We start from the raw sequence: 72,089 nt of genomic DNA on the forward strand, positions 1-72,089 counted from the left end.
TTCAAGTAGGCTGTGTTCAAAGGAATTCCTCATTAAGAGAGATAACCTTATAACTTCCTCAAGCCATGAATTAAAAATAAATTTATTTCAGGAGTTAATTTCACTCCTTCAAGATTCCCTGAAGGAAAAAAGGAACAGCTCAAGTAGGCAATCCTCAGTATATAAAAACTCCAAACCCTGGTTTGATCAAGAATGTCAGGACATGAAGCTAAACTTACTGAAAAAATACAAGAATTATAGATCTGCCAACTTACCCCAACTCCCCACGGTCTGGTTTGAAGATAAACGAAATTATAAAATCCTGATCAAAAACAAAAAACTCCAGGCACAGAAAAGAGAATGGAAATGCCTAATAGATGCATCCAGAGAGAGAGACTCGGCCACCTTCTGGAGAATGGTAGCAAATGGAGTGCGATCTACCTCCTCAGAAGTGGAGTATACTATACCTGCAGGGACTTGGGAGGCATTTTTCCAATCTTCATATTCAGCTCTGCCTTTGACACAGCCACTAACACAGTGTGAGGCAGGTGACGAGTGGCCTCCGGTGTCGGTTGCGGAGGTCAGGAGGCTTATTCAGGCACTCAAACACAGAAAAGCCCCGGGAGCAGATAATATCTCTCCTGAGCTTCTTAAAGCCAATATTGACTGGTGGGCCCCAGTCCTTGCCAGCCTATTCACCAGCATAGATCAAACAGCAATAATACCAGAGGACTGGGGATTGGCAATCATCGTTCCCATATTCAAGAAAGGCTGTAAACTTGATCCAGCCAATTACAGACCAATCAGTCTCTTAAGCATCATCAGCAAACTCTATGCAACTCACTTACATGAAAAGTTTGCGGACTGGCTGGAACGGGAGCACATCCTTAAGGAAGCCCAGGCTGGTTTCAGGGCACATAGATCAACTCTAGACCAAGGACTGGTATTGCAACATCTAGTGGAGAAATACACCTCAAAGAAAGGAGGCTCCCTCTATGTAGCCTTTATAGACTTCAAATCAGCTTTCGATTTGATACCCCGGCACAGACTTTGGGAAAAATTAAATGCCACAAACATCGACAGACGTCTTTTGCTTCTTATCCGTAGATTACATGAAAATACTCGGATCCGTGTTAGATGCGACCGTTATGGGAACCTATCAAAGGAAATCCAAAGTTTCCATGGTGTCAAGCAAGGCTGTGTTCTTGCCCCTATTCTATTTAATTTCTATATAAACTCCTTAGTCGGAAAGATGGAGGAAGCAAGTACTCACCCCCCAAACCTAAATAATATACCAATTCCAGTCCTTTTGTACGCAGATGATGCGGCACTTATTTCCTTCTCTTGTGTGGGCCTAAGAAAACTTTTACGAGCTCTTACAGAGTATTGCGAAGCTGAAGACCTAATAATAAATTACACTAAATCAAAAATTATGGTGTTCTCCAAGAGAAAACTCCGACATAAATGGAAAATTAATAACCAACCTATTGAGCAAGTAACATCTTTTAGATACCTTGGAATAATCTTTGACGAGAAGGGATCTTGGTGCCATCAGATTAAGAATTCCATTGCAAATGCACAAAGATCTTCTAGAGCTATCATAAGATTCTTCTACAGAAAAGGAGGTCAATATGTTCCTGCTGCCTCCCAGGTCTTTGTCGCAAAAATACTTCCACTACTGATGTATGGCACCCAGATATTTAATTGTCAAAAACTTAAGTCCCTGGAATCTGTACAAACTAAATTTTACCGCTCCCTACTAGGGTTACCTACCTGCGTTTCCAACGCAGCCATTAGGCTGGAGGTAGGTCAACTCTCTATTAATGCCAGGATATGGATCTTGAAGATTCACCTCTGGCTAAAACTCATATTTTTCCCAGTGGGAGTGGCTCCATTGACTCTATTAGACCCGTTCCAGTCTAAATGGAGATTGTCGCTTTATGAAAAATTGAAGGGCCTGGGGCTTTCCTCACAAGAACTTATAGCCTCAGGTTTTGAAAAGGCTAAAAGGATGGTGAGCCAGCGAATAGGAGATGTAGAGCTTCAGGATCATATGAGCAAGATAGATAAATATCCAGCTATCCAAGATTATGGAAAAGGGTTTAATCTAACACCATATTTGCTGGATCTACAAATCGCAAAATACAGGCGGGCGTTTACCCTTACCAGATTTGATGTACTGCCATCTGCCTTACTAAAGGGCAGATACGAGGGCAAACCCTATGTTGAACGAGTTTGCCCATGTGGTCTGAAAGAGGTGGAAACGGCTTCACATGTGTTGCTACACTGCGACCTTTACGGGGATATTAGGTCACTGTTTATCTCCCCCATCGTTCAGAAATTTCCAGGTCGATCTGAACTTCAGCGGCTGAAAATTCTACTAGGAGATAAAAACCCAGAAGTAACACTGAAAGTGGCCAAATTTTCTGCGGCTGCGATCAAGCGGAGGGCATTAGCTGTAAAAAAGTAAAAGACTTGACCCCTGGACAAGCCCCCTTATCTTTTAAGCCTATACATATATTGCAGTGCATAAATGTGTATATATATATATGTGTGTGTGTGTGTGTGTGTGCATATGTGTTGCTTTTTATGTATAATTTTACAATTTTTTAAATTGACACCATTATTCCCTTTGTAAACTATTGTTGTTTTATGTTTCTCTGGTCTATGACCGTAATAAACTCAATTCATTCATTCATTCATTCAGTATGATCCTGAATACTACAGTCTCATAGGGCTACAGTTAAATATATATATCCACATTTTGCTTCTTTGTCTTTGCTATAAACTTCTTTTAAAATAAAATAAAATTATAACCTACAAGAAAGATTACTTGTAAACAATCCATTCCAATGTTCTTTCAGAACAAACAATAAAAATGTGCCAGTTTTGAAAAAAGTGCCCAATTGCTGGCCCTTTTATTTTACATGAATGTAGCTTATTATTGACTTTTTAAAACAATAGCGCATAGTCCCATAATTATTTTATCCAACCCTGACCTGATGATATATTTTCTTCTTTTCAGTATTTAGTGGATACAGTTTGTGCTGCTACAAACACAAAAGCTGCAATTTATTTACAAAGTATGGTGATATTTCTCATACAGGTTAGCCAAAACAAAATAGGGTTCAATCGAATCTCAAAACCTATTATTTCCTTCACTGTTCTTTCCAGCAGATCTTCGATATTGTTTTGTTTTAGGGCACATCCACCAGAAATAAATAAATGTTAGACTACAAGAATGACATTTACAACACCTTTTTTCCTGTAATGCTAATTAATTTTGTTACATTTATTAGGTACTGTATGCCAATGTGTCATTCACTTGAAACAGTTTTCTCTAACACTTATGCTAAAACTAGGTTGTGAAGATTATGAAAAAAAAAAATTTTGATGGTACAAAGCATAGTGGGAGGAGGGATTGGGAGGAAATGGTATGCTAAAGCCCTCTTTAGTAGCTTTCCCTCTGGTTATTGGGACCCAAGCCAAAGTAGCAGTTTGAAACAAGGTTTGAGTATAGCAACGAGAGAGTTAGGAAAGGCTTTGTTGTGTAAGCTTTTTGGCATTAGCTTTTGTGTTGTGCCCATCTCTGCTATTCCTCCTTGTTAAATCTAGGTTGCTGTTTCCATCAGTTTCTTTTGATCTCTGCTGTTGCTTAAAACAGCCATTTTTATTTTATTTTCAACATCTCTCTCTTCTCACTGTATTCAAACTTCTTCCTCTTCCATTCCTCAGTTGACTCATGTGAGAAAGGATGTGGAGCTATCGTACTCCACACAAAACTCCATTGTACCTTCACACAGTAGCTTTTATACCTGGCACCACGTGTTGTGTTCAAGACAAAGTTCCAGATTCAATGTAATGATTTAGAAGAGATGATGATGATTTATTACATTTATATCCCACCCTTTATCTGAAAATCGCAGGGCAGTTTACAACACAAAAACACAATTTCTATTCACCCTAAAGATACAGTAGCATATATCATCAGGTGAGGGCATGCAAAGTGGGCTGTAGAATAGGAGGAGGATGCATGAAATTGGGGGAGGTCTGTGTTCAAGGGAGAGTTGGAAAGAGAAAGGAAGAGGTGGGTGAAAGGAGGTGAAGGTGACAATGGCATGTGCACCGAAAAGGGGCTGCAGAACAGGAGAAATGAAAAGACATGGAACTGGGGTCATCTGTATGCAAGGCAAGTATGAGGCATGAGAGTGGAGGGAGGGAGAGATGAAAGCAGGCTCATGAAAGGTTCTGAAGAATAGGAAGGGATGGTACCTTCATAATTGGGCAGGAGGTGAAAAGGGTGTTTGGCAGTTGCAATGGGTGGGAGGAAGAAGATGCAGGTGGCTACCACAGGGTGGTTTGTGTGCAAGGGAAGAGTTGTACAAAAGGAGGAGGCATGAGCATAGGTGTGAAGGTGAAAATGAGTGCAAAGTGGGACTGTAGAACAGAAGAGAGCAATGGCTTTAAAATGGGTTGGGAAGATGAAAAGCAAGCTTAGTAGTTGCCTGGGATGGGAAGGGGAATCTCTAGGGAGAAATGAATGAACCTTGAAAGCAAGAAAGCAGAATTAGCATGCTCTCTGGCCCAGCCCATACCTTTTCTCTCCTTAAAAGCTTATAACATGGAGAAATGGCTAGGCCAGTGAGAGAGACAGATCCTGTGGTGAAGTACAATTCTTAGTCAACTACAGGACTCAGATAGGCTAACAGGGAAATAGTAGTTACGTAAAACAAAATAAACCAGTTACTTTCTGATTAATCCTGGCGATAGCCTTTCAAGTAATACATACAAGCAGAGCATCTTCTCCTGATGTGCCAGCAGAACAGGAATTCTCAATACGACAGGTCAAAAGGAAAACACAAAACTACTGCATGCATTTTTTCAGGGGGCCTATGACTGGTCAGGGAAGCAGCCAGCCAGCCAAATTGCCTTCAAGGATGTGTGATAGGTGTAAGTGGAACATTTCAGATGATGGATATTTAGGACTTTTCCAATCATAGGAACTATAGAAAATAGGTGTGATTCTGAAGGAATCCGTCTGAGGTTCCTGTCAGACAAAATTGAAATAAGGGGGAAACATCTTTGTGGTTAAATATGCAAAATCTGGAATCTGTTTCCCTTGCTTGGCTATAATGGAAGGAAAGTGTTTATGGTAGACAAGGGATTATTAAGTGGCAGAATGTTGTGTCTTGCCTCTGTTACAATCATGCTTAAAGAGGTTTGCATTATTATTGTTATTTTACAAAATGGCCAAATAAATCCATTAAGAGTAGATGCACACACACACACACACACACACAAAGCCACAAATCACAATATCGAAAAGTTCAAAAAGATCATAATGTCCAGCAGTGCTGAATAATCAATGTCGATACTAAACAAAAACAAATTAATTTCAAACATTTCATCAATATTTACCTAACCCAAAGATTAATCTGCAATATGTCAATATACAGAACAATGCAAGAGTAAATAAAGTAGCAAGGCATAAAAATCAAGACCCTTTAAGCACAGAAATGCTCTTTCAAAGTACCAGGACACTCCTTCTCTAGTCTAATGTAATCCTATGTCATACCAATGTATTTGTATACCATCACATTCACTGTGCAGCCACATTTTTATTTTATTTTTTAAAAAGCAAACTTGGAGCTCAAACATTTCTTTATATCCAGAATCCAGAGACATCAGTGCACATGTGTAAAGCATTATATACACTAGAATCTAATACTGCTTTGTAAGTTCCCTCACATCCTCAGATAAAGATGATCAGATAAATATTTTCCAAGTCATTCATTAGAATGGGAGAATTAAATGTTCCTGTGCTTGCAGTATAGAAAACAAGTTAGGACCCTATTTATATTTACACTGGGGATATTTGAATAAGTTGTTCCAATGGGCAGAGTTTGGGAACTGTGGTAAGATACAGAACGCACTAGTCTCTGTGTGCTGCTGTAAGAGAGCTATAAATACAAGAAAGAATCCTATTTATGAATTCCAGTCTCAGAGCCTAATTTAATTGGAGCATTCCAACTACTATTGCTTATTTCACACTTCAATAAGTAAAGATGCATTAATAATCGAAGCCTCGTACTGTAATTAACACTAGCTTTAGGCACCTGACAATGAAATGATTGCATTTATATATATGTAAAGCCTAATAAAGTAAGTCCAACCTGTGCATAAGTGACAAAAGTTACTTACTTTTTTTATTTTATTACAAATACACATGTAATTATGTGTTTCCGGGAACCATGCAGAACGTAGTTTTGCTTGTGGCAATAAAATAAATACATTTCCTCAAACATATAATTTAACGCTATATCTTGTTCTAGAAAGTAGAAGATAACCTATGCCAATTGATTCAGCTTGGTCTCCATGCAATGTAGTTTCCTTCTTACTGTTCACTGGATTGTGTATGAGTGTTGTATTCTTTGCAAAACTCTTAGAAGTGAATCCCAACAGAAATTAAATCAATAGCTCCAATCAACCACGCCCCCCCCCCTGTGCTTGGCATGGAGGGGGTGAAGAGCAAGAATGTCTTCCTTGTGTAGCTGGGTAGTAGTTAGGACAGTGAATCTTGACCCAGGCGCCCCATATCAGCCTGACCCAATGACCACCCATCTCAGATCCAGCCCCAAATAAATGTAAGGGGCAGAACTAAGGTCATAGGGGAAGGATATGGGGACTGAGACTGGAGGGGTGTCAGTCCTATGGGGAAGGCCTTCTGAAGGAGCACCCTACATTCCACAGGATCCAATCATCCACTCAACAGCTGTTAAGCAATCCTGCAGGGTGCTGCTTTCAGGGAGTGTGGTGTTGGACAGGAAGGAGAAGCTAGCATCAGAAGGAGAGGTTAGGTGGGAAAGTCATGTGCATCATGGACTGGCTGGATGCAGAGGAGTGGTGGGAGGCTGGGGAACCTCCAGATGAAAAAGGCTCAGAGCCAGGGGACTGGTGGTGGGATGATAATCAGTGGTCAGAAGGAGAAGAGGGGGGAGACTGGGAGGAGGCGTGGTCAGAAGCTAAAGATGCAACAGGGTTTAGTGAGCAGGAAGATGTTGTGGCAGAGGGCAGTCCAGACTCAGAGGCAGGGGAGGATGAGGGCCAGGAGACAAAGAGGAGGCAGGCTGTAGAAGAATCCAGGGAGCATCCCCCTCCTGATGCAACCAGCTTCCCTCCCCCCGGTCTCCCAGAACATACAGAGAAATGAAGAGAGATGAGCAAAAAGAGACAAGATGACAGAGCCTTAGGCTAATGGGGAAGGAACTGCGGAAGGAACCTTAGAGAGTACTGAGAAGGCAGGGACCTTCAGTCCTTGCAACTGCCTTTGGGGGGCAAGAGTTTCTGTGATCATTAGGGCTGCACTGTTCTGGTTTCTTGGAATAAAGAGTTCCTTGGCACTGGGTGTTTTATTACTAACCTACTCCTCACTCTGGCACCTGGCACTTGCAAATTAGTCCCCTGCAGCTCACATCCCAAGGCATCTGCCTTCATGAAAACCGTCGGCCTGGTAGGTCCCCCTATGCTTCTCCTAGGCCTGTCCACTGCTTAACCTTCTTCTCACATGGCCTCCCCTTCTTCATGCTTGATGTTCTCCCTCCTGACAGTCCTGGATTACTATGGGTGGCCCAACCCAACTCAGGTGGAGCCTGCATAACCTCGTTTCCAAAACAACCCAGTTCAGGGAAATTATCATATTCTGAGTCAGAATCTAGCTCTGTTGCTGGGCATCTGTCTGTCTTGGGAAGAGTGTGCCTTTGAGGGTGAGGTCAAACCGTTGGAGAGTTACAGTTTCTGCTGTTGCTGTAGATACTGATGTGGGAGAGACATGTTTTGTTGCAGCTGAGGAAGATGAAGGTGTCCAGTTGTGCTGATACAGGTGTATGATGGCACCTTGATGTACCGTGGTACATTTAGCTCAGTGCTGTCTATGCTAACTGACTGTGGCTCTCCAGACCAGGAATTTCTTCTTCTGTCATCTCTGGAGATGTTGGGTTTGGACCTTGGACCTTGTGCATGCAAGGCAGATGCTGTACCGCTGAGCTATAACCCTTCCTCCATAGTGGGGAGGGTATAATGAACAACATGAACATATACTTGGACATTTCATAGGTTGGGGAAATATTTCATTACCTTTTCAATTTATGAACCTTCTAGTTTCAGGTGAATGTTAAAATACTTTAAATGGGGGGGGGGAAAAACAAGAAATGCTAGTTGCTGGGTCTAAAATATATAGCTATGTCAATATTGTTTAATCCTAAAATATTTATGTTGGAACTAATGGCTAAGCACCATTTAAATATGTAGTAAGGCCCATAGGTAGTTTTTATTACTCTGCCTTTTCCAATTCTATTTCTAAAAAAAATGAAATTGTGTAAAATATTCTTTTTGAGGTGCTTTAGATTTATTAAGTATTAATTGACTGTGTGATCCCTTTTGTTAACTTTTAAGTAATTCTGTCCAGATGGCATGAGAAATGCATAAATTAGGTACCATAATAAAGATATGTGATTCTTTTTCATCTACAGAAAAAGAATATTTCATGATATCTTCTATTTATGTGCCATAATCCCTAGCTATTACTGAAGGTTATTGTTAGCAGCTGAGTGTTGCCATCTCCATCTCAAGCATAGGCTAAAAAATTGTGTTCTCTCTCTCTCTAGTTTTTTATAAAAGCGCTGCATTTTCTATTTTGTCAGACACCGGGACTCTATGCACCTTGAAAATCTGAATTCTTCTAAAGCCAGAAAAAGTATACTTCATACAATATACCTTCTATTAAACACACCCTACCCCAATTGAAATTAGGATTTTTATAGAATGTAACATACCTGTGGTATTATACAATCCTTATTGCCTTTGCTGTATCCATTCGCTGCAGCTGCGATCAAACAATTGATCCACGAAACACATATTGTTTGTACAAGTCTTTAAAGTCTTTCGTACATTCGTTCATATGATGAAGGCTAAATATATATGCATATAAACATCACTGTAACTTAAAAGGAAAAAGAAAAGGTAGGAATAGCCCCGCCACTTGAAGGTAACTGCACTTTTATGAAATTAAGCTTTGCTGACTTACATCTGAGTAGACATGCATAGAATTGTACTATTTGTTCCAAGCCATTTTCCCCTTGAAGTGTGAGCACAATCCAGTCAAAGGTATGCACTTCTCACTCTCCTTTTATATGACAGGAGAGATACTAGCACATGCTTAATTCCCATGGAAATCAATATGATTTTAATTTGGCCTAGTTCCCTCTCTCTGGGATTCAAATTGATTTCTATTGATTCATTTTATACTTTTTAAAAGCAAAGACTCCAGTTTTATTTACCTGGAAGCAAAGTTATAGCTTGTATTTTGCTATCTTCCTAATGTTATTGGTATGGAGGCTGCAATCCTAAACCCACTTAAACTGGGGGGTAAGCCCCATTGAATTCAATAGGAGTTACTTCTGAGTAGACATGGCTATGATTGCAGCCGCCAAAGCTTTAAGGGGACAATCACTCTTCTTGCTCTCCGACATAATTGCCTACACACCTCTTAAGCCAGACACCTTTACTGGTTTAAACTGGACTCACAGGCCCAGTTCAAAAAGGATATAATTCTGATTCCTTCAAATGCTATATTATAGGAAATAATAGGAGGAGAGAAGGGGGGCTTTGGTTTTGTACTTTTTAGAATGTAGCCCACAGCTTCATTTCCATTACAGGTGAGAAGGGGCAGGATATTCAGAATAACATGTTACTTAGCTGACAAATGTTGTAAGATGATCATAAATCTACCCTCATGAAAAATCAATGAGGATGTGAAAATAGGCCCAACGTAACCTATTCTCAGGCTGCGATATAGATGATGAGCAGTTGAAATCCAATTTGAATTCATAATACTACATTTAATTTACACTGCCACCTGTCAATAGGAAATAGACTGAGCCGTATCTCCTCAAAGATCCATAGGGAATGTTCAATTATAATTAACCTTCCTTTTTTTGTTAAATCTTTGTCATCGCAATTGATTGTTTGTGCCATTTCCCATTCTTGTAACAATCTGTCATGGGAAAATATTTGAATTTTAATCTAATATTTTCTCTGAAATATAACAGAAGACGCTTCCTCTCATCACTTTGGGATTGAGATCAGCTGTCCATGCCATTCCCACCCACCCCTATCATTGCACTCAGACTAATCACTAAGGTGGGCTCAGAGAAAAATAGCTTTGCTGAACTCTTGGAAAGGGCTAAGTAATACCATGCATGGATTTAAATGAACAGAATACAAGGTATTTGGAAAACGCTTTTACAACATCTCATTTCTTCTACAAAGATTGTCACAAACAGATGAAATGGTAATAAGACTGGGCACTGGCACTGACTTAACCTGGTGGTTATATTCATTAGACTGCAATTCTTGACTGCCTCTTCAGATGTCATTGTACGGTGTAGGCTGACAAAAACTGAAACAGATCTTCCCACATTTCACTGGTGATGCATTCCCACCAGCTCCTGTTCACAGCACAATAGTGTGTCCTAAATCTAGTTTTACTGTGTTTAATAAGGCCTGTTCACACGTCGCTTGAAGAGATAGGTGAATCTGTCAGTTCTGATTTCTCTCCATTTCGCAGGTTTCCAGTTTTCAGTCTCCACGTATATGCTTAAGTTTGCATTTGTTTGTTTGTTTGTTTGTTTCTAAAAGTCCTTATCAGGATTTATCAGCATTTGAGTGTGAATGTATAGGGACGCGGGTGGCGCTGTGGGTTAAACCACAGAGCCTAGGACTTGCCGATCAGAAGGTTGGCGGTTCGAATCCCCACGACGGGGTGAGCTCCCATTGCTCAGTCCCTGCTCCTGCCAGCATAGCAGTTCGAAAGCACGTCAAAGTGCAAGTAGATAAATAGGTACCACTCCAGAGGGAAGGTAAACAGCGTTTTCATGCACTGCTCTGGTTCGCCAGAAGCGGCTTAGTCATGCTAGCCACATGACCCAGAAGCTGTACGCCAGTTCCCTCGGCCAATAAAGCGAGATGAGCACCGCAACCCCAGAGTCGGTCACAACCGAACCTAATGGTCAGGGGTCCCTTTACCTTTACCTTTATGAGACAACCTGAATTGATGAGGGACACTTCCTCTTTTTTTTTTAAATAAATTTTTATTAAGGTTTTAAAAATTAAATAACAATCAAAATAAAGAAAAAAGAAAAAACAATACACCATCAAAAAACAGAAAAAAGGATAAAAGACAAGTCAAACCTATGCATCACTTACTTACATTCACTTATTTCCTTGACCTCCTCACACCTCCCATTTTTGTATTCTAATTCAGTTTGTTATTTCAGCAAATCCTTCCAACCTTATTTTTATCTTAGTAATTTGTCTTATTATACTATAATTTTACATTCTCTCTTTCACCAATTCATTTTTACTTAATCCTTTATGTCATTTCTGCTAAAACCACATAATTTTCTTTTCCCAACATCTTTCTAACAATCCTGATTTTTGCAATATTTTTGAAGATAAACTTTAAATTTTTCCCAATCTTCTTCCACCGACTCTTCTCCTTGGTCCCGGATTCTGCCAGTCATCTCAGCCAGTTCCATGTATTCCATCACCTTCATCTGCCATTCTTCCTAGATGGGTAGATCTTGAGTTTTCCAATACTTTGTGATGAGTATTCTTGCTGCTGTTGTGGCGTACACAAAAAAAAGTTCTATCCTCCTTTCGCACCAATTGGCTGGATGAGGGACACTTCCTGCCCTAGAGCACATGGCGACACCTCAGTGACTCAGACACACACAAAAGTGCTAAAGGGAAGTGCCTGCTAAAAGTGAAACTAATGCCTCAAACCATAGTACATAAGGAAAATACAAGGGTGAGGGAGGTGGAGGTAGAGCAAACAGCGGCATAGGAAGAGGGAAGTGGAAGAACACAATTGGGACTGACAAGTCATGCTTGTTGTCAGAGGGAATCTGAGTGCATTTTTTGGGTGGGGAGGGGGGTCTTTTATTTTTAAACCCAGCCTCATTTTTTTAAAAAAGTGGTGTCTACTACAGACATCACTACACACAATTCGAAGTAGTTGAAATAGTATTTTGGGTTGCTATTTCTCTCTATCCATTTGATATATCCTTAAGAATTACTCTGTTGGGTAGACATAAGTATCTAATTGATTGTCGCTGATATAGAATGGTGGATTGGATACTAGTATAGATAGGTGTTATAATATTAGAATGCTGAGACTATACATTAAAAATTGCCTTTGCTTTCTGAAGCGGTCTTGTACATTTTATTACATAGTCCTTCTATATGCTCTGCATAGGTGTGTGTGTGTGTGTGTGTGTGTGTGTGTGTGTGTGTGTGTGTAAATGGCTTTATGAAATATAAGGGCTCCCCTGCTTCTAAATATTCTATTAGGCCATTTGTATGAATGTAGAGTTTTATGTATTTGACCTTAGGTTTTCATTACTTATAAATTACTGATACTTCACACTTAAAGCAATTAAAACAAGTGATAATTGGCTTATTACCTCCATAATCATCTGCCATACAATAATGGCACTAAAAGAGAATCTGTTTAACATAATAGAATAAGGGCCATTTGAAATCTTTTTATGCCGAGGCAGCACTACTTTGACAGTAAGTTTTTATAGCATTTGAGTACCTTATGCTGTAGTAAAAGCAAATAGATTTTCCATTACTGCAAGCCACTCGTATAATGCTGATAGAATAAATGGTGATTTGAAATAGAAAATAATCACACGGGCACACTTTCTGCATCTTGGCTCAAAAAGCAAAACAGTTGTTATCTGCACCCTCCCTTAGCATTGTGTTTTGGATCTAAAATTTAGAACAGGTGAGGATCCAATTTTTTGCCTTCTATAAGAGATGTTATCTGTGGGCATCAGGGAAGGCCCTTCCTGCTTCCAAAGGCAACAGCCTTTCACCTCTGAAAGAGATCTTGAAAGTTGGGGGCTCTGGAACAGAATTCCATAAGATATGAGGATCTGCAAGATGCATGGGCTTATTTAGATCTTATCCACACACACAAAATGTTACAATGAATGAGACTGGAAAGAAGAATCTTCAAGGAGTAAGTAGACTAAGGAACATGGATTTGAAGAGGAATAATAGTTGAACAGGGGGGGAGTAGCAGTGACCATGGGGATAAGGATCTAAAATAAATATTTGTGGTGAAACTCTTATTCTGACTGCACAGCATAGAACCCTCCACCAGAAAAAAAGAATAATTGGAAAAGTAATGTGCAACCTGATCCTAGACCCAATGACTCAGAAGTAAGTCTCAATAATTTTAGTAAAAATTACTCCTGAGTTTCATAGGGTTGCAGTTTTGCCATACAATCCTATACTTCCTTTATCAGAAGCAGGACTGGCACCAGCTTTAACGGGAGGCAGTGATGTGCATGGCACTTCAATTTGAACCTGCCCTCCCACCACTCGGCCCCCACCTGCCATTGGCTCTGCCATCGCTCATGCTTCTGGCTCTGCCTCGACATGTGAATGCTCAGCTCTAGGTCCAGCCAGATGTATCCTACTCAATTACTACAAAAGTGCCTGGCATTATATATGTGTCCTGCTATGCCTATTTTTGTGAGGCAGGTATTGGGAACTACTTCTGATTACTGTTGAGTTGGAGGCAGGGATGGGGGGTGTCCCTCCCCATACACTGAGCAGTGACTTGATTGATCTAAAACAGTATTTGGACTTTTCCTGGTTTTGGTTGTTAAAAGTCAAGACTTTTCCTGGAATATATTTTTACCAGTCTTGATTCATAGTTTTGTGAATAATGCGGATAAGAAAAGGTCTTTAAATCGATCATGTATTTTTAATGTATATATTACCAGAGAAATGAAATTCATTGATCTGCACTATGCCTTGTGCTTATATATTGATAGATTTACTGTAACAAAGGGTTATTCTTTTGTCTATCAGCAATACTTAAACGACAAGGAAAATTGAAAATGTCGCATAGATTACTATTATTCCAGCAAACTTTATACTTTTGATGTGCCGTGCAAGCATTGCCTGGCCAGCCCCACCATTATGTAAGTGGGGCAACTGCCTCAAACAGCAGATATTGGACAGCAGTGGCAGCCCCCTGGCAATTTCTCCTAAGCTATTCACCTCTGTTGGAAGACAGAACCATATAGGCTACACAGGCTGTCCTGGACCTGCAAGAAAACAGCCTACTGCTTCTGATGCATTGTTAGTCACTACCTCATTAGCAGTGTTCATCTGTAAGCCCAGTTTCTTTCTGTACACAGAATATGAAGGGGACACCATCTTATCCTTTGCCTCTGACATCAAAACATATTGGACTGGCCCTGAATCAGTATGTGAGATTTTCATGCAGATCTGTTTATTCTCTGGATCTACTTGTTTAACAGACAGCAGAGCCCAAATCTAGTTAAGCTGTAACATTTGGTGATTAAGGCTATTAGTCATTAATTTAGGGATGTACTTCAAGCTGTGTCAAACCTGTGGATAGCTACGGATGGATAGTATTAAATATTAGGGATGTGGAGAAATTTGATTCAATTAGCATTTAAAGGCGAACCTACCTAATTTGTATTTTTAAAACATTATGGCAAATGAAACATAGAGATTCTTCAAAATCTGCACTTCTCTGACTTTTCAAACACTCTTCTTAAGCTTTTTAATTTGTACAGAAATGAACTAAAAGAAGCAGTAATATTCCTGAAGATTTTTTTTAAAAGGAAAAAAAAACATTGTGGTGGCAACATTGAGAACTGAATTTCAGAATGAAAAAATGAGAAATTTAGAAAGTTGAAACCGACAAATTTGTTGTTCACTATTAAATATTGTAGTGGAGTGTGCGCGTGCGCGCATGCACACACACACACCATTGCTGGGATTTCTCCACATGCCTTAGATTTCAATGTGATGAGGACTGTGTCATCTTCAGGGCTGGCATAATATGTCTTCCATTCCTGGGCTATGTATGGGGATTCAAAGCCTGATTCCTCCTGACATGCACCCAGACTCTTCCCTTTTTAATACTTCCCACCCTTTGAACACTGAGGGCAGTTTAGCAACATTAGAGAGCTTTCAGACACTGCAACAGGGAGGGCTCTGGCCATGGTGCTCCCCATCTGACCATAGACCTTCCTCTCTGACAGCATCCAGTGGCCTCACAATGATCCTCCCCAGTAGCTTAGGATTGTTCCCTAAGGGGCAAAACATATGATCAATAGCTTGCTTGATGTGCCTGCTCCCGGACTGGGCCATTTCAGAAGGCAGCTGTGTGATTTAATGTTTGAATGTTTCCTCATGTTAAGAAACTCTTTGCACCTTGCCAGTCAGTGCCAGATTTACATATAAGCTAAACAAGCTATAGCTTAGGGTCCCACTCTCTTGCCCGCCCCCCCCCCAAAAAAGGAAAAAAAAAACACTGGATGTACATTTCGAAAATGTACGATAAAAAAATAAATAAAATAAAACCTACATACAGCAACAGTGTTTTGTGTTGTGTAGGCTCCTATGATGTAATGGGCCCCACCTGCTAGCCTGCTCCCTAAAATATCACTGGTTTTAGATACCTATTAGGTCCATAAATTACCATATAGCATATATTCAACACAAAAAAGCGACAATTTGTTGTTGACAAAGGACAGCTGGAAGGGCCCCATTACCTTCAGTAGCTTTGGGCCTCATCAAACCTCAATCCAGCCCTGAAGCCAGTTAAGCTAGAACCTGCTTTCCTGAAAACCCGCTGCCAGTGGTCAGGAATGGCTTGCCCCCTTTGCCATTGTTCTTCAGAAGAGGTATTTTATTTATCATTGTTAATGCCTCAACCAACATTCTCTCAGAAACTTCTACCTTACATTAAATCCCGTAAGAAAATATTTTAAAAGCAAATTGATATGCAGGATTCTCTAGCACAACATATTTTACAGCTGACATTGTCTGAATTTTTTCGAGGGGCTCATATTTGAGTTCTCTAATTCAAGCAAATAGATTCTATTCCAAATGTAGCTATAATGTGTCCTAGAAGGTTTGCATGTTATTTGAGTCCCTTGCCTAGGAATGTAAAGCACATATTTAAACTTCTTTATTAAAAGTACATACTATATACTCCAATTATACGGTTCATGTTCAAGCTGTGTTGTTTTCCATTGAGAAATCTTTAGGAGATATTAAAAGGGAGGGGAGTAAAGTTTTTAAATTCTGATTGAAGAGTTGCTGTGTTGAAATCTGCCGGGAATCTATTATTGCACATATGCTCCTTTATGCAAGTGCAGCCATGTGATTTTTTTTTTAAAGCACTGTATATAGTTATCTGTGCCTTGCATCTGGAATTGCAGTCTGACTCAGATCATTAAGCAAGAGGAAAATGGGATATCTGGGTGTATAAAAACAAAGTATGGATGTTTATAAAGCATGCAGTTCTGTACACTGTGGCATACTCTCTCTCTCTTTCTTTTTTGCACCGCTTCTTGATTTTATGTGTCCGCTGTACAAAGACTAGCAGGGGTCCAATAACAACAAATGCTATGCAGATTAAATCTGATCATACACTGTTACTAATTGAGCTGCATGTGCCCAGCTATGAAGTAAGGTCCTAAAAAACGCAGATATTCTTGTCGTAATGGAGATCCTAAATGGGCCATTAGCAATACCTGCTAGTGCAGCTCAACTGCTGCTTTGCCACTTGAACACATTGCAGCACATGCACAGCTAATTCTGGAGAAAGTTAGGAAGTATTTCCCATCCAACCACACTAATGCGTGACTTGGACAGGACAAGTCAGTTACAAAGACCTTCTACTCTTGCTCACCGGAAATGCAACATACTGTTGCGTTTTTCAGGTTTTAACCCTCTTTGGGAACTTAATTATGTATAAATTCTATTTTGCTTCTTCCCTAGGCCAGCTGGTTTTGAGTGTCATGAAAGGGCAACAAATTGTTAGCCATGCAATTCTTAATTGTGACACGTTTACTGGCAAGGAGCACTAGCAGGGTTTCTGCAGGGTTTCTGTACCAGGTCCTAAAATAGCACGGTTGTGTTTGGGTCCTCTGCTCCTTTGCATGGTTGGAGGTCGAGGAAGGGACATTTATTGCTCTTCTATATGCTTGGTAATTTCATCTTTCTCAATGTTTTCCACCAGCTCTCCCAGGACAGTTGGTAAGCTAACCAGCCTGCCATTTCCAGAACCCTCTCTGGAAGCCTTTTGGTTTTATATTGCCCCTGAAATATTGGTGATGCCATTAGGTTCACTGGGAATATTATTCTTGAGACCAAGAAACATAGGTAGAAAATATACTCATAGTACTTGGGCACCCGTCCTTTACTCACCTGGGCATAAGTCCCATTGAACCTGGTAGCAGACATGTGTAGGATTGCACAACTAGGTTCCATTACATGGCAGTAGCATTGTAGCAAACTGAACACTGATAAGTGCTTACAACTACTCCAGTGCTAACATTGCCACCACTGTATATTTTCCATCTTCCTGTTGAGGAGCAGAACACCCTTTCCTTTTAGAGATGGAAGATGATCTGCTTCCATCTAAGGGCTGTAGCAAGGGGAGATGTGGGCAGGCAAGTAATCACCCTCCTTTTTAGATTCCCCCCTTCCTCTTCTTCTTTTACTTGTATGCAGTGAATATACTTGCATTTATTCTCTCTCCAGCACTGTCACCTCCTTCCTTTCTGATGAAAGCTTGAGATGTATGCCATAGAACTGGCTACAGGGGGCATATTTCCCAGCATGCATAGCGAGTGGGAGAGAAAAAGATGTTAGCAACCACCTGCAGCATATACCAGTGTTCAATTATCTGTTATGCTACAGGCACAGGCACATTAAAAAGAGGCCTCAAAGTGTGTTTCCGGCACTATGAGCCTCTTCTTTTATACATGTCTGTCGTTGTCCCCATCCTAAATTATAACCAGGAGCTAGATATCTGGAGGAAATGTGCCTGTTTTCAATCTACTCAATAGCCATGAAAATTATTTCTTACTTTTATATTTGGCAGCCACTGTTCGTAATTTTATTTCTTTTAAACTATACTCTTCAGCCTAAAGTCACTTTAAAAACAACAACACCCTGCCATATAAATCAATAAAACTCTTCAGGATGAAAGCATGGTTAAAACAGCATAAGAACAATATCTAAAATGCCTGATCAGTAGAATCATTTACCTGGTGCTAAAAGGAAATATATATGACTCCAGGCAAACCTATTGAGATGTTTTCCACAAGCAGGGGGCCACAGCTGATAAGACCCTTTCCCTAGTTACCACCTGCCTTACAGAGAGATACCTCTGAGGGTGGCAAAACCTATGGGGTTCATTTGTGAGGGACCAATCTTTAAAGTACCTGCATCCTATAAGATTTACAGTTCTAAAGCTTAGAAGCAGTATTTTCAGTTGCACCTGGGAACAGACAGAGAGCTATTGTAGTTGTTTCAAAAATAATGAGATATTGTTTGCTATCTATAAAATATTGTAGGTCTGTAGCCCACTAGCGCTTTCCCCCCTAGATATTGGTAGATAAAGAGAATTAAAATGAGATAAGATTAACCTAGAAGATTAGTGAAGTACTGTAGCTTGCCTTGGGACAAATGGAAGTGATCAGCAAATGCCATTCTGCTATACTTGCACTTTCCAGGGATGGTGAATAAGAGAAAATTCAAGACGGAGATACAGGGAGAAAGTACTTATCCACAGTCGCACAGTTAAACAATGGAATTGGCTGTCACAAGATGTAGAGACATGGCCTTAAAAAGGGATTAGATGATTTCATGGAGGATAAGGTTATTAGTGGCAGGGCTTGCTGATCAGAAGGTCAGCAGTTCAAATCCCCGCCATGGGGTGAGCTCCTGTTGCTCCTGTTGCTCCTGCTCCTACCAACCTAGCACTTTGAAAGCACCTCAAAGTGCAAGTAGATAAATAGGTACCGCTCTGGCGGGAAGGTAAACGGTGTTTCCATGCGCTGCTCTGGTTCACCAGAAGCGGCTTAGTCATGCTGGCCACATGACCCGGAAGCTGTTCGCTGGCTCCCTCAGCCAATAAAGCGAGATGAGTGCCGCAGCCCCAGAGTCGGCCACGACTGGACCTAATGGTCAGGGGTCCCTTTACCTTTACCTTACCTCTGGGATCAGAGGCAAACTGCTTCTGGCTACCTGCTGGGGCAGCAAAACACTGTGGGCCTGATTTCCAGCTTTGGGGCTTTCAACAAGCAGCTGGTATGCCACTATGGAAATCTATCTGTCTGCAGCCATTCTTCCAGGCAATAGGAGGCAAAACGATGAGAGAGAGAAGCCTTTACCTCAATTCTGCTAAGGCACCATCTCCATTAGGTTCCCTCCTCAACTTTTCTCTATCAGCAACCATACACCAGGCTTCTGTCTGTACATTAGTAATGTTTTGGAATGGCACTCTGTTGGCTCTGTTGAAAGACTAGCAACTTTTGATGCTTCCTCTCCAATTTATTCCTATCCAGCTGCCAAAAACTTCTTTATTCAATCTAGAGCCCGAGATTGTGTCCCCCCCCCCACAAACCCCTTTCCTTTTGTGTTACATGTTTTAGCTTGTAATTCCAACGATAGGGACAGATATTTGCAAGGCACCCTGGAAGTCTGGGATAGAAGTGCTTTAAAGTTATAAAATAATAAACAAACAGAATGGCTGGACCAGGCAGGTCTCTGGTCTGATCCAGCAGGGATACATTCCTATTTTTCTGCAAATATTATACAATGTTAAATAAGAAAAAAAAAATATGAAACTTGAGAGGTTAAGCATGCGAGTGAGTTAAGAATTATTACTTAGGAACTGGGTGAATTATTTCATGTATAAAAAATTCCATTACACGATAATTACAATGCTGAGGTAAAACTGAAAACATTTTCAAAAAGCACATATCACCAGCTTAATCTGATAATGGATATGTATGGGTTCCTTCCTGTTTTTTATAAATAGCTTACATCCGATACTTTCCCCCCAGACACAACAAGCATAATAATTGCAGTGTCTGGGGCAGCTGAAAGCATGAGGCAAACACAATCTAAGCATGCAGAGTTTTTTTCCCCATTTCCAGAATAATTGTATACTCTGTCATATGTGATTGCTTAAGTGGTGTGCAGCGGGAGAGCATAAAAACTAAATAAACAATGCAAACCTTTTTTTAATTAAATAAGAGCACTATTATACTCCATTGCTTTGATTTCAGTTGTTCATGAACTTCAAAGAGAAAATTGTTCTCCCTGTTTTAAGCATTTAGTATACTTTTTTTCTCCATGGCTATTGCACAATGAAGCAAAAGCATGGGGAAAGGAAGAGAAATTCTTTAATAATTAGTTACAGTAATCATATAGATCATTGCATTCTTATTTGTAAAATAGATGAAAAAGAAGCCAGGGTCACCACTCTACTTTTCCTTCTTAATTGTACCACCCACCTAAGTTTGCAGGGGGCGGGTGGTGTGGAGTGTTTATGTACTTAGGTCAGCCTGATCTCTGGGATTCCAGGAAACATTTGTCAGGTTGATTGATGCAATTATATCCCACCTTTCATCACTTTCATGATCCCAGGGTGAGTTTAAAAAACAACACACACACCAACCATAAAAATATAAAATATAATTTAAAAATCCAGAAAGACAACATTTTCCCAGTAGACCAAGCTCTGACTCAACACTGCCACTGTGGTCTAAACCACTGAGCCTCTTGGGCTTGCTGGTTGGAAGATTGGCAGTTCAAATCGGCTTGATGGGGTGAGCTCCCATTGCTCTGTCCCAGCTCCTGCCTACTGAGCAGTTCAAAAGCATGCCAGTGCAAGTAGATAAACATGTACCACTGCAGCGGGAAGGTAAATGGCATTTCCGTGCGCTCTGGTATCCACCACGTGTTCCATTGCACCAGAAGTGGTTTAGTCCTGCTGGCCACATGACCCACCCGGAAAGCTGTCTGTAGACAAACGCTGGCTCCCTTGGCCTGAAAGCAAGATGAGTGCCACAACCCCATAGTCGCCTTTGACTGGAGTTAACTGTCCAGGGGTCCTTTACCTTTACCTTTATACCCCAGCATTACTGTAGCATCCAGCTTTCAGCTCATAAGACTCCCCCCTTTTTTTAAGGAAGAAGGAAGAGTTGCTTTAAACTCATAACCAGAAGCTGTTCTAATCTCAGGTGCTCACTAGCTGGCCTCCCTTGACTGAATTCAATTCATGCTCAAGGGAAGAATCATTTGGTAACTTCTCCCATGGGGCTTTTTTCAGATCAGGACACACAGGTAGACAAGGAGACTGCAGAGCACTAACGTTTTTTGTTTATTTGTTTGTTTAATGGAAATAAATGATAGCAACAGCAACAAAACACCCACTGCTACTTTGTTGTGATAAGGCCAGCTCAAAGTCGTGGACAGAAATTTGGAAATGCCCTGAGAAAAAGTCAGAGTTGTTGTTGTTTTGAGAAATTTTGAGGACAGGTTTCAGCACAGCACTACTTCAAAGTCACCACTTTGAGGGAGGCTTCTTCCACAGGGTGAGGGAAAGAGGGAAAGCTACCTCTTCTTCCCTTTCTCATGTCTGTGGTCTTATGTGGCATAAGTTGAAAATGCTAGTGGCCTATGGGAGATCTAGTTCTCCCAAGTGGACTCCTGGAATAGCTCTTGGGAGAAGTCTCATGAGCCAGCATGCCAATCACCATGGTAGTACAGCTACATAATTTCAGCACCCTGGAGAGTGGCTTGATGCTTTCCTTTGGTCTGCATGCCACCACTGAATCTGCTCCCGTCTTTGGCTGGCATATCTTTAAGTGGAAGTAGGTTGGCAAGGCAGGTATAGGGGGTGGCAAATGGCAGAGAGGAGGGTCCATGCTACCCCTTTTAAAAAAATCAAATTGCCTTGGAATATAAATCATATTATTTACTTTTGTGGGAAGGGAAAACTTGACTGATCTCAAACAATGTGATGTGAGGGACACAGAGCAAGGGCTCACTTTCAATTTAGCATTGAAATTGGATAAAGTTCTAAGTTGGATTTTTTTAAGTGCTCCTTTCTTCTTTATTTAGTACAGTGGTACCTCAGGTTAAGTACTTAATGCGTTCCGGAGGTCTGTTCTTAACCTGAATCTGTTCTTAACCTGAAGCACCACTCTAGCTATTGGTGCCTCTTGCTGCCGCTGCGCCGCCAGAGCACGATTTCTGTTCTCATCCTGAAACAAAGTTCTTAACCCGAGGTAATATTTCTGGGTTAACGGGTCTGTAACCTGAAGCGTATGTAACCCGAGGTACCACTGTATTCCTTTATGGCATGGGAGAGGCAAGTCCCTTCAAAAAGCCTGGTCCTCACTGTCTGTAGGTCTCTTTCTAGGATCCCTGGCAAGAAAAAAAATATACTTTAGCAATAGTGGACAGTGTGGTGGGTTGGCAATGACCACATGACCTCTCATTGGTCATGCTGCTTCTGCTTACTGGGAGGTAGAGCAGGAGGAGTAAGGCACTGGCAATGTTAGCATGGTGCAAACATGCTAGTGTAGCCAATCTGGTCATCCCACCATAATGTTTTCACTGCCCCCATTCATCCCCATCTGCGTCTCAGTAAGCAGCAACAACATGACTGGTCAGAGGTCAGATGAGCATGTTGCTCAACCATCCCATCTGCTACTGCACTCTAGATGTCTACAAGAGCACCAGCCACTTTCTTTGCTGCTTCCATGGCATCTGAGGTAGGGTGTGTGTGTGTGTGTGTGTGTGTGTGGCTTTTATAGGAAGGGGAGAAGGAAGATGCTCAAGGGGCAGAAGCCAGCATAGTTAATAAGAAGCACTTAATAAGATTCCCTATACAGACATACGAAATCCAAGAACAAAAAATAGGTCAGCTGCATGACAAATACAACACTCAATCCACATTTAGAAGAAGCTCTTTATCAAGGGAAATGTATGTAAAAGTGAAGCAAAAACTTGCCCTGCTTAACCACTCAATCTCCCACTACATTTTCATTTTGTCTCCAATTCAACATCATTCCTAGTGGAACAGCCTTTTGCCAAATGCTTCATTTAAATGCCAGCTTTCTGTGGAAGATCATCCAATTGCCTTAAAAGAAAAAAGTCATATGTATATCTCTGCTCAGAGAAAATCCTAATGTTTATTTCTTCATTTTTCAAAAATAACTTTAAACTTACTGAGATAATTCTGTTTTCATCCTTCCCCTTTAAATCCAGATCTGCACTTGTGCATTTGGCAAAAGATTATGACATTTAAAAAAATATTTAAATACACACACACACACACACACATATAAAGAAAGAAAACATTTTATTACAAAAAATTAATAAAGAAACTCATATTTATATGTTTGTTTTTTGGAACATACTCTTTGCATTGTCACATGCTCTCCACTTTCAAGGTCAGTACTTATATGGGTATTGCTTTCTTTGGAAGAAGAGATCACAGAGGATTTACGATCTTAAGTCAGATCTCCAATAGAGAGACACCTCCCAAAATGCCTTCCGATCTTACTCTCTAGTTCTTTCTCTCATTCTGTGTGTATGTCGAGATGCAGTTTCTTTTTCCCTTCCCCCAAACCTGCTTGTTTTCTCATTTACCAATAAATAAATAAATAAATCTATTGTTCCATCACACCCACATTTATGTAGCTTGGGGCCCCTCCTGCTAGCTGGAAGGGCAAAATGAATAGTCATTCCTGGTTCTGAGACCAAAACAATTAGTTACCATCATGAAACATCTTGGGTCATTACGTACCTGTCAGGGGTTCAGGGAGAGAGACGCAGAGTGAGGGGGAAGGATTCCAGACTGACGAGGAAGAGGATGACAATGACCCAAGATTGTCCATGAGTCCGTCCAGTGAATCGGAGGACTCCCAAAAGGGAGCCCCTCTGGTCAAGCCAAGGGGAGCTAGAGGGGGAAGCAGTCAGGAGCAGGGAAACGAAGGGGGAACCCCCAGTGGGAGTTGGAGAGCGAGACCGGCTGCTCCGCTGGAACGGAGTGAGGGGGGAGGAGTGACCAGTGTGTCAGAAGGAGCAGAACAGGAAGCAGAGAGGGGAAGGAGATCAGGGCAAAACGTCCTGCCGGAAGGGGAGGAAAGTAGTATCGAGGGCAGTGTAACTGTCGAAGGCAAGGTCAGGAGCAACGTACGCGCGCCAAGTTCAAAATGGGAGGCGCGCGGAAATGAAGAGAGTCCTGGGGAGGAGCCTGGTCCCAAAGCCCGAAGGAGGGGGGAGGAGGCGGCAGAGGATTCAGCCTCTGGAGAGTCCCGAAGGGAGAGAACACAGGGGGGCAGAAAGACCCTGCGGAAAAGGAAAGAGAGAAAGAGGTGGACCAGTACAAGCCTCTTAAACTGGTGTCGAGGCGGGAGTGACTCAGAGGGGACTTCAGCGGTCTAAGGGTAACAGACGTAGGGTCACGGACCTCGGATGTAAAGCTACTAATGTTCTTCAATAAAAGCTTTTGTACATAAGCTGGAATGGACTTTGGTCTCTTGTGAGCTGGGACCACGGGTGACTCTGACAGCAAGTCCCCTCTCTAAGAACGCAAAATTTTTTTTTGCAAAGCTCACGAACGGTGGCAGCCATGAGTGCGGAGGAGCAGCTGACAACACTGCGAAACGCAGTTACGGAACTCACCGCTGCAGTCATTGCATCTCAGAAGAAGAGTGATGAAGCGGAGAAGCGCTGCCAGGACCTGCAAATAAGGTGGGAGCGTGCAAGCAGGGAAGGGTTCCCAGCGTCCAGATCGGAGGGAATTGGACTTGGAAGGCGGGGGGGCAGTCTAGTCACCCACTTCGATGGGAACCTAAAGCACTACCCAAGTTTCAGAGCAGACGTCTTGTATGCACTGCATTTGCTTCGTAATGACTTTAAAGATGAAGAGGAGAAAGTGGGGTTTATTGTGTCTCATTTGCATGGGGAGGCAAGAGCGTGGTTGCGCAATTTGTGGCGCGAAGACGGCCCTGCCCGCCGCGATTCTGATGAATTTATTAAAGCGATGGACGCTTGTTTCCAGTCAACCGTGGATCTTGATCTTGCACGCAGGGAAATGCACGGGTTGCGGCAAGGGAGAGCCACTGTGCGTCAGTATCATTCGCGATTTTTCGCCTTACTGACTGTATTAGGCTGGGAGAAGGACTGCAAACCAGTGAGAGATTTGTTCTGGGAGGGTCTCAGTGGCCCCATAAAAGATGAACTTGCCAGGGGAGACAGACCTCAGACCCTGGAGGACGTCGCGCAGAGGGCTCTCGCAATAGGGGTACGGCACGAAGAACGTCCTTGGCACAATGAGGAGGGACGCCAGGCGCGTGCACCGGCAAGGACGCCTCCTTTTCTCCCCAGAGATTTCAGTCAGGCACATCCCTCGCCTCTGGCGCGGCAGGGGGAGGAACCGATGGAAATTGGTGGTGCTAAGGCTCAAGCAACAGCCAGAGTCCACGCATCCGGTGCAGTAAAGGCGAAGCCTCCTAGAGGGAACAGGAAATGTTACATCTGTGACAGTGCACAACACATGGCGAAAGAGTGCCCCCAGAGGCCCCAGAAGCACACTGCAGCCTTAGCAACAGTGGCAGCAGAAGTGATGCAAGAGGAGCAGCCTCAGGGAAACGACAGTGCCTGGCTGGAAGCAGAGCTGCTGGGGCTCAGCCAGGCGAATCTGTAGAGCAGTCCCCAGTGCCTTTGCAACGTACAGACCCTTTACCACCCAAGCCAACGGTGCAGCTCACTGCAACACTCCAGTTGCCGAACGGAACCACCCTGGAAGTCCCCATCACGATCGATTCTGGGAGCAACGCGGACTTTGTGGGGGTGTATTTCGTCAAGCAGCATCGCATAACGCTTCTGCCCGCGACAACGCCTCTAAACGTAGTCACGGTTGATGGCAGGAAATTGCTGGGAGGACAAGTTGTGCAACAGACGCCCCCCATGGAGATGCGGATTGGACATCATACAGAAGTCATCAGCTTCAATGTCACCCGCCTGTCGGACATGCCTATAGTACTAGGCATGAGTTGGCTGGAGAGACACAGTCCTGCGATAGCGTGGTACCAACGGCAGATCACCTTTTGCTCATCGTACTGTGCTCAACATTGTATCCAGTCCAGCCAGGAGGAAGGGGCGGAGCAGCAGCTGCAACTTAGCATGGCGCAGGCAGTTCCTCGCAAGTACGAGAGTTTCCTGGAGGTTTTCTGTGAGAAGGAAGCTGACCGGCTGCCGCCCCACAGACCTTACGATTGCGCGATCGACCTGTTGCCGGGGGCGCAGCTGCCGACTGCGAAGCTGTATTCCATGTCTGAGGACGAGATGCAAGAACTCAGGGAGTTCATAGAGCATAATTTGAAGCGTGGATTCATCCGGGAGTCCAAAGCCGTGGGAGGCAGTCCTGTGTTTTTTGTAAAGAAGAAAGACACGCCCCAGAAAAGACTCATTGTGGATTTCAGGGCCATAAATTCCATGACCAAGCCCAAGGCCTTCCCCATGCCCAAGATTGATGACCTCCTAGCGACCGTGCGGAAGGGGAAGATCTTCACCAAGTTGGATCTGCGTGGAGCGTATAATCTCATCCGTATCCGGGAGGGCGATGAGTGGAAGACGGCCATGTTCACGCCTCTGGGCACGTATGAATACAGAGTTATGCCGTTTGGTCTCCAAAATGGATCTCACGTCTTCCAAGCCTTTATGCATCACGTGCTGGCGGGGCTCCTCTACAAGAAGTGTGTGTGTTTCCTCGGCGACATCCTGATCTTTTCGGAATCGCAGGAGGCTCATGAAAGAGACGTGAAGGAGGTCCTGCAGAGACTGCGAGAACACAGGCTCTACGCCAAGTTGGAGAAATGCCAGTTTGATGTGACGGAGGTGGATTTCCTCGGCTACAAGCTGTCTGACAAGGGGCTGGCCATGGACAGCGTCAAGGTCCGCGCCGTGTTAGACTGGAAGAGCCCACGCAATCGGAAGGAGGTCCAGAGATTTGTCGGGTTCGCCAATTTCTACCGCAAATTCATCAGGGGTTTTGCAAAGGAGACGGCAGCAATCACGGACACACTCAGTTCCAAGAAGAAGAAGTTCGCTTGGACGGAACAGGCGGAGCGCTCTTTTAGGAAGCTTAAAAGCCTCTTCGCTTCCGAGGAGCAGCTGATGCACGTGAATCCGGGCAGACCCATGCGAGTAGAGACCGACGCCTCAGACAGAGCGGTGGGAGCCGTGCTCCTGCAAGAAGATTCCCAAGGAAATTGGAGACCCTGTGCCTTTTACTCCCGAAAGCTCAGCAAGGCGGAGCAAAACTACACCATATGGGACAGAGAGCTGTTGGCCATCCACGCTGCCTTCAAAGCGTGGCGACACTTCCTCATAGGTGCCAAGCACACAGTGCAGGTCCGCACAGATCACAAGAACTTAGAGTATTGGCGCACGGCGAAGCTCCAGAGCCAAAGACACATGCGCTGGGCTGAATTCTTCGCGGATTTCGACTTCAGGATAGAATACATCCCGGGAGAATCCAACGTTATAGCCGACGCGCTCTCCAGGAAACCGCAATATCTCGAGGAAGCAGCGCCAGTGGCAGCCAAGCACATTTTCGCACCGCAGGCGTGGACGTGCGCTACCATCGCAGTCGACCTGGACGCGGTGCGACGTGCGTTGCAAGTAGATCGATTTGCACAATCCAAGATGGAGGCGCTGCGCACGGGTTCGCAGAGAGAAGATGAGTTCCAATTACGCGACGGGCTGTTAACTCACAAAGGTGCCCTCTACGTACCGGGCGAAGAGCTCCGCGCGAGGGTTCTGCAGCAGTTGCACGACGCCCCCAGTGCGGGACACTTCGGCAAGGAGAAGACAATAGAACTGGTGGCCAGGGACTTTTGGTGGCCCCAGATGCGGGGAGTGATAGCGGATTACGTCGCCAGGTGTGACACTTGTCAGAGGTCCAAGCCAGTGCACCAGAAGCCAGCGGGGTTACTGGAACCGCTGGAGACGCCACAGCAACCGTGGGAGAGGGTGGCGCTGGACTTCGTCACTGACCTGCCCAGCTCCAGAGGCAAGACGGCGGTGCTGGTGGTGGTGGACCTGTTCACCAAGATGGCGCACTTCATTCCTTGCGCGAAGGTGGCGACGGCGGAACAGACCGCCAAACTCTTCATCGATCACGTGTTCAAGGTGCATGGGCTGCCACAATCCATCCTGTCCGATAGGGGGCGCCAATTTGTTTCTACTTTTTGGCGGAAGCTTCTAGGTATCCTGCATGTCAAGATCAACCTAACATCGGCAAGGCATCCGCAGACCAACGGCCAAGCAGAGAGAGTCAACGCGATCATGCAGCAGTACCTGAGATGTTACGCCAATCAGCGCCCGGCGGCGTGGGTGGACTACCTGCCGATGGCGGAGTTTGCCTACAACAACACGAAGCACGCGTCGACGGGGGTGACGCCGTTCTTCGCGAACAATGGTCGTCATCCCAGAACCTTCCCGGGGTTCGTAACACCGGGAGAGGGGGTGACGCAAGAAGCCGACCAGTTCGCAGCAGAACTGCAAGAGGTGCACGAGGAGCTGCGGAGACATTTGGAGCTAGCCAAACAAGCATATAAGGTGCAGGCAGACAAAAACAGGAGAGTGGGAGAGGACATCCAGGTGGGGGACTGGGTATGGTTAGCGGCCCAAGCGATGCCAGCCAGGTCGTTGGCTAAGAAGAAGCTGGGACACAGGCAGCTAGGGCCATACCAGGTGGAGGCTAGGATTAACCCTGTAGCTTTTCGACTGGCCCTCCCCGAAGGTTCCAGAGTGCACCCGGTCTTTCATAGGTCGGTGCTCACTCCCTACAAGACCCCGCACAGGTTTCAGGAGTCTGAAACAGTACCGCACGCACGCACTCAGTCACCCGAGAGGGAGGGGGCGCCCAGGGCCGAACCACTCAACGAGGTCACTGAGATCCTGGACTCAAGATGGGGGGTAGAGGGAGTAGAATACTTTCTAGCCAGAGAGGGTACCCCGGCCAGTGCCAATATTTGGGTGCCGGACTACGCTTTAGACGAACCTCTTCTGAAAGACGAGTTCCATGCACTTTTCCCGCATAGACCCATGCCAGCCGAGTATTTTGATGACTGGCTCTTTACGCCCACACTTTCAGACAGTACTTTCAGGGGCTTTTCTTCCGCCGAGGAGAGAACGCCAGAATCAAGCCCGCCCAGGGGATCGTGTTCGGGGGGAGACACAGAACCCTCTTACTGGTGGGACGAGCAACCAGAGGACGACTGGCGCAAGAAATGGCTGACGGGGCCTTGGCAGGCAGCACCAGACGAAGTAGCAATGGAAGAGGGAGCCGAGAACACCTTGGGTGAAGAACCCGCATTCGAACACACATACACCGAGCTGCTAGCAGAGGACATTGAAGCAAACGAACTGTATCCTGCATCTACCTCCGAGGAGCTGCGGCTCCCACGACCTGCCTCCGAGGGCCGGGAGGGGGGAAGGGGGGGCTTCGAGGGGGGGATGGATGTCAGGGGTTCAGGGAGAGAGACGCAGAGTGAGGGGGAAGGATTCCAGACTGACGAGGAAGAGGATGACAATGACCCAAGATTGTCCATGAGTCCGTCCAGTGAATCGGAGGACTCCCAAAAGGGAGCCCCTCTGGTCAAGCCAAGGGGAGCTAGAGGGGGAAGCAGTCAGGAGCAGGGAAACGAAGGGGGAACCCCCAGTGGGAGTTGGAGAGCGAGACCGGCTGCTCCGCTGGAACGGAGTGAGGGGGGAGGAGTGACCAGTGTGTCAGAAGGAGCAGAACAGGAAGCAGAGAGGGGAAGGAGATCAGGGCAAAACGTCCTGCCGGAAGGGGAGGAAAGTAGTATCGAGGGCAGTGTAACTGTCGAAGGCAAGGTCAGGAGCAACGTACGCGCGCCAAGTTCAAAATGGGAGGCGCGCGGAAATGAAGAGAGTCCTGGGGAGGAGCCTGGTCCCAAAGCCCGAAGGAGGGGGGAGGAGGCGGCAGAGGATTCAGCCTCTGGAGAGTCCCGAAGGGAGAGAACACAGGGGGGCAGAAAGACCCTGCGGAAAAGGAAAGAGAGAAAGAGGTGGACCAGTACAAGCCTCTTAAACTGGTGTCGAGGCGGGAGTGACTCAGAGGGGACTTCAGCGGTCTAAGGGTAACAGACGTAGGGTCACGGACCTCGGATGTAAAGCTACTAATGTTCTTCAATAAAAGCTTTTGTACATAAGCTGGAATGGACTTTGGTCTCTTGTGAGCTGGGACCACGGGTGACTCTGACAGTACCTAACAAAAGTTTTGGTAATGACCAGTCCCTTTGCAATCCATGTAGATGGTACTGGTTGTCTGTTGGGTACTTATAACATGGAATAGTGGGTTCAGCTGCATTTACCTAATGAAACCTGTCAATGGAACTCCTATGCAAGGACTTCTCCTTTCCCCAAGTACTCCACTGCAATTGGCTTGAGTATGCAGGGAGAAAACCTGGAACAGCCTGTAGAGGGAAGGTATCATATTGTCCGCTTGTACAGATGGAATGTTCAACATCACATAATGTTGAACCACACCCTCGGTGTCTATTCCAGTGAACAAACAAATTTGGGACTTTGGTCCGTATCTCAGAGGACGTGGTAATGGCTGCTTACCTCCCTTGCAGTGAGCGGCGGTTGCAGCCCGACACGGTGCCTCCTCTATTGGCCCAGATGCACTGCACCATTTTGGTTGCGCGCATCCCCCTTGGCCACTGCAGAGATTCACGGGTTCCTGCCAAACCTGGCTAATTCAATTCAGCCAATCTTTGGCGGTCTTTGGGGGGGGGGACCTGGCTTGGCGAGTGGACCTGAGGGAGGCAAGCTTCACTCAGGTTCGCACACCAACTATATATCCCTGCCAACCCTGAATGCTTCATCCAGTCAGCTGGGAGCATCACCCACTCTTTCCCTCCCTACATTAATAAATGGTTATGCTCTAACCATTTTCTTTGCAGCTAGGAGGGCTTTGCTGTGGTCTTTTGACTGAGGCCATATTCGGTGCTGGGAAGGAATTTCCCCTGTGCTGCGGGGTTCGCCTTCCCCATAGCACTAGCCACAACTTGGCAGTTGTGACCTTGGACAGACTCTTATAGTCTTTCATCCAGTTGGGGTGTGGTGAAGTGGTGACTCACCCACCCACTCTGTTCTCTGTGGCAGTGATAACAGGGTACCCCATTAGAGGGGTCTGGAGGGAAGTCTCTGTGCAAGGAGCCAGTTGCATAGGGGGCCAGAGAGCTTCCCTCAGCATTTGGGGGCCATCCACATAAATCTGTGTTTTGTAATGGATCCCCCCCTCCCTGGATAGACCCTGTCATGTCCGTTCCCCACCAGGGGCCTGAGAGGGATATAGGCCCAATATCTATATCTATGCCAAGGTTTCCTACATGTGAAATCAATAAAGTTGTGGCCATTTTAAATCCCAGGAAGTTGTTGTGTCCATTCATTTACCCCCCCCCCTTAAGCAGTTAGTCATGCTGGGTAGGGGGACTCTGCAGCTGGGCACACAAAGCTGGAACTAAACATCACAAGATACAGTCGTACCTCAGGTTACATACACTTCAGGTTACATACGTTTCAAGTTACAGACTCCGCTAACCCATAAATAGTGCTTCAGGTTAAGAACTTTGCTTCAAGATGAGAACAGAAATCGGGCTCCGGTGGCGCAGCAGCAGAAGGAGGCCCCATTAGCTAAAGTGGTGCTTCAGGTTAAGAACAGTTTCAGGTTAAGTACGGACCTCCGGAACGAATTAAGTACTTAACCTGAGGTACCACTGTACTAGTATACCATACCCATATTGCCTAATGCTGTAGCTCCTAACAGCTTCAATTTCCTAGCATTTTGGAACAAGTATTGATAACCCTCAATAGACATGATAGACCAAAAGCTGTTTTGTTAATTGAATGTTAATATTAATATGATTCCAGTCATTGTTGGAAAAAGACAGGCAGGCTGTTTAAAAAAGAAGTTATCCGGTAGTGCTTTTAAAACCATAATATTTGGGCACTGGCACTGCAAAATAACTTTGGTCAAAGGACCAGTGATACCACATAGTGAAGGAGAAGTCCTAGGAAACATTCCTTTCTAAAATCCTGGAGAAACACTGGCAGTAGAGAGCTAAATGGAGCAATGATCTAGCTCATTATAAAGCCATTTCTTATATTTTATGTTCCTTTCTACGTATCATTTGTCAACAGAATTTCATCTGATGGATCGGAAGCACCACAGTTTAGAATATTGCTTTGAACCTGTATCATGTGTTAACAATAATGTGATTTACCAGAATTAAATTCTGCTTGAGGCACAGTGATGCAATGATTTGAATGACAAGTCATATGACTATCTGTAAAAAATCATGGCTATTTGTGCATTAAGGAAATGGTATTGTCATCATTTTTTCCCAAAGACCATCCCTGAGCTTTTTCTCTATTAAATTTCAATTAAAATTTGGTTGGAGGACAAATGTTAGAAATGTAAGTCTATAATTTTTTTATCTACCATGAGCTGTTAGTAAAGCACAGTAGTTTTCCATATTTGGCATTTATTAATATTTTGAATACTATTGCGCTTTTTAAGCTGAGTGTGGGGGAATTCTCATGTGGGATTATTAAATGAGTTGATTTGCATTCTAATGAGAACAAATGTTTGGGATTGCATTGTTAAAATGCTAAAACGGTGTGTGTATAATTATTTTGCAGCTTAGATTTGCAGAACTCATCTCCCCAAACTCTTTAAAAAAACCAAAAAACTAAAGAGACAGTGCATACTGACGGCTGGAGGGGAGGTGATTAGGGTAATTTAACTGTTCACAAATGACTTACTACTGAATGAAAGCATTTCTTTGGCTTTGCTGGGCTTCTTTCATTATCTTTAAGCGGCTGCAGTGCTGAGTCCCTTAAGAAGTCTCACCAAGCTCTCTTTCCTTGTACAATTTCTCATTTGTATTGATTAATCATTTTGTAATTCTATTCTGGGCTGACTTGCTCATCTTTAAGGCATGTGCCGCTTTTCCTTAACTTGTCTATCCTGTAACAGTTATGTTGTCTCTTCTAATACCTTAGCTTTATCACTGCAAGTCAAGCTTTAAAACATTAATCCCTTCATGCTTTAATTTCATATTCTATTACAAGAATGAGCGCAAATACAGTTTCTTCTTTTCACTTCCTTTTCGTTTTTTAAAAATAAGGTCATTTTAAAAATAGGAATGGAAGGGTGTGTGTGTGTGTGTGTGTGTGTGTGTGTGTGTGTGTGTGTTTACTAGGGAGTAAATCACAAATATGTTTGGGTAGTCTTGTTTTGAGCAGACACATACATTGCACACTTCATGTCTATTACCTGCCAGCCAGTTTACTCCAGCCTTTTTGAATGAGTGATGTTTATTTGTTATGTTCTCCATCTCAGGGGCAACATCTATACACTATTTTCCTAAAAACAGAACTTGTGTAGCTCGAGGGAAATCACCATGTGCAACTCCTACAACCGTTACTGTTAATTTCTTCCCTACTGTATCATAAACAATCTAGATTGTGAAGTATTTGAATCACAAAGAATAAATGTCTCACAATATATGACAGCCAGATAAAATGTTGACACGACTGGCTGTTTAAATTTCACAAAGAATATCATCAAAGTGCAGCAATGTCAGTAGGAAAAAATAAAAAAGTGCAAGTGCAGTTGGAATACTGTATTAAGTGTTTAATAATATTTGTGAACTGGCTTGAATAAAACATTAGAAAAGAAACAGGTTACATCTTTTAATATTAAAATAAATAAGTTGTACATTCACAATGTGAAGTTCTTGGAGTTTTTAGGAAGCATTCTTTTTCAAAACAAGGTTGCATTCTTTAGTCCTTTCATGCTAAGCCACAGCCATATCTCAAAGAAAGTTTACTTCTAAATCATTTGCAAAATTTGTACATGGGCATCCGCCTTTCAGAAGGAATAGGAAATGTTTACTGTGGATCACATGGAATCCCCAAGTCCTTGTGTTTAGAATATCTTGATGTTGCTAGGAGAAAATGCCAAGAGACAGCTGTGATCAAAGTTACTCCAGCCAATTTCCAGGCCATTTTCTTTCCATGCCACAATCACGCCTCCTAGACATATAGACATATTAGAACTGCAAACTTCCTTAACTAGACCTGTTCCTGAACTTTTAACAGCCGCTGAAGAGGCAGAAAATTTAAGTGAAGCTTTTCTTTATTGTTTAGAAAATGCTTTCTACGCTTAATTTCTTCATACAAACTGCTGCTGCCCTGGAGACAGCCAATAAAAAAACTAGCATCATTCCATATATTGTTATCCACAACACGATTGATTGACTGAGAAGGAACACCAGACTAGGGTGGTTACACAAATGTTGTCACAACTTTGGGCAGAAATGGGATTAGATCTGCATAGTAAAGAGGGGCCCCATAAAGGAGAGGGGGCAGATTAGCTTGATTATGTGCCTTCCTTGGCAATAAATCTATATGAAAAAAGTATTGATTTATTTAATTACTGTTAATAGACAAGATCACAACATAGGATGCCTTACACTGATGCCACAGGTTGAACAAGAGACCTTCTATATGCTAAGCAGGTTCTCTGCTGCAAAGTTTTTCTTCCTAAATGGAGAAGGTATCAGATGAAGTGGAACAAACAGAAGAAGGGATTAGCCCTTCGGTCAAAGTGGTCACAATCTCTCATGCTGATTTATTTGCTGTACCAACAAAACTGGGACCATTACTTCATTCCATATCCCTCATACTATATACCGTATTTTTCGCTCTATAAGACGCACCAGACCACAAGACACACCTAGTTTTTGGAGGAGGAAAACAAGAAAAAAACCATTCTGAATCTCAGAAGCCAGAACAGCAAGAGGGATCGCTGTGCAGTGAAAGCAGCAATCCCTCTTGCTGTTCTGGCTTCTGGGATAGCTGCGCAGCCTGCATTCGCTCCATAAGACGCACACACATTTCCCCTTACTTTTTTAAAAAAATAATTTTTATTACCAGGCCAATCACATCACATTATTCAAATCACATTAGTTCCAGATTATACAGCCAAATTTTAAATTTTGTTAAGGGTACCCATACATCAAGCTCGGCATGAGTCCAAAATTCCGGATAGCTCCAGGCATCACATATTTTACTGCTTTAAATTAGACAGTTCTATCCAGTTCGATCCGGATAGTCCTTTATTACTTTCTTTCTCATCTTGTTGTTATCATATATTCCTTTCTTTGCGATCTCTGATGGTTCTCACAAGCAGACTGGAAACTGGCGTCTCTGTGTGGGTTTTGTACTCTTCAAAAACTATCTCTCTCAGGGACAGCCTCTGTTCGTCTCTTCGATAAACAAAGTTAACCTTTGGTCTGTCCTTTATTTTTCCTCAGGCTAGCCAGATATATCAAACAGATCAGGGGGCTCTGTCAGGTCAAACTTGCATTCCAACACTCCTTCTCTTTCGAACGATCCTGATTCTCCTCCCCCCTGTCCTTCTTTCTCCGGCAAGCCTGTCTTGGCGAGACGCCATTTTTTAACTGCATCATAAAAATTTCCTCTTCCTCACCGTTCACCAGTCTTCTCTTCTGTTGTAATCCATCCCTACACAATTCTTAAAATCCTGCTTGATAAAAACGTGACGATCTTATTTCTTTCTGGGGTGAAGGATTATTAATATCACATCGTGTAAAAAAAAAAAAAGGTTTTTTCCTCCACCCCCCCCTTCGTTCCAAACATACAGTCTCCTAGTGGTGATTCATCAGAAGATTTACTTATCCGTCCGTCACTCCCGGTCACAGAGATCCATTAATCAGCAGCCTTATCTCGAGCTTTACTTGATGTATGTGCTTCAGCTTCCTTTCCAATCGTATATTTCCAATTATAATTCCGAGCTGAAGCAACCAGCACGCGCTAATTGGAATCGGCGTCAGGAAGAGCTGACTTCACCGAGGGCTCATGCCAAGTGTTCGGCACCCCCATCTCTCGGATCAGGGGGTGCATTGTGAACACCGCTGGCAAGACAGGGTCCCCCACATCCTGGGGGGGGGAGGGAAGGCTGCATACTTCCCATAGCAGCCCCTTAATTACCTCGTATGGGTCAGAGAGATGTTATTGTCGGCCATCTTCCAACGCGCCACCTGGCGGCCCCCCATTTCCCCTTACTTTTTAGGAGGGAAAAAGCGAGTCTTATAGAGCAAAAAATATGGTAAATTATAATCCATTTGAAATGTATTTTAAACGTGTGTGCTTTAAAAACAGCAGCAACAAAAATACTGCAGTAAAAGTGGCATGGCTGTACCTCCTAATTACAGAATTTCAGTGAACCTTCAGTATTTGTTCCTATTTCTTAGCTCTGTAAAGGGTCTTTTCAGGTCTGTTCTCCTAAGCTCCTCCCCATTAAAAGGAAAAGAAGAGAGCAATTAACAGTGAAATCTCAGGCATATCTCTCTACTAGGTGTGTCTTGTGATGCAGATCAAGATATGGATCTGTCGATCTAGAAACACAGTTAATGCTCCATATGATTAATTCTGTCCAAGTGCACCTGGATTTGGGGAGCATGTTGCTTTTAACATCTGGAAAGGGACTATGGTGATGATATATATTCACAGAAAAATTGAGAACTTTGTTCTGTAAAACAGCCTTTTCTTTAACCTTCAGCAGCACAAATATTTTCATGTCTGCAGTCCTTCAGTACCATTGGTTGAGGTGACCTTTCACTTTCTTTATGTCTTTAAAAACAGCTTTGTAAATGTCAAAAGCTTTGGATTCTTTTGGAGGCTTTGGGGATTTAGGCATATAGCCCCCAAGTAATGAAATTCCAGTTAGTAGCAGTAATGGTATTTATTGACCATTAGGGTGGCTTTAGGCCTCTAATGTCATAGGCTGGATCACTGTATTGTTTAACATAGCAAAAGTCAAGCTCCACAGCAAGTTATTTGATCATGCACTTTTAGGGGGTCTCAAGTTTAATTACAACTTTTCAGGCAGGGACATGGTCATTTCTTTATCTGTCCTTCCCTATGATACTTAACAACTGACATGGTGAGGTGCATTGGTAATATAGTAGAAATAATCATACACTGCCAAACTTGAAATGCCTTTGCAATCTTTACGGTTTTATGTAAAGCAAAAAAAGATGAAATCATAAAGATAAAACAAAATAGTGATAATAAGACAACATTTTGCAGGTTACCAAGAAATAATAGATTTTCACATTCTTCCTCTCTTGGTTTATGATTTATGCCAGGTAAGTTCCTAGCTCAGTAGGAATCACTTTTTTTATAGTGAAGATAGATTTGGTATTACAGTAGAAGTCGCAGTGGGTCTTTCACTCCCCGGTGTAATCCCAGCTCTGCTGTTTTAATAATAAATAGATGTATCCGAGAATCACGCACTAGTTCAGTCAAGGAGACACAAACTCAGAGAAGATGGGAGGCAGGTGTGTCACTGCAGCTCCACTGATACTGTGACCCCTTTGGCAAAACTACACATTGGTAAGAGATAGTTTGGGACTAGCTCTAGCCAATCATTTCTCTCCATAGCCAGCTTCTGCTGTCAGTTTCTATTTTTTTTTATTTTTAAAGAGGAACACTGGATTGCAGAGGGAGAAAGAAGGAGCTGAATGTGGTGAGAGTGATTCCCAACTGACTCAATTACTATATAAATGTTACATAACAATGCTTACATTTTGCATGGCACTTTCAAGTGTTCAAAGCACTCTACATGGATAATTTTCTTACACCCCCCACCCTAGATGGCTGTGTGTATTACTTCAGCTGTGAAGCACACAGTTCTCTCGCTGTCTTCCCACTGCCATTTCATGCTTTACAACTGCTTTTACATCCCTGATATGTTAAAGCAAGCCCCCCCCAAAGAAAACCCCACATACCACAGCTTGCCAACCCCATTGGAAAATTATAATACTGTTGTATTTCAAGCACACTTACATCATAGCATGATCATGACCACATTAACAAAAGGGGATTTGCTTCTCCGTCTCTGATGCTACGCACATTTCCTTGGGAACAAGCACATTTTGTTCCAGAAAAGTTAATATTTTTAAAAAGTAAAAAAAGCGAGCACCTGTAACCATGTAAATACCGAGTTGTCCCCCTCTATAATTTAAAAGTAGTAGAAGAAAGAAAGACTACAATGTCGGCCCTGGGGGGTGCTTGTGTCATCATCCATTCCTCTTCATTTTTTGGGAGGAGTAGGATACAGGGCTTTGGTCCCGAGTACCACCCCTAGTGTATCACTGTTGGGGACTAAGTGGATAAATCTGATGCTTTCTGAAACACTCGCAAGCAGCTCCATTTATCCAAACCCTTATACCTAATATAATAACACTGCCAAAATAAATAAATAAATATTAAAAAATTGTCCAGTAGCACCTTAAGGTAAAGGGACCCCTGACAGTTAAGTCCAGTCATGAACAACTCTGGGGTTGTCTCGCTTTACAGGCCAAGGGAGCCGGAGCAGCACATGGAAAAGTCATTTACCTTCCCTGCCAGAGCAGTACCTATTTATCTACTTGCACTGGTGTGCTTTTGAACTGCTACGTTGGCAGGAGCTGGGACAGAGCAATGGGAGCTCACCCCGCTGCAGGGCCTCGAACTGCAACTTTCCGATCGGCAAGTCCAAGCAGCACAGTGGTTTAAACCACAGCGCCACCCTCTGTGTGTGCATGCGCACTTCTTCAGATACACGAAAGCTTATACCAAGAACAAACTTAGTTGGTCTCTAAGGTGCTACTGGAATTTCATTTATTTATTTCGACTGTGTCAGACCAACATGGTTACCTACCTGAATAATAACACTGTGTTCAAGAAAAAGAACAACACCCTCACCACATCTGAATTCAGTAATACAAGGGAGGAACCCAACTATCACCTTCCTAATAGAAAAACTGCAGTTTTATCCTAGTAGCAAAACATATGCTGTTCCTTTGCTGCTAAATAGTTGTTAATAAGCTCATCCTTTGCCACAGGATGTAGATTAAACAAAGCTATCAGTTGATGTTTTGAAAACACTGACTCCAGGAAAGTCCCTATGGCTTTACTCCTAGAGGACAGCCTTGTCAAATTCTATTCAATGTATGTTGCCACCTCCAATCAACCATAGGCAAAAACAGTGTTTGAAAAGCAAAATACAGGCCTTAATTTTGACAACAGAGGCAGGTGGAGATATTCTATTTTAGGCAGGGAATGGTCCTTGTTCCTGTTTAAAATATATGAAACTCAGCAGAATCCTTGAAAGGCTTTAAAAATATTTTCATCACATGAAATTGCAGCACAATAATCAAGACAAACCTGTCAAGTCTCATGAAAAGTGGTTGATAGTCTGCTTTAATCTGAATGGTGCCGCAATTCTATATGTGTGGGTGGCAAGACAAGGAGAAACAAATGCATACTTAAAAAAAACACAACTAAAAATCAAGCAAGTCAATAAACATGAGCTATTTTTATGAAATGATTTGTGGAGCAATGTTTACTTTTTATGTTTGTATGTTTCTTTTAGAACCATGAACTTATTTCTAAACAAGGAAATAATGTTTCTTTTTTTATTTCTAATGTTTTACCCATCTACAATTGGAGAAGAAATATGAGTGAAGAAAAACTATTTCTTGAGCACAATATGTACTATATTTTCATTCATCTTCGCAATTGCATCAGTTCTTCATTTGTTTATAGATACATCATGAATGTTGGTGTGCATGAAAATTTATTCAACCACCAGATGCATGGCAGCTTTTCAGTATGTGGTAACAAGGAGAGTGTTACATAAGAGGTCCAGGGACAACACCTTTTTACTGTACACCTTTAGTGGAAACACTGAAATAATTTTACAATTGATGTTGCTCATAAAACTGGTTTAGGAATTTAATTTATTTACATTTACATAGTATCCTTCCTGACCCTTCCATGGGTAAACCCATGACCTCCAAGATGTGACAGAAAGACATGATAGTTTGCTAAGGCACTGTGGCAATATTCACCGAAGTCATGGTCACAAATATGGTGCTTGTGGACAAGCATGTACCCACAGAGGCCTTCCCTGGTGCCCCCATTTCCTCTGCTGAAATAATTATAATCATCAATATGATTAATTGTATTTAACAACCTGTATATACCACTTGATTGCAATAAAACCTCAAGAAGTTTTCACTACAAAAATGATGTAGTGTGTGTGCTAGGCCTACAAAATATTCTCTGGTTTCACATGTGTCCACATGGCCAAAAGGGGTTTCAGCCCTTGTGTAAATTTCTCCAAAGGAATGTATATCCAGGAATGAGTGGGCTATATCTGAACTGCCCTTACAGGTATATCTAGGGCTGTGCAACTGCTTTGACCAGATTCTGAATACAGCGACAAGGCAGGCATATATGGGCCAAAGCAGAGGTCCTCTGAGATCAGCTCTTTGCAAAGTGATTTGAAACAAACAGCTTCCAATGCTCTTCAGAGATAAAGTTTTTAAAGTTTAGAGTTACGGCCATTTTGGTTTCTCAATTCAAGTCATGAGAAAACTGTAGATTCTGAACTGAAGTAATGAGAAAACAGAAGTTTTCTGAATATTGCTTTGGACTCAGTGTCTGATGTGACCCTCCCCCACAAGGCAATTTGTAAGGAACAGGGGTGCAACCTAAAGCAGGCCCAGAACTGAAACAGGGCAGCTCATGCAACCCAGGTAGATATTTCAAGTTGTAATTAAAAAGATGTGAGAAAATATAGGTCTTCCAAAATGCACAGTAGCATTCCTGCATATTATGCACACCATCCCAAAATCTTTGGATGAAGGCATGATTTGAAATTTTTCTAAAGAAACAAATGCACTTGGTATAGATAGGCACATTGCCGCCAAATGAAGCGAAAGAAAACAATTCAACAAATTTTCAGTCTAAAGCAAAAGGGAAATACAGTAGGTGTTAAAACCAAATGAAATAACTATTACTTGTTTAGAGTTTAAGCTGTTTTGAAATGGTGTGATATGGCAATAGGAATCTAGAGGGAAATATCAATAGGTATAATCCAGCAATAGGGAATCACAACTAAAAAGAACTAAATATAAAAGCCTCAGCAACCTGCTGTGGCATGTTTGCAAAGCGCTTTGAGAATAAAATTACTCATATTCACTCAGAACTGGATGTCTCTGTTGATACAGTTCCTGTGAAGGTGTTCGGAATACCATGTTGTGGAATCAGTTTCAACTGTTGTTGCCCAAAGATGTGGACAAGATCTTTGGAGCAGTATTTTCCTCAACTATGTGTAATCTTGAACCTTATCCATGGTGACTGATAACAGCTAGTGGGGATGAAGACATCAGAAGATACTACCTGCTACATTGAAAGAGGTGGCAAAGCAGCCTCTATTTAAACAACCAAACCCCACCCCATTTAATCCAGAGGTATTTGATGCCCAGCTGCAAATATTCCCTTTCTGGGGATGGTGCTCAAGATGGTGGTGACAAGTTAGGTGCAGATGCTCTTGGAAAAGTTCCCAGCTAACAGGCCTAGGCTGACCTGATGAATGACCTTCAGAAGAGAGACACTACCATCCTGTTGATTATCTTGCCTCTCTCAGAATCTTTTTGACAACATCAAGCATGGTATCTTATTGGACTAACTCGGTGTGATAGGACTGGTGGCAATGATGTTATAATGTAGTAATTCTGCTGCTACCTGCAAGTTCAGTTCCCTAAGGTAGTATTGGGGGACATCTATTTGGCAATTGGTCTTCGGAGCCTGCAAAGATGCATTCTGGTGCATACAAATCCATTGTGTGAGGACATCAGGGGGGTTGGAGTTGGACAATATTAGCATGCTAATGATACCCAGTTGAGTTTCTCCTTAATATCAGAGTCAGGTAATGAAATGCAGGCCCTGAAGCAGTGTTTGGTTGCTGTAATGAGCTGGATGGAAGCCAAAAAAACTGTTTTCAGTGGTTCATAGTGCTTTTTGCCAGCTTTGGCTAGTTTGCCAGCTTTGACTGAACCTGCGTAGAGATAGCAATCCATGCTATGATAACCTTCTATTTGAATTCCTGTAACGTGCTCTCTGTGAGGCTGCCCTTGAAGACAGCATGGAGGCTGGACATAATGCAAAATGCAGCAGCCAGATCATTGTGTGGATCAGCAATATACCACTGCTTCTGAAGGAATTGCACTGGCCGCCAATACACAACCAGTCTGGATTCAAGGTGTTGTTTAGAGCTTTAACAACAAATTAGGATGTAAAATAAGAGTGCCTCCTCTCATGCTATCCTGCTCAGATGTTGCCATCAACTGGGGAGGTCATTTTCATTGGAGCACTCACAAAAACATTTAAATCTGTAAAACACAATTGTTGAATGAATGAATGAATGAATGTTGTACCACAGAATCAAATCAGGTGAAGCCCATAGTGTTTGTGTGTGTGTGTGTGCGTGCGTGCGTGCATGCGCGCACATGCACTTGCACACACACACACACATAATGGACACATGGTGGGCACGGGGGGTGACAAAACCCTTTAGTCATCATGACTGGGTGCTTATGGGAGCAGTTAGCAAAAATAACTATAAAAATTAATTGTTAAAAATAATAATTAATTAATTTTTGATGTTACCCACCACATTGAGAATTCTGCCTCGCATACATGCGAAGGGCTGTGCTGGAATGAGAGCAAGGAGCCTGACAGCACCAGAGCAAGAAACACAGTGTGAGTGCTAATTACAAGAGAAAGGTGGGGCAAGGGATCAGTCTTTTGCTTCAGGGCTGTGTCTGGATTAGTGGGTGGCCATATTACCAATATCTTTCGCTCAGATGAGGCGGAGTTTTAAAGAGCCGTGGCTAAACTTAACCAAAGTAATCCCCTCTGCACATTTCCCCACCTTTTGTTAAGTTTAGTTACAAAAGAAAGAATGATCTGACATCAAATGGCTGTCATCTTCTGAACTGTTTTAGGCAATAAAGGTACCCAGGAACAGTTACTTTTAATAGCTCATGGAATCAAAGCAATGTGCTGAAAGAAGGAAAGGGAAAGAACTCTCATCCTCTAGAATCGGTTTCATTTCGATCGAAAGAGCACTTTTGCTCTTATGCTAGCTGCATGGCTAAACAGCTGCATAAGAGCAAGAGTATTATTTCATTGAAAATTATGATGTTTGGTACCATCTTCTGGTCTTAATGTGTTGCAGGAAAAAATTGAGGCTGTAACCATAGACAGGAAGCTGTTTCTTGAGATATAGCTTCTATATTTATTTTTAAATAAAATATAGTGTTATAATTACTCCTATTGATGAAACACTTAATAGAACCTTGGTATGAGTCAAATATCACGGTTCTATTGAGTTTACACTTAAGATATATAAAATGGAAATTGAGATCTACATATGTTGTTAAATATCTAAAATTTAACAGTAAAAAATAATGGCATGGTGTGAGCAGACTTAAACCTGTAAAAGATGTTGTAATAATAATAGGTTTTTAAAAGAAGCTGCTATGCTTTACTCCTAATATTGATGTTGTATGTTGAACATACTATGCACAATCCATTAAAAAATTAGTTATGACTACTGCTCCAATCATATGCACATATCAGCAAGAATGTCCTGTTGAACATCAATCTATATGTCTATGTCATCAACAGCAAGGAAAGACTGCCATTTACCAATGAGAATAGATTTGAATTAAATTTTATCTGTGAGGTGCTTTGAGAGGGGAGAGTCTTCTGTCTGAAAAAAGAAGGGGGTACAATCATAATTAATTAATTTCTCCTTGGTATTGGGGCGGTGCATCCTGCCCTCCTGAAATTGAGCCAGGAATCCTTGAAGTTTTCCCTTTGGTCCATCAGCCCCTAAAGGCATATCAGGCAATACAAATAGATAAACTCCCGTTATTATTTCCCGTTATTATATCTTCTTCTTCTTTGGCGATCACTCGTAGCTGAGTAAGATTGTCTTCCAAAACAGGGTTTTAGCAGTGAGTCCAGTGTAAAATTTCTCAGAGACACCGTTGATGTAAACTTTTGAGGAGCTGGAGATGGCGTTTATAAGTGGTCCATGTTTCACAAGTGTAGAGTACGGTTGGTAGTACAATAGCTTTGTAAACAACCATATCAGCCCCTCAAGACATATCAGGCAATGCAAATAGATAAACTTCTATTATTTACTACACAATACAGGCTTTGCTAATGCCATCTTTTCTTGTCCTAAGGAACTGTGCTCTAGCTTTAGGAATCAGCCTTGTGTGTTCCCCTTAAATATGGAAGGGGTGTTCTTTCAAGCGTTTGCTCCTCCTGAGTTTTGTCTCCTCTCCTGCCTCTGTTTCTCACTCCTTCATGATCCTTCTCCATTTGGATGCTGTGATGGGATAATGAGCTGCTTGTGCATAAAAGCTTGATCCCTCTGGGGTTTGGCTGGTCATCCAAACCGAGGCACTAACGGGGCCCCCAAAGCATGACTCCGTCAGTCGCTGGTAGAATCTGACAGTGGGCGTCTACGGAATTTACGCCAACATAAAAGCTGTTTGACGGACATGCGCCTTCGTGACTCTCTGCGTGACAGTTTCCGGCGAAGGGTGGGAGTTCCCAACGGGGGTCCCGTTACCTCTCCACTACTCTCACTGGAAGCATCCCAGAGCCTCCCCTCCGCTGTGACTCCTGCACTCCCCCTGCTGGTTCCCTCTTCTGCTGCAGATTCTCTCCTATTCTCCTGGAACCTGTCCACCACCTGTCTCTCCGATGGCAGCTCCCTGACATCCACCTCCCCCCCAGGGCCCCCTTCACCCCCTCCCGCCTCCTCTCCCACTGGCGGTGAGGGCAGAAAGCCCCTGAAGGAACTCTCCTCGTCGTCCGAGGATTCTAACACTACTAGCCACGGCGTACCGTCTCTCTCCCCGTCTTCCTCTTCTTCGTCGGAGTCGGCTTCTTCACCCACCCCTGACTCTGGGAACCCTTCAAACTCTCCTTCCTCATCGGTGGTCCCAAAGTGTTCCCTTCTAAATCGTGCCACGGGTTGCGGTTTTCTTGGGAAACGCTGATGAAATGTTTCTATTAAAACCTCATCATTGACTACCTCTGCTGGTACCCAAGTGTTTTCCGACTCTACTTCCCCCTCCCATTCTACCAGATATTCCACCTGATTCCCCTTCCACCTGGAATCAATGATTCCTGCCACGTTCATGTCGCGCTCTCTCTCTTCTATCACGGGCGTTTGGGTGGCCTCTCTCTCATGCTCCCCCCACTCACGTCCCTCTCGGTACGGCGACAGTAATGACCTGTGAAATACTGGGTGTAATTTCATGTGACTGGGCAGCCTGAGTTTGAATGCCACTGGGTTGACCTGCTGTATGACCTCAAAGGGTCCCAATCTTTTGGGCCTCAATTTCTTACTCCCGCCCTTGAACGGTAGCCCTTGGGTGGACAACCACACCCGGTCCCCCACCCTTATAGTTTCACCTTCCCTCCTATTTCTGTCTGCTTGCTTCTTATATTCTTCCTTGGCTTTCTCTAAGTTAAGTTGAAGCTGACGGTGGATCGCCTCCATCTCTTCAAAAAAATATTCCGCCGCCGGCACGCTCCACCTCTCCCCTCCCTCTCCTGGGAATGCCCGGGGGTGACACCCATAATTTGCCAGGAAGGGACTCATCCCTGTGGACACGTTCTCCGCGTTGTTGTAGGCAAATTCTGCTAGAGGTAACTTATCCACCCAATCATTTTCTCTGTCTTTTACATAACACCTCAGGTATTGTTGTAAAATCCCATTTGCCCTTTCCGCTTGCCCATTGGTTTCTGGGTGCCGGGCAGTTGAGAAATTGAGTTCTACGTGCAGTAAGCTCATAAGTTTCCTCCAGAACCTGGAAGTAAATTGTTTCCCTCTGTCGCTCAAAACCCGCAAGGGGGCGCCATGCAACCTAAAAATATGTTCTACAAACAACTTGGCGGTTTCCTCCGCTGTGACTGCATGTGAACAAGCTATAAAATGACACATCTTGGTTAATAGATCTACCACCACCATGACAGCTGTTTTGCCTTTGGATTTTGGCAGGTCCGTCATAAAATCTATGGATACTGCCTCCCATGGCCTTTCGGGCGTGGGTAAGGGTTGTAATAGCCCCGCTGGCGCCACCCTCTCTCCTTTCGCTCGCTGGCACCTGTCGCAACCCCTGACATATTCCCGTACGTCCTCCCTCACCTTGGGCCACCAAAACTCCCTGGTAACCAACCACATGGTTTTGTGCTGTCCAAAATGTCCCGCTGTGGGGCTGTCATGCAACTGCTTGAGTACTCTGCCCCTCAGTTCCCCGTCGGGTATGTACAGTGCCCCTTTGTAATACAACGCCCCGTTCTTTTCTTCGAACCCCCCTGTGTTCTCCTCTGTCCTCCGGAGCTCTCTGAGTTTCTCTTGGGCGTATTCATCGTTCTCAGTACCCTCTATCAGTTCCCTCTGCCCCACCAATGCCGCCCCACACACCCAGCGGTCTTCAGGGATTACATGCCTTGCCTCAAGCGCTCCCTCCCCCTCTAAGTACTCAGGTTTCCTGGAAAGAGCGTCCGCCCTCACGTTCTCGGAGCCGGGCACGTAACGAATCTCAAAGTGGAATTTGGAGAACTCCTGGGCCCATCGCACTTGTCTCTGGTTCAGCACTCGGGCTGTTCTCCAGTATTCCAGATTTTTGTGGTCAGTTCGGACTTGAACCTTGTGCTGCGCCCCAATCAGCAAGTGCTGCCATTTCCGGAATGCTTCATGAATGGCGAGCAGTTCTCGGTCGTATACTGTGTAGTTCCTCTCGGATTTGTTCAACTTCCGCGAGAAGAATGCACACGGTCTCCATTCAGACGTATCTTTTCCCGGCTGGAGAAGAACGGCCCCCACCGCTCGGTCTGACGCGTCAGTCTCCACTCTCATTGGTTGTTGTAGATCCACGTGCAAAAGTTGCTCTTCCGACGCAAACGCCTGCTTTAAGCGTTCGAACGCCCGCTGCGCTTCTTCCGTCCAAACAAATATCTTTTTGCTACTAAGACAATCCGTGATGGGCGCTGTTAAATGGGCAAAGTTTTTGATGAACTTCCTATAGAAGTTTCCGAAGCCCAGGAACCTTTGCACGTCCTTCTTGGTCTTTGGTGTTTTCCATTCCAGTACCGCTTGAACCTTGCTGGGATCCATGGCCAATCTCTTGTCAGACAACCGGTACCCCAGGAATTCCACCTCCTTGGTATGAAACTGACACTTCTCCAGTTTCACCCACAGCCGGTTTTCTCGCAGCTTGCTCAGTACCTCTCTTACATCTCGCACATGCTGCTCCTCATTGTCTGAGTACACCAGGACGTCATCTAAGAACGCTACGCAGTTCTTGTAGAGCAGTGGCCCCAGGACGTGATTCATGAATGATTGAAAGCAGGCGGAGCCCGCTTGTAATCCGAAAGGCATAACGAGGTACTCAAAGGCCCCCAAGGGGGTGAACATAGTGGTCTTCCACTCATCCCCCTTTCTCACACGTATCAAGTTATATGCCCCCCTAAGGTCCAGCTTGGTAAAAATTTTCCCTTTTCTCACCCGTGTTAGAATGTCATCAATTCTAGGCATAGGGAAAGTCACTGGTTCTGACACTGCATTTAGGGCCCTGAAATCACATACAAGCCTGGGCTTGCCCGTGTTTTTTTTGTCCACAAAGAACACTGGGCTGCCCCCCACCGCTCGTGACTCTCTGATGAAACCTCGCTTGAGATTCTTGTCAATGAACTCCCTTAACTCCTGCATCTCACTGTCTGACATTGCATACAGCTTGCCCACTGGCAATTGTGCTCCTGGGAGTAAGGTAATTTGACAATCAAAGGGTCTGTGCGGGGGCAGTTTATCTGCTTCTTTTTCGCTGAATACGTCAATCAAGTCAGCGTATTGTGGTGGCACCCTCCCCTTGTCCATCACTTCCATCCCTGCTAGAGTGGCCCTGGCGCCTGCCTGAGCCTCTCCCTCCTTGCAGTGTTCTAGGCAATGTGCTGATCCAAAGGAAACCACTCTCTGATGCCAGCCTACTAGCGGATCGTGTAGCGCCAGCCAGCTCATACCCAAGATAATAGGAGCTCCTCCCAAGGTGGCTACGTTAAACGCTATCAGTTCGGTGTGTCGTGCCACCCTCATTATCATTGGTACAGTCTGTTGGCTCACTTCTCCTCCCAACAGCTCCCTCCCATCAATCGTGGTAACCTGCAAAGGCTTACTCAATGGGATAGTCTGTATCTGGTGTTCAGCTGCAAACTCCTTGCTCATGAAATTACATGAGCTACCTGAATCCAATAGCGCTTTTATCTTCAGTGGGTGTCCGTTTGCCAGTTCCAGCAACACCTCTATCACAAGCGCTGGTCTTGGAGGTTCCGGCGTGGGCACATTCATTACTCCCTGGCCTGGCTGCTGTGCCCTGATGCTGGCAACCAGGCGTTGGCTTTTACTTGCTCCGTGATTTCTTCTTCCTCCTTCCCCCCAACAGTTCCCGCCATCCCTTGCCATTCCTTCCTTTGCGGACAGACTCTGGCAAAGTGACCTGGCTGTTGGCAGAGATAGCATCTCTTGCCGCTCTTTCCCTCCTTCTTCCGCCCTTCACTGGTGTTTGAAACTGCGCGCGCGCGCGCGCGCTGTTCCAAGTTCCATCGGCTCTGCTGGCGGGAAAGGCTGCTCCGGAATCTCTGGAATGCGGAAGTCCTTCCAACGTTCCCCCTTTCCTTCCCGCTTTTCCATAGCTCTAGCCTCCTGGCGTGCTCCTATGGACAGCGCTGATTTAGTCAGCTGATCCATAGACTCCGCCCTAGGCACCCGGGAAAGTTCATCTTTCACTGCCGGAGAGAGACCTTCTTCAAACAGCATTTGAATAGGTTCACTAGCAAGGTCCCACCCAAGTCTATGAATCAGCATGGTGAACAGATCGGCTCCCCTGTTTACACGCCATTAACTGCCTGCGCACCACTCCCTGCTCGATCTCGCTGGAAAACATCAAGTCCATGGCGCGAAAAAACTTAATTGTGTCCTTTAAGATTTCATTATTGGCTGCCATCAGGGGCCGAACCCAGTCCTTCGCCCCTCCCTCTAGATGGCCAATCACGTACGCCACTCTAGAGTTCTCGTCGGGGAAGTCATCAAACAGTAGATTGAGAGCATATTGCATCTCTGTCCTAAAGGCTTGATAGTTCCGGGGATCCCCCCCAAATTTCTGCACCAATCCAGGCACTCGTCTGGCAAGTGGGGTGGTCTTCCCCTTATCTGCATCTTGAGCCCTCCTCTCCTCGAGCCTCGCCGTTTGCAGCGCCAGCTGGACCTCCAATGCCCTGTACCTTTCTTCCAGGCTTGGACCTGCTCCAGCTCCAGCTCCTGCTCCTCCGGTTCCGGCTGGTTCGCTCATGATGCCTTCTGCTTGCACAAGCTGCTTTCAAAGACTGTCAGATTGCTGTGATGGGATAATGAGCTGCTTGTGCGTAAAAGCTTGATCCCTCTGGGGTTTGGCTGGTCATCCAAACCGAGGCACTAACGGGGCCCCCAAAGCATGACTCCGTCAGTCGCTGGTAGAATCTGACAGTGGGCGTCTACGGAATTTACGCCAACATAAAAGCTGTTTGACGGACATGCGCCTTCGTGACTCTCTGCGTGACAGTTTCCGGCGAAGGGTGGGAGTTCCCAACGGGGGTCCCGTTACCTCTCCACTACTCTCACTGGAAGCATCCCAGAGCCTCCCCTCCGCTGTGACTCCTGCACTCCCCCTGCTGGTTCCCTCTTCTGCTGCAGATTCTCTCCTATTCTCCTGGAGCCTGTCCACCACCTGTCTCTCCGATGGCAGTTCCCTGACAGATGCCCAATCCCACTTTCTCCACTGAGTGCACAGACACAGTCTCACTCTCACATACCTCACATGCTCCCTAGAAGGAACAAGCCTGCTGTGGGGAGGAAATGGGCAGGGAACCAAGGGATACTTGCTGTGGCGATCACACAGGGTCCCCAGACATTTCACCGTCTATTGATCCCTGTGCCACCACTTTATTTCTCGCAGCCACAACCCAGGCCCTACCTGGTACAATACTGAGTCCAGTCAGGGTTAAATTGGAACATAAACTTCTGTTTATTTATTGCAGTTTAACAAGCATGTGGTTTCATAAACGGTATCGGTCAGTTACAATCATGGGGTGCCTATCCAAACCTATAACTTCCGCTACCTGCTCTCACTCACTAAACCACCTCTCAGATATTGACTTGTCTTCCTAGCCCCTAACTGTTCCTGACTCAGCTTATTTCGCTACACTAACTCAACCTACCCACAGACTCTATCCCAATTCACTCCCACTCCAACCAACCACCCAACTCCCAATGAACTTCCCCCTTTGCCCCTCCCAGAGCTGGTTTTATAGTCCCTCTGACTCCACTCCCTGAGTTCTGATTGGGTAACCTGTTTAACTATTTCACCTCCAGCACTCTCATATGTTAACGTCACACTTGCCTCTTCCCTTCCTCATTACTAGTCTAGTCTCCAATTCTTTCCCCATAGCCTGCTGGTCCCTCTACTGCATCGTTCTCTTCGCATTCTGCATTCTCCCGGGCTTATCCTCCTCTTGGCTCTGCCAGTCCCTGACACAGTATATTTCATTGACACCTATAAGATTAAATTAGTCCCAATTTATTTCAAGTCCACTGTTTTCAACAAAATGAATTTAGTTATTTAAGATATTTGCTATCTGTGCAATATCACAAGATCTGTATTTTAATTTGAAAACATAACCCAAAATGAATGTACAGAGTTCTCTTGTGAACCAGAAAAGGGAAAACAAAAGGAGCTGTTGGAGGTGAGAATCAAAGCAAATCTGTTGGAGTTTTCTTCTTAATGGGGGGCCACCAGGTGGCGCATTGGAAGATGGCCGATAATAACATCTCTCTGACCCATACGAGGTAATTAAGAGGCTGCTATGGGAAGTATGCAGTCTTCCCCCCCCCAAGGATATGGGGGGACTGCCTTGCCAGCGGTGGCCACAATGCACCCCCAGACTCGAGAGAAGGAGGTGCGCCGGTCACTTGGCTAAGCCCTCGGTGTGTTTGGCTCTTCCCGGACGCTGTCTCCAATTTGTGCGTGCTGGCTTGCTTTAACACGAAAATATAATTGGAAATATATAATTGGAGATGTTGAAGCACACATGTCAAGCAAAGGTCGGGAGATAAGACTGCTGATTAATGGATTTCTGGGATCGGAGTGGCGGGCGAAAGACAAATAAATCAAGAGACGAAGCGCCATTAAGAGATGGGTATGTTTGGAGCTAAGAAGGTGGGTGGAGGAAAAACTTTTCTTTCTTTATATTATATGAGCATAAATAACCCTCCACCCCAAAGAAAAAAGAACCGCCGTATTTTACTACACAAGCAGGAATCTAAAAACTGTGTGGGATGAATTAATGATGAATGAAGAGAGGATTGGTAAAGATCGGAGAATGGAAAATTTTATGACGCAGTTTTAAAATGGTGTCTCGCAAAACAGGCTTGTTTAAGAAAGACGGGGGGAGGAGAACCAGGACTGTTTGAAAGTGAATGATGTTTGGAATTTGATCTTTAACCTGGCAGAGTCCTCTAGGATATATTTTACAAGCCTGGGACAACTAATGGGCAAACCGAAGATAAATTTTCGAAGTAGGAGTGGAATGGTGGCTGTCCCTATGAAATATGACTTATGGAGTGCGTAAAACCCACACAGACAATGTTTTTTCTTAACCTGCCTGTGAAGATTATCAGAGATCACAAAGAAAGGAATATATGACAACAACAAGAATGAAGAAAGTAAAAAAGGGACTATCTGGATAGAACTGGATAGAACTGTTTAATTAATGCAGTAATAGAAGTGATGTTTGGATTCTCGTCCGGAGCTTGATGTATGGGTACCCCCAACAAAATTGAAAAATTCGGCTGTATAATTTGGAATTAATGTGATTTGAAATAATGTGATATGATTGGCCTATTAATAAAAATTATGTTAAAAAAAGGAGCTACTGGAGGTGAGAATCAAAGCAAATCTGTTGGAGTTTTCTTCTTAATGTGTTTGTGGTGGACCACCCCAACTCCAGCATTATTTACTTGTTTTGAAGGGGATGTTCTTGCACACCCAAAGTGTGCTGCTTTCTTTACTCTCTAAAGAAAAGAAAGCCCATTGTACAAAGGTAAGAGTCACATCTCTTGCTCCATCTACTTTTTACCTCTTTTGTCTATGGTCCCATCATCAGTGGTATGTGGTCCCACTGCCCAAGAGCAAATGTGGCCCTTTGAATGGAAAAGGTCCCTGCCTCTACTTTAAATGGAGTAGTTCCCTAACTTGTTTTTTATGATATGAGAGAAAGAATCTCGAAGTCTCTCTCATAGTATTGTGATTTGTTATTTGCCACAAATGACCTTTCTCTTTGGTCTTCTATCTTCTTCAAGTGCATGGACCATCTTAATTACAGTTCTTCACCATTGAAAAATTCTCTTTTTTTCTATCATCCGCATTTGAAATGCAAATGCGAGAGAGCAGGAGAAGGTGGACAATACTTTGGCATTCTCAGAGACACAATATTCCTAGAATGTAAAAGTGAAAGAAGCTCTAGCTCCATTTCCTGTGATGTCAGGTTATATTCTTAGAAGGAAAGATGGTAAATACATGGATCCAGACTTTGAGGAGATTATTTATGTTTCTACCTACTAGGTGCAGAAGGTAAAAATGAATCATAAAAGTTCACATGAATTACAAGCAGTGTCTTTTTTGTTTTTGTTTAAGCAAACTGGCTTCTTTTGCTACTTACAAATTCCACTTTTATCCCGTCTCTGAATATGAATCACATTCATTTTGGATTATTTAATTTAACTTCCTTTCCAGGCGAACTGGCTTTATTAAATGTCTGCCATGGATGGGCAAACAAAGTTTGTGTAGACTACAAATATCTTATGATTAGCCTGGTCGAATATATTGCACTAGTAAGGTGTACAAATTATGCCTAACAGTATAAGTTAAGCCTGGTAAATCAGTGGGGAACAACAAGGAATGCAAACATATAAAAATCCAAAAGTCATTTGAGAAAACTCTTTGTGCCTGTAGTAAGAGCCAGGGACACAGATAGGAGATGATGCACAGATCTGCTATGAATAATAAGTCACAACTTTATTCACAACATTTCCATGTAGTTTTGGAAACAAAGATAGGTCAACCATCTGATTGCTAAGACACAACTTGCACAGAAGAGTTGAGGGAAGCATGACCAATTTGATCACACTGGGTGCAGAGCCTTAGGGGTGTCTCAGGGGCATACAAGTAGATTGGAAGGTGAGGGTCAGGGGGTGCCAAATTTGGGTGTTGCATAGGACACCACTGAAAGTTGACTGGTGGATAAACTTAGGAAGAAGATTGGTAGTGGTCAGAGCAGACATTTGGGATGGAGCAATGCACCATTCAGGTTGCAAGACTGGTTTAAAGTGAACATTTGATTCAATGTTAGGTAAAACCTGTTTACAGTATTATCTATAAATGTCTACGCAGCAGGAAGTCCCATTGAGTTCAGATGGGCCATACTGCCAGGTGAGTGGGTATAGGATTATAGCCTAAGGCTGAAATAAAAATCTAAGCAGCTTTTGTTTTCAAGGGAACATAACAGCCAACACAATCTGTTCTGCTTCTTGAAATTTTGCCTTGAAATGTAGGCAAGTGGTAGAAGGTGAGGAGATAAGGATAGCTTGGGCTCACAACCTGTAGCACTGGTGACATATTTGGAGAAGGAGATGAGAACAAGCACTTACCAGAGCAGAGGAATTGATTAATTAGCAAAATAAAAGGAAAAAGAGAAAAGACCTCAGGGCTCAGAAGTAGAACCCAGCTGTTCTGCCTAGCACAGTGATTTCCTAACAAAGCATACCTGAATAAGAATGATCAAATGTGTGGGTTTCCCCCCCCCCCTTTCTGCTGGTGCCTTCACTGGAGTCAGAGACAAGGCAGTGAGTAATGCATGAAGCCATATGAATTAAGCCAAGGGGTTTTAAAGACTGTAGTCATGTGCTTTACTGGTCGGTTTTCCTGCTTCCAGAGTAGACTTCCATTAGCCTGTGGACTAAATTAAGCTTATAAAATGAAGAAGACAATTGGCTTTTTATAACTGAGGTAGTGATGCTGCTCTACATAATCACATATACCCAACCTGAAATGGTGGAGTCATTAAGGCATAATGTGTCATGATTAGCAATTTAATTGTTTCCCAAAGACATTACTTTTCTCTTCAGTTTTCTAACTTTTTTTCTCCGGCTACTTAATATGTCCTAATGATTTTCATTATGTTCAAGTAGGCTTAAGTGCATATTAATCTGTGCATGCAGACTATGTTTCAGTTTCAAATAGCTGAATGGCTGTTGTGGTGGCTGAAACCCTAGAATGCTGAGAGAGCACTTTTGGGGGGGAAATGGGGGCTTTGGGGCTGAGTGGTGGGGTCCCTGAATCTGCCCTCATTTCCCCCTTCCCCTGTGGATGAAGAGGCCAAAGCAGGCATGAGTTTTCATTAAACATGTACTTGCTAGTTTGAGGGCAGTTTATTTCTGAGTCTAAACAGAGTGGGCCAAATATTAATGCAAAATCTGTTTCTTTCCCCAATTTAACTCCCTGCACTCTGCTGTTTTAAGACTCTCCCCACCACTACCTAAAAGCCTTTCTCATTTTCAGTATCAGAGGTGATCTGGGAAGAGGATCTTAAAAATGTAAGTACAGTGATACCTCTGGTTATGAACTTAATTCATTCCGGAGGTCCATTCTTAACCTGAAACTGTTCTTAACCTGAGGTACCATTTTAGCTAATGGGGCCTCTTGTTGCCACCACGCCACTGGCGCACGATCTCTCTTCGCATCCTGAGGTAAAGTTCTTAACTTGAGGTACTACTTCCAGGTTAGCGGAGTCTGTAACCCAAGTGTTTGTAAGCCAAGGTACCACTGTATGTCTCTTCCTCTTCAAACACTTTGGAATGACAGAAGCTGTAGCATAGGAAAAAGGAGAAAGATGCACAGTAGTATCTGTGCACCAAGATACAGAATAGAGTATTCCCCTTCTAGGGCCGAGAGGGGTATTTTTACTCCACAAACCACAATGTGGCAAGATTTTTGAGTGACGCCATGAAATTACGTCACCATAGGTCCTAAGAGCCATTTTTGTATCTCAGAATGTCTAGACAGTTTTATCCTAAAGTATCACCTACTATGTTTTGTTAACTGCATTGTGTGCTGATCCATGTATACGATGCCCTTTTTCTCTGCCAATAAATGCTATTGATTGATTGATTCTCCACCACCCAATCTCCAGGCTATTCTCCCATGCCATCCTCAAACCATCCCAGAACCCTGTGTTAATGTTGCATAAACCTTGGAAACAAGTCCCCAACAAAAATGGCTGTGTATTTTGTAACAGAATCTAATGGGGGAAGGCCCCTCATTACCTGCTTCCAGAAATGGAAGAAAATGCACCACCTGAATTATTTGGAGCCAGCCCACTGCAGCCTTTGGGAGCATTAGCCTGTATTTTGGAAATTCTGCCTTGCCTCAGAGCCCTCAGACAACTGCTCTGGAAAAGTGGGAGCCACATGGAAAAGTCTGGGAGGGAAAGAGAAATCAGTAAATATTGCGTCCTTCCCTTTTCCAGTGTGAGCATTTGTGGAACGGTAATCTGGATTCAGCTCAATGGATAAAATCATACTATTACCCCCTGGTCTCTGAAGAAAAGCTGACATAAAGGTAAAGCAGCAGGGGGAAAAGATGTCAGGTTTCTCTTCCCTTTCACCACTCCTGTACTTATCTGATCCTTCCATCTAGCTCATAAACTCTTATTTTTTTGTTTCTTCAATCCCGCTGCTCCCATTAGTTAGATTAAATAGAAAATAAATTTAAACCATCAGGGTGTTAGGGCAGCACACCAGAGAGAAAAAGCAAAAGTTTTCAAATGTTATGGATTAAAAAGAAAAACCCTACAGAGGTTTATAAAAAATATGTGGCTAGTATGGAGACATTTCTACCCACCTTTATAATACAAAGTTCCAAAATGAAACAATAAAATTAGTCAGCTATAGATTCAGGAGAGATAAAAGAAAAGACTTCTTTGCACAATGTGGTATCCCAGGATGTGTGGTGGGTGTTCTCAGAGGCTCATTTGTATTTAATTCAGCTTGGTTATGTTTTAACTTGCTAAATTTAATTGTCTGTACTTGCAAAGTTATTTTAATTTAAAGCTCAGTGCCAGACAAAGATGACATTTTGTTGCCTGAAGGAGAGCCCCAATGGCACCTAGGGGACCAACACTTTAAAAAGTCTGTGGCACCATTTTGACACCATATCCCGCCTTCATCTATTCTCACTTCAGGTGCTGCCTGAAGCAGGCCATTTCATCTCTGGTCAAGCCCTGTTTAAACACCAAACTACAAAGTTCTGATTACATTAGAATTCTACTATGAAAATTTCCAGTCTGAAAGGTTGGGTTGAAGGAGCAAAAAATTCAAGCTCTTTTTCCCCCTTTCCCATGTGCGTGTGTGTGTTTTAGCCCACTGTTTTCCCACCCCATCTGCACTTTTAGTTTTTAAATGGGCTTTCCCCCTAGGCATTCCAAGCCAATGAGGTATCGCACAGCCAGTGTGATGATCTCATGTAGTTATGCAATCAATCAGATTTGGATGTGATTGGTTAATTGGAAATCTAACACATTGAATTATAATGTTGATGTTGATATTTTCCCTTTGCAATAGCTCTGTCTGAGAATTTTTATCGATACAGTCAATGCCAAATGCATTAATGTTGTTGCATGTCACACCAATTTCTGAGTAGTGTGAGATTCAAGGGGTTCCAGTTGCTTACCCAGGGTGTGTGCTTCCTTTGGAGTGAGATACAATGTGGACGGTAGTGTCTTCAGGACATATGATTCTTTACATATATACAGTGGTACCTCGGGTTAAGAACTTAATTCGTTCTGGAGGTCTGTTCTTAACCTGAAACAGTTCTTAACCTGAAGCACCACTTTAGCTAATGGGGCTTCCTGCTGCTGTCGGAGCACGATTTCTGTTCTCATCCTGAAGCAAAGTTCTTAACCCGAGGTAATATTTCTGGGTTAGCGGAGTCTGTAACCTGAAGCGTCTGTAACCTGAAGCGTATGTATCCTGAGGTACCACTGTATATCCAATCTGAGCCTATGATGGAGGGGTCCACAGCATTAACACCCAAAGAGGGCCTTGCTTCTGCCATAGCCACAGCCTTGGATTCAAACAGAAATCATACGATTCTCTCATCACCCCACTCTCTGTGGCTTCGCAGCCTGCTGCTTTTCTACTTCTAGCTTCTAGCTCACATCTCTCAACTCTCAACTCTGGCCTTTGTCTTTCTAGCTACTAGACAGTTGCCATCTAGTACAGATCCACTTTCTTCATTCCCTTAATGGCCTGTAACCTAGGCTATTACCTCACCAGGAATCTCAACTGGCTTATATTTTAACACTTCTTGGATCAAGGGGCTAGAAGGGTCTCTGCATACAGCATTCCCCACCCGCTCCCACCATTACAATATAGACTAATTAGCATTGTGTGTTCAACATATGTTATAAGATGTGCATACCTGTCCACTGCATGTTGGCTGAACATGCACTCTTTTAAAAAAATGAACCTTTCATGTGGAGTCAAGACTTAGATCTGATGTGTGTATAGCTTTTCTCCATATACCTAATGAAGAACTTTTCACACCAAGAAGTATGAAAATATTGGTTTATTACACAGAAATGAAAGAGATGTAGTATACAGTGGCTGCTTCAGGCAGCAAGGTTATAAATACTCAGGCAGCAAATAATCATTCAGCACATATACATATCTTAATTCTATAAAGTAAAAGTCACTAACTACCCAAAAGCCTGGAGAGAAAGTGTAGAATTTGCCACAGTACTCACACTAAAAGAAAAGGAGAAAGGTGAGGGAATGGGGCATTTCTGATCATGGATGAAGCAGAGCTAAGCTCTCTCCTTCAAAATCCTAGGACAGCAAGGAAGCAGCACTCATTTGTCTGATCTGTGATTGAGATTGTTGAGGAGCTGTGAGCTCAGTGTATTTTGACTCTTAACTTCTATGGGGAAGGGAAGGACCTTCCTTAATGAGTAACTAACATAACACTTTGAACTGTTTCTTCCTTCTAGTGTCCTTTTGTGTTTTGTGAGATAAGTTTGAAGAACACAGCCCTAATCTTGGGAAGACCACACCTTTAGTTGAGTCAAAAGTTTACCTTAAAAGAGGTATTCATTGTCCGCTTGGAGACTGGTTCTTGCTGACAGGAGGTTGATAACTATAGCTTTCTGGAAAATGCAAGGATTAGTGGTCTGATCTTTTCTGCAACTATTAAGGTCAGGGTGCTAACTGTTCTTTCCAGGTCATGTAGGAAATAGGCATTTGTACCAGGGTCACAGATGGATCATGAAGGGTATATTTTAGATTAACTTTATGCCAGCTGCACCAGTGCCGTGATCTACAGAAATAAACCTTGTAAAAGTTCCAGACTTAGCACCCATTGTCACACAAACTAGAATTGGATTTTGCATTAAGAAAATGTACTTTTTCTGGTGACCTGTATGAGATGAATTTAGTATCATGCGCTCTGGCTAATATTTGTTTTGACATGCTGAGTTTTCAGACGTATGCCTTTAAGCAGATTCATAATCTATCTGAGGGCTCATTGGTTACATAGTTTTATGCTATTATATTCATATATTTTCATTTCTACTAATGTCAACATGGTTAATGCAGTTTGTACTAGTTAAATTAAAATGAGTACAATTTTTAAACAGTTGGTCACAGTTAGTTCATATTGAAATTTATGAAGGTTGAACACTTAATTATGTACTTTATTTCCATGAGAGTTGGACATGATTTTCACTTGACTGCACTCATTCTCTTTTAGCTTTAGTCATCTTACTTAAACAAACAGAATTATTTTAACAGAGTGACATTTTAAATATATAATCCAGTATAAATAGTACGGTTACATAGTATAGTAATATAGGGTGGGAAAAATTGCTACCACTAACACATACTAGAGGTTTGCACCAACCACAAGATTCTGTGTGGACCCCACTTAGGAAGAGAATGAGATTAGGTTCAAAGCACTTCTTAGGATGCCAGATTCAGATGAGGATACAAATCTGAATCCTAATTCAGAAAAATAAAGTTTTGTGCCTCTATTTAAAAATGATTTTCTTCCCCCTCCCCCTTTGACAGAATTGGATGAAATTTATAGATGTGCTAGCTTCTCTTGTGTAGAAAATATTTACCAAATCACAAACAAATGGAAGCTGCAGTTTTTATGTTGAGAATCTTGCATGGCAGCCCCTCTGGAGGGGATGAATCTTGTCAAATTTCAGGAAGAGGGGCACAACAGGGTCTGCCCCCTGCCCCACAGTCGGTATGGTTAAAAATGATTCACTTAATCGCCTTTCTTGTTTTATGTGCAATATATGAGAGAGATATTCCTAAGTAAGAAACCTGTTATAGTACAAGAAAAAATGGTTTGTGGTGTGTGGGTGTGCATGCCATGCACCTCTCAAGCTATTTGAGGGAGGGTGAAGTGCTGAACTAAGGTGATTTTTTGTGTGGTTTGGTTTGCAATTTTTTAATATAAAAATTGCATCAAAGTGGTGCCCATAGGAAATTAATATGTGAAAATTTGAAAGGATGGGAGCAGAGGCTAGAGAGATAGGATGAATTTGGGGAAAGCTTTGGTCTTGTACAGTCATACCTCGGGTTGAAGTAGCTTTGGGATAAGTATTTTTGGGTTGCGCGCTGCAGCGACCCGGAAGTAACGGAGCACATTACTTCTGGGTTTTGCTGCTCGCGCATGCGCAGACGGTCAAAATGACGTCACGCGCATGCGCAGAAGCGGCAAATCGTGACCTGCGCACGCGCAGACGTGGGTTGCGTTTGCTTCTGGATGCGAACGGGACTCCGGAACGGAACCCGTTCGCATCCAGAGGTACCACTGTATTGTGTTCAATTGGCACCAAACGTCAGAGAAACTGTTCAGCTTTCTAAGGAAGTGTAAGTATCAAAATTTGCAAAGGGCACTGAACAAGCAAGAAAAATGTGTTAGACAAGCCATGGATCAGCTTTGGTTCTTGATTTGGGATTTGTCTAAATCTTTGTAGTGATAGTCCACTGGACTGGCTATTATGAGAAGGCAGCCCGGACAGCTCTTTGCAACCTTATGGATGTGTTAGTGTTGCCAGGTCAGGTAGTGTCTGCAGCAATAATAAAAATACAGGAAGAACAGGGATTCATCTATCCACCTGTTTTCATTACTACAGTACATTATGCCTGTGGTGCAGACAGCACTATGGTAAATTATGTTAGTCCTTCACCATACTGCTTTAGTACTTTAGTACTGCTACAGGGTAAAGTCATATTATCTCCTAACAGACCAGAAAAGGCTGTGTTCTCTCACATATTGTGAGGAAGTGAAAAGATGGTATATAATTTGGTATGTTGTCTTCAGTAAGCATTGGGGGAGGGGGAGGTATGCAAAAGCTGATGTGTTTTGACATTTTCCTGCACAGTGAATCCTCCAGCCGAATGACTACTCTATTCCAACTCAAGGGATTTCAATCATGGTAATACTAATTACTTAGGGGTTTCATATCATGGCACTAGGGCAGGGACACTCCCCCCCCCGAAAGAATGCTGCGCTGATCATGACCCACAAGAAGCATAATGCAAGATGGACAGACACTGCAGCCGTTGCTCCGTGTCCTTTCTTACCATAGCTGATGGGTCGGAGACATTCCCGTGTACAGGAAAATACCAGAGATCAGAAGTTGTTTTTTCAAACTTCTGTAAATGTAGCTCTCATTTGCATCATTTAGTTAGCTAAATGTCACTTTTTAAATATGAATGTATTAAATGTCAGCAGAGCTGGATCATTTGAATACTTATTTTCTCTCCCTATTATTTTCTTAGCATCTTCCAATTATTAAGGGCATTTCAACTGTTGATTGCTTGTTTTTCTTGATTGGGACCTTTGTCTGTTTAATTATGTTTTAAAGAAATTAAATTCAAATTCAGTCAGGCTCAGAAGTCATCCTTAATGCTGCCTGTATTTTGTCTTTCTTTCTTTCCTTGCATACAACAAGAATACACACAATGGAGCATTATTGAGAAAGCACAGTGCAGACCCCCACAGAGAGGCAATTTATCTTGTGCTATAGATGATCCTGCCTCGTGTCCACAGTGCACTTGGTCTCAATGTGCTTTCACGTTAGCATGCCTCATCAGAAGCCTACAACGAGAGAGCCAATTAATTGCAACTACGATTGTCGCTATCAAATTATCAATCTTGTGAGAAATCTGATTTTCTAATTAATCTGGGAACATATGTGCATTAATCTGTCTGCTACTTCTGCTCTCTAATGAGACAGATACTTATAATGCTTTCTTAAGAAATAATAATAAACTGACTGGCTGTGCATGACACTGTAGGCTAATTAATAAAATAGTGGCAGCTCTTCGATTTCCCTGGGCTGAATATCTTACATCTTTAACATATTATTTACCATTTGTAGCATTAGATCTGCATCGCAGGAATGCGGTTGATAGTGTAAATTTGGCAATTAGCACTCTTGAAGTGAAATGAGAAGGTGCAACTGGTGCTGCTTGGGAAAATATTCTCATGCTACTCTGCAAATGTAATGCAATGCAAGAGCAAATGGTCTGTTAATACTGACATCTAGTGGCATATGGGTCCTCTGTCTATAATGAAGGACCAAGTATGATGTGATCCTAGAAGGCTTTTCTGGGTGGGGAAAATCAATGTGGGTCCTAGAAGAATGGTCGGGATTTGTGGTTGATATAGATTAGTTCAGGCTACTGAAACTGGATGTGGAAGAGAAATTTAAGAAAAAAGACAGAAGCATGCCCAAAGGGGATTTTATGAGCCTTCCGTCACCAACTGCAACATCTATCTGTATAGCAACCTTGTTTCCCTTGATAGCTCTTGGTTGTGGGGTTGTTTGTTTTTTAAATATTCCTTAGTATAGATTGCATGTAAAAAGAACCAAGAAGGTGAGGGATCAAATCTGATTCCAGAAACCAGATTTTAAAAGGGCATTGTAATAGTTCCAGATGGTAAGATAAAGGGAGAATTAACAAAAACACTTGCCAGCAATCCTTAACAAACTACCGGATAAAGAAAAGCTTGGAACTTATGGTGCCCAAATAAATGAAAGGATAATACAGTGGTACCTCAGTTTAAGAACAGTCTGGTTTAAGAATGATTTGGTTTACAAACTCTGCAAAACAGGAAATAGTGTCCTGGTTTGAGAACAGAATCCGAATGGTGGAATGGCACTGGCAGTGGGAGACCTCATTAGGGAAAGTGTGCCTCGGTTTAAGAATGGTTTTGGTTTAAGAACAGACTTTCGGAACGGATTACGTTTGTAAACCAAGGTAGCACTGTAGATGGTTATTCTCAAGAACCACACTGAGGTCTCCACAGGCAGAAGGACTAGAGCAGACTCAGGGCCCAAGACCCAGGTCCCAGGAACTGAGAAAATGACTAGCAGGAGCAGAGACGAAAGAGACCCAGTTGTCAGGCTTCCAGATAAAATTCATCCTCAGGTGGCAGGTTCTGCAATGGAACAAAGCAAGTTTTGCAGGATCCAAAAGGCCACAAATACCTCTTTCTTGGGTAAGGTGGGGGAGAGGGTGGTGGCCGAGCAGTTACAGGAATTCCTAGAGCATATGATTGGCGCTCTTGGATCCACTTTTGTCAGGTGGCCTCAAGAGACAGGAGTGCTGTTTGCCGGTTATGGCTGGGATGTAAACTAATGCTGTTTGTGTATTTAAATGTGCATTTTGATTTGTTTAAGCTATGAAGAACTATGACACATTAGAATGTGCAAATCCATTTGATAGCTAAACTCTAATCTGCCCATTAGTCCAAGTTTCAGATCATTTTCTATACGAATTTGCAAAGATTAAACATCACTCAATACCAGTCAGTTCAATAAGGCTTGCACAGGAGACCATCACATTGACCAAATCTTTGTGCATTTAACCTACGGTAATTACTAAATGCTGCTTTCTATTGCACCATATATATTTTATCCACCATGACTTATTAAACTGCACTTCTAAGTTAGTGGAAAGTGTGTATCAGCATTAAACAGAACCCACATAAATAAAAATCTAGAACTGATGCTTTACTGATATTTTCATACACAATCACTTGATAGGCAAACCTACCCCTTTTCTCATTTAATCATTGTCAAAAGTGATGTTGAAGAAACACAATGCTTCCTTTAGTTTCACTGTTCTGCACTTTGCATGTCAATTCTGCCTTTTAAAAGAGTCCATTGGAATGTTGAGAACAAACAAAATTCATTTGCAAAAAAAATACAAAAAAGAAACAAAGCATTATAAATTGCTAGCATCCTTCACAAAATATGAAGAATCTATAACATTGTATTATCAAGAACTTGGAGGGACTGGGTGAATGGTTACGTATGCAAATCTCAGAGAATGAATTAATTCCTTTTGTAAATTTTAAGATAATTAGTTTAGAATCCTGATTGAGACCTGGAGTAAAATTCAGTCATGTTGGTATGTTATTAGAGATGATTGACATTAAGCTGAACATAAAGGATATTAGCCTCATTTAATCATCATTATTTGCAGAAGCCCTTGTTTGTCTTCAAGCCTAGGATATAAAAAATGCATGGCATTTGGGCGAAATAGGTATGTAGTGGGAACCTTGCCAATGAGCCAAATTAATGTGGACACTCTATTCTGCATACTTACCTTCTTCTAATACCTAAGGCCAGTCTGGTTCTTTCCTGTTTATCTACATTGTAGGTAATGAGCAGAATGACATTCATAGAGTATAACAACCTCTGAAGTAACTGTACGCACTACAAAGAAACACGAGGTGATTTTCCAAGGTGATTTTTGTAGATAGTGTTAATGACAGCAATGCCAATGACAGTCTTAAAAGTAAAATAAATAAATAAATAAATAAATAAATAAATAAATATATTGTGACCTTTATATACATTGTGTTGTGGAAATTACTTACTCCCAAGTAATTGTAACAATGACCGCTCACCGCTTAAAACGGGGGGCGCCCTTTGCGTGGACGCGCGCAGCCCCTAGATCTGAAGCGGCTCCAACAGCATAGGCTTGGCTTTGCCTCCCTCAGGTGGGATACCTAGAGGTCTCCGCCTACCTCAGTCAATTGTCCAATCCCACCTGGGGGAGGTGTTGCCAAGGAGACCAGGCCAGGTAGGGGAGGGATTACCTGCCCACACAATAGAGGGAGGATCTTACCTGGGAATCCTCACTTGGCTCCAGAGCTTCTCCCGCCCTACCCACCCTCAGTTAATGTCTTATTTTGCAGGTTAATTTTTCTTCACAGGCTTTGCAGGTTAGCCTTTCTTCACAGGTATGAGGGCGCTGCTATGTTAAGGTCGCTGTTAAAGGGCCGGAAAGGAATTTCCCTGCATTGGCAGGTTTCGCCTTTCCCGTAGCAAAACGTCACAACTTTGGCGGTATCAGGCCTTGGGCGGAATCCTTAGTCCATCTTCCTCTTTGCGGCGGCGATACCAGGGTTCCCCGTTAAAGGGGTTTCTGAAGGGAGGCTTTGACCGTACGCCGAAAGGTCGTCATTGCTCTCCCCTGCGGTGGCGGCGTAACGGGGGCGGCTATCTCTGCTTGAACATATGTTCTCCAGAGCCGGCCCATCCCCCCCCCCGCACACACTGGATAACCCTGATGCTCCCTACGTCCCCGGCTGGGGACTGGGGAGGGAGAACGCCCACTGCCTGAGCCAAGGTCTACCCACATTTGAAATTTAATAAAGTTGTGGCCAATTTAATCCCATAGCACGTTGTCTTGAGTCGTTATTCCACATGATGGGGGGGACCGCGTGGGATCTGGGGACTCCGCCTGTCCACGCAAACAACTATTAGTTCATATGACTATGAACTCTCACACATAAGATTGAACTGCAAGCACTAAGAGGAAACTTGACACTGAATTTCTCATTCAGCAAAGTACCATTATGAAATAGCTTAATGGCTAAATTTCAGTAGAATTCAAAAAATCACATCTCCTTGTTGGGACCATGAAACACATCCCCATAAAGAAAAAGAGGAATTATGTCATATAAATATCAAGTAAAAACAATGTATAAAGAAACAAAATTTTCCTGGCTCTGATGTCAGCAGGTGCTACAGTCCTTCCATGTTTACATGGAAGTAAGTCATTGATTTCAATGTGACTTGGAGCCAAATGACACTAAATGTGTCATTAGAAAGCATGTTAGGGTTTCATTTTTTTATTTATTTAACAATAAATAAAAAACACATACAAAGGGGATGGGCCTGTCAATGGTCCCACTTATGTTTACCAGTACAAACTGTATAAGCAGCAGTGAGGCACTTGCTTCTACTGGTGTACCAACTTCCCTCCCATACTGGCAACATGATCAGTCTTCTGCCCAGGTACAAGACCAGCACAACCTGAATGTGGTGCCCACCAGGAGGGCATGAAGTAATCACTGGTTCCTTAAAAAATGTCACTGGTGACTGACACCTGGGTTGCTATTTAGATTAGAAAACATGCTTTGTCCCTCACATTTTGCACAATGTGGCCCTTGCAAACAGGCCACATTGTAGACCCATCGTTTTTTAAAATTGGTTATGAGCGGCTAAAGCAAGTAGGGGGTGGTACTTATCTACTTTGGCTCCAGGGTGGAATTATAGATTAATTATTTGGAGCAGAGTGCCTGCCTTTAGTTCTCATCATTATTGTTGCATTTCAGATGTAAGCTTCAAATAATGTTTTCCCTAGATTTTTCTACATGTACTCAAGCCAATGCATAAGTGTTAAATGGAAGAGTCAAAATACCTCTTAATGTGAATTCCCATACATCAGAGGTGAGGCAACTCATGGGCCTAATTACGGTATATACTCGAGCATAAGCTGACCCAAATATAAGCCAAGGCACCTAATTTTACCACAAAAAACTGGGAAAACTTATTGACTCGAGTATATGCCAGTTCACCACACCAGAGGCTAGTGGCGGCAGTGGCAGAGGAGGAAGGAGCAGCCCAAAAGGACCCTCACTCGAGTATAAGCTGAGGGGGGCTTTTTCAGCATAAAAAATGTGCCGAAAAAGTCGGCTTATACTCAAGTATATACGGTAGGTCCTTCATCTGCCCTACATCTTAGGTCATATATGACAAAGTGTGTGGCAAGATGAAGCTTGTGGGGGAGGGGGCTCAGTGCTATCTAGACACAGACAATCAGCTCATTGTTGGGAATGACGTCCAGAGGTTTGGACTTCCCCAGTGCAGACAGTCAGCTATTTGCTGGTGCGAGGGATGTGCTACTGTACGTACGCTTCTCAGCCCATGTAGTTTAATTACAAACCATGCAGGCAAAATGGGTCATCTGTTGTCATTGTGACATCAAGTGTTTGACAAGTGGGAGGCCCTACCCACCTGTCAATTTTGGCCTGTGTGTGTTAGTTGTTAAAGATATGGCCTGCCTGACAGGTCCAGTTCATGACCCTCAATGTACATGGAGTGTAAAATGATAGCATACGTTGGCTCCCATTTCTCAGATTGTTCAGTAATATGGCTTTTATAACAAAATAAGAACATTGTGGAAAATGAGTTCAGTCGAACACATACGGAACATAAGCAGGATTTGATGTGTGAATAATCAAAACTCATTCAGTGTTCTTTTTCTTACACTTCTCAGCATCTTGAAAACCTAGACATAAAATTTAGTCCAACAAAGTGAAAGACAGCAAGATGGATTAGTTCACTTCCTGGGTTTTCCCTTTACGTGGGTGACTTGTATGAAAAGTACTTGTAAGGGTCAGGCAAAATCTGGCTTTCCATATTTCTCATAGAATCCAGTAGTTCATTAGATTCAGCTGGGAAGTCTGAAGTGATGAACTAGTCAGATTTGACTATGCTTCAAATTATTTTTGACATGGCAAATTGCTGTTCTACTCAATAGCCTGGGTCTAACAGAGGGTGTAAATTCACATTGCTCCATTTAACAGCCCTGGGGCTATGCCAGGTTAAGACCACTGAACATTGGATCACATTCTTCTCCTGACAATAAAGTAGCTTTTTTTATTCTGCATGGTGAATAGCTGGTTCAGTGATACATAAAGGCACTTGTGAGTGTTTCAGTGGTATTCCTCATGCCACACCAATTAGACAGTGAAAAACTTTAAGAAATGAGCTGGACCAAACTGACGCGAAAGGGCAAATGTCACAGAATGAATTGGTAAACTGACTCTTCAAAAGTGGCCTTCATTAATCTGTGCTTTAAAAAATAAACCATGCTGCTTTCCTTCAGCTTAAAGTATCTTACATAAATAAAAGAGATATAATAAATTTAAAACAAAAATACAATGAAAACATAACTAAAATGACAGCATCAAATTGCCCATTGAATTGCCTGGTAACTAGCCTGCCACTTCACAAGCTTTTTCAGACCTTTCCAAAGGTGACTAAGGCAGGGATGAAATAAACTTCAAAGAGATAATTGTTCCATAACCTTGGGGCAATCACTGTAAAGGCCCTGCTTGAGGCAGTTAAAGTGCTCAGCTTTTTGAACTGTTTTGATACAAAGCACTGAAGGATTAGAAAAACACAGGTTGTGTTGCAGGGTATATCTAAAGCTTCAAAGTGAACAGATGCATGAGATTTGCATATTTGAAGTTCTGCTACAACATGAATGATAAGCACTAACAGTCCTCTTAGACATAATCATGATAGTTGCGTATTTTCAAACAATGAACCTTGTTTGGGATAGTGGAATGGAATGCTATGTTGGCCCATTACCCTAGTCAATGTGGACCCTAGTAACTCCTTAGGTGCCCCAACATGGCTCTAAATAGTATGTCCTTGAGCAGTTAAGACAGAATGAATAGACCAAGCCCGGGCATCTGCCATATTTCACCTGCACAGTATGCAATTTTGCAATCCTTCATAGGCAGATGAGTGTTCTCTGAAGAAGCATGGTAGCCACTGATGTGGCAAAACTACACTAATCTCTGTTATATGCAAACAGGACAGAGGCAGAGCCCAGAGTGCCAGGGCTTTTCCACTGCTTTGTTTCTTTTAATGATTAGATGTAAGCAAGTCCCTAAACTTGGGCGATCAAGAGTCCAGTTCATGATAGCCATAAACTGGAATGTAACAGCTATCGCCTGCTCACACATTCTTCCTACATAGGGAAAATGAATGAGAGGGCTATGGCAGAACAACTGCAGACATTCCTGGATCAAACTGATTATCTGGATCCATTCTGGAGGTGGCTGCCTCAGTCTGCCTCAAAGGTAGTCTGGCCCCTGAGGTTTGGTTGGCCTTCACTAAGGACTGAGCCTTTAGCGTGGCTGGCCCTGTCTGGCGAAAGTCCTACTGGTAGATGTTTGGCAGGAAGTGCCCCTGCCTTCTTCTAAATGTCTTCTGAAAACTGTCTTATTTAGACAAGCCTTCACAATGTGAATTTCTCTCCTTCACCAGCCATGTCTACTGATGTTTCGGTGATGTTTTTATGGATACTTTTATTGTTTTTATTATATTCTGTATGTCTCATGCCACCTTGATATATGTTATGAAAGAGCAGTTTATATTATTTTGATCAAATGAATAAATGAATAGACAGACTCATTACGAACGTAAGAAGCACCAGCTGGATCAGACCAATGGCCAAACTGCACTCTCCACTCTTGGGATTGCCAGCATCTGTTGTCCATTGAAGGCAGGAAATAACCATCATGACTAGTAGCTGTTGATAGCATAGTAGTACATGAATTTACCCAATTCTCTTTATTCTCTGTATTGAGTCCATGATAACTTCTTGGGGGAGCAAATTCCCTAAGTGAAGTATGAAAAAGTACCGTATTTTTTCTGTGTATAAGACAATGTTTCCAGAATTTTCTTGCCTCGAATTGGGGAATGTCTTATACACAGAGTTATTCAGTAAGTCTGGTACAAGGCAACATAGTCAAGGATTTCCCCCCAAAAGCTCAACAACTACAAAGTATTGATTTCTAATTTCTTGGCTCCCAAAAATAGGGGCTCGTCTTATACATGGGGGTATCTTCTACTTGGAAAAATAAGGTACATTGTCCTGTCTGTCCTGAAACTTCCAACACTTAGCTTCATCAAGTGGCCTTGGAAAAGCTACTTTTCCTCTGTCTCCATTCCCCATGTCTAAAACAGACATGTCTAAAAGTATCTCTTACCTGTGAGTATCTCTGAGTACTAACAAAATGAAAACAGTAAAGTGCTTTTAATATTGAATGGGTTACATACATTATTATGATGATAATGACAACGATCCTTATGAGATGGAATGTATCGCTCTCTAATGTTCTTTTATTCCACAACCATGGCATGTTTTTGTTTGGCATAGCTGCATTGCAGTATTTAAATGCCTGTATCTAGAATCTGCTGTCACTTAATGATTCACAAAATACTTCATAGGATGGGGAGGGGAAATGTGAAGGTCAAAGATGATACCAAACACCATGTAAATGACATCAGCATTTCAGAACTGTTGAGATGTAAGGACAAAGAAAGACAGTTCTGTGGCACTACTATCTATCTACATTGAAGTCTACTTCACATTTTTGCTGGCTCTCATTCTTTGATTTTTGGCTCATTGCTTCCTTATCTAGTCAGAAATGATGAATCTGTGAAAGGATATGGTGTAACTGAGCTATTTAACTGCTTAACTCCCTGGGCTTTTTGTCAATACTTGGCCAAGCAAACAAACACATAGTTTAATAACAAAAATAAGTAAGGGGTGGGGGGTTCAGTAACATGCAGCCTTTAAAAATAAGAATGAGTTAAGCATGAGCACATTTTCAATCCAGGAGTCTTTTGCCTCGTGGAATTGAAAGATTCAGAGTAATAAATCCTCTCCAAATGTATAGCGGTACAATAGCTGCATCCTTTTTTCTTACCCAAATCCCTAGTGTTTAGTTAGAAGCTCAAACATTTTCTAAGGCACTCCAGTATAAATTAGATCATCTCCAGATGTTTTGGTACCGTGAAGAGAGAAGCTCAAATTCACTTTTAATGAACCGTATTTTAATGTCAGTCTTCCCTATCTCCTTAAATGACAAAGAGCTCATCAGACTTTGTAATGAATCCCACAACTGTATCATTTTCAACCCAGTCATTTATTGAGCCTCCCTCCTTGTATCTATGCTGGTCTGCAGTAGCAGCAGGTTGACAGCCTAAGTAAACTACACTGAAGATTTGTTAGGCAAGCTCGGAGCATTTAAAGAAATGTCACTGGAAACAGCAGGATGTGTTGAAACGCAGAGTTCTAGACAGGAGAACAGGTTAACAAGGGGCTGGTGAAATAAAGGAATGCACAAAGAGCCATAAAGGTAGCATTGAACAGAGGCTGGGGAGCAAATAATATTGGAAGGGATGTTCAGTTCAGTGGAAAAATCACAATAAAAATAATAATGAAGTGTGTGTAGGGCAGGAGGGGAAATATCGAACACATTTAACTACAGTGCTATGGACACTTCCCTATCATGTTTACAGTGGTACCTCGGGTTACAGGCGCTTCAGGTTGCAGAAGCTTCAGGTTACAGACTCCGTTAACTAAGAAATAGTACCTTGGGTTAAGAACTTTGCTTCAGGATGAGAATAGAAATCATGCGGCAGCAGGAGGCCCCATTAGCTAAAGTGGTACCTCAGGTTAAGAACAGTTTCAGGTTAAGAACAGGCCTCCAGAACAAATTAAGTTCTTAACCCAAGGTACCTCTGTACTTACTTAGGAACAAGCCTCACTGAGACTAGTAAGAATTAATTCCAAATAGACTTATGGCCAACCAAACTTATTTGTCTAATCCTGTCTACTCCAGGGGTAGGCAACATGGAGAGTCAGCTCCAGATGTTGGACTACAACACACTGACTTCTGGCCATGCTGGTTGGGGTTTGATAGAAGTCCAGCAATGTCTGAAGAACACAATATTGCTTAATCTGGTCTCATCTGGCAGGCAATGGTCAAGAAAGATGTTCTTTTCCCAGCCTGACTACCTGAGATCCTTTCAGTTGACATCTTGAAGACTTAACTGATATGAAGCGCATATGCTCTCCCACTGAGCTATGGACCATCGCTAAATCACAGGCTCCTGTTGGCTAGTGGCGGTGGGTGGCATGGGATACAGAGAATATGCCTTAGAATTTCAGGTTGCGTTGTCTCATTTTACCAAGTTCCTTTAGGTATCATTAAATGTCTCAAGTTCTCCCTTTAAAATAGATGTGGGAAACTTGACCACATTACCTGCCTACAAACAAAAAAGTGACATATATAATTGTGATTAGATACGTTTGGTTCTTCTTATGGCATCTTCATAATCCTTTGGTTACTAAGGGTTCTCCCACCAGTTTGCACTTCCATGAAAGGAACAGGTGTTGATGAGGAATACTTCTTGATCAATCTGCCACTTGAAGTCCAGTTGACCTTGGTAGCTAGCAGTGCCTATTTCTAGCTATTGTTAGTTCACCAGCAATAGCCCTGGATAAGAATAGCTTGGCCATTGTGATCCATGCATCTATCCTCACAACATTCCTGTGAGGTAGAGAGATAGTAACTGGCCCAAGGTCTCACATTGAGCTTCATGGCTGAGTGGGAAGTTGAACTTGGGTCCTCCACATTCCTATTCTGCTTCTCTAACCACTGCTGACATGGGCTCTCACCTGCTCTCCAATCTCTCCCCCCCCCCTCGACCGAAGACATATGGAGCTCTACAGTGGTACCTCGGGTTAAGTACTTAATTTGTTCTGGAGGTCCGTTCTTAACCTGAAACTGTTCTTAACCTGAAGCACCACTTTAGCTAATGGGGCCTCCTGCTGCTGCCGTGCCGCTGGAGCTCGATTTCTGTTCTCATCCTGAAGCAAAGTTCTTAACCTGAAGCACTATTTCTGGGTTAGCGGAGTCTGTAACCTGAAGCGTGTGTAACCTGAAGCATATGTAACCCGAGGTACCACTGTAATAGGAAATGAATGAGTATCTGTGCAGTATTTTAGAAGAGGCAAAGGTCATATCTGGATTTGCTATGGCACTTTGATGGTGTTTTCACCCTTCGCTGAA

Source organism: Podarcis erhardii (assembly GCF_964252035.2).
Source record: "Podarcis erhardii genome assembly, chromosome: 2".
NCBI lineage: Eukaryota > Metazoa > Chordata > Lepidosauria > Squamata > Lacertidae > Podarcis > Podarcis erhardii.